The 72,089-nt window shown below is 37.9% G+C and overlaps 3 pseudogenes; all 3 read right to left on the bottom strand.

Moving 5' to 3' along the window:
• Positions 1–5,251: 5,251 nt before the first annotated feature.
• On the bottom strand, positions 5,252–6,676 carry LOC139714326 (uncharacterized; annotated as a pseudogene).
• Positions 6,677–22,908: 16,232 nt separating this feature from the next.
• On the bottom strand, positions 22,909–65,953 carry LOC139714325 (uncharacterized; annotated as a pseudogene).
• Positions 65,954–66,070: 117 nt separating this feature from the next.
• On the bottom strand, positions 66,071–70,229 carry LOC139714323 (uncharacterized; annotated as a pseudogene).
• Positions 70,230–72,089: the final 1,860 nt, after the last annotated feature.

Raw genomic sequence — 72,089 nt, 5'->3', positions numbered from 1 at the left:
AATTAGTGTCGGGATCGATATATAGTGAGAATCAGGGGTGGATCCAGGATTTTGGAAAAGAGGGGGCACAATTTTCAGCTTGCCTGACACACTTTTTTCTACTGAGCGCCAGCTATTTCACCATCAAGTAAGTCTCGTACAAGCAGTTAGGTATTTGCAGTTTAAACTTCAAGACCTTTTTTCTTTTCTTTTTTTTTGCAAAAGAGGGGGCACAATGACAAAAATCGTACAAAAAGGGTACTTTTTTTTTTAAAGATAGCGTTTCAAAAGGGGGGCATGGGCCAGAAATGCCCCCATGTAAATCCACCAGTGTTAAGAATTGGGATTGTCTAGGGAAGTTGGAATTTGGGGCGTCACATGCTAGATGAAACGGATTGTATACAAAATGGGTGAAGACCAAGTGGCAATAAAGCATTTCAATGTTTAGTGAGAAGGGCTTGTGATGAAAATTAGTAATGATATGTTGGAAAAAAAAACAACTTACAAGTTCTGGGTAGGATTTTCTTTCCTCCAGCTTCTTTGTCTTATTATTGGCACAAATGTTCTTAGTCCGAGAAAGGACTAAATCCTCTTCAGAAGCCGTCATCACATCGAGAATAACATGGGAAATATTTAATAATTCTCATTCAAATGCTCTAATTGTTGAGAAATTTAATTTCAAAATATTCTTAAAAAATGTTTCCCACCCGGGTATCACTTTTCATTTCCAAATGTTATTTTTCAAATTTACGGTGTTTAGCGCCCTCTACGCTTCCTCTTTTCAAAATATTTCAAAAGAAGTTATTTAAAAGTTGTTGATTATCCCTCTACCTAAACACTATACATGCATATTTTATTTAAAATGGTTTAGAGCAATGAGTGGTTAGAGAACACCCTCTTATGTTTTAATAGCTCCCTTTTCAATGATAACATGGTTTTTACTAGGTTATTACGAACTCTGTGTTTGTCTCTAGTTGACTTCCACGATTTTTGAACTTTAATTATGCAATATTGACTTATGCGAGGTTGACTGTATAAGCTAATTTCTTTCAATGATCAAAAGACAAAAGTTCTCTAGCTCAGCGCAGTTTGTACCTCTGGGTTCTGCTCAGTCTGCTGGTTACTGGATGATTGCCTTGTCATGTCATGTTTGTGCAGTTATCATAGAAATATAGTATTAAAATGAGGTTTAGAGAAAAACTTCATTTCAGAACCACTACTGAACTATCCCTTTAAGTCACAATAAAGTGATAATATGAAACATACACATGAGGTTGTGTTTACAGTTCTAATAAAATTTCTTCTTATAGAGCTGGTGCCGGCAGCGATCCATAAATTGCTTGCGGGTGACGTTTCCCACAAATTTCATTGATTTGAAGACCAAAAGCATCTGTTCAGATAAAAACACAATAATTGGGTTACAAAGGTATTTAATTATGTGCTGCCTCTTCTGTCCCTGTTTTATATGGTACAAGTGCCATTTTTGTAAAATTTTCAAAGTCTAGGGGTGCAGAATTACCCAACAATAATTGTTGATTAATACCACATTGGTGAGGAATGTGGAATATCAGCAAGTTGGTCTAATGACTATTAGAACGTTGCACAACTGGACTGAGTGGATAAGTATAGGTTAGGGTATAGGTTTGGTGTTAACCCTATTAGGCATAAATTAGCATAATTTATTCATGTGGAAAATCTTAGGGGAAAACTAGACATACAAACTTGAAGATTACATTCCATTCTATCAGCGTGCAAATTTTTGCAGCGATTGCGTGATCCACTGCCAAGATCAGATTGACCTCCCCCCCCCCCCCCCAGTAAAAACGGGGTCAAATAGCCCAGTTGGAATAGGGTTAACGCTAATAATTAGTGTCGGGATCGATATATAGTGAGAATCAGGGGCGGATCCAGGATTTTGGAAAAGAGGGGGCACAATTTTCAGCTTGCCTGACACACTTTTTTCTACTGAGCGCCAGCTATTTCACCAACAAGTAAGTCTCGTACAAGCAGTAGGTATTTGCAGTTTAAACTTCAAGACCTTTTTTCTTTTCTTTTTTTTTTGCAAAAGAGGGGGCACAATGACAAAAATCGTACAAAAAGGGTACATTTTTTTTAGATAGTGTTTCAAAAGGGGGGCACGGGCCAGAAATGCCCCCATGTAAATCCACCAGTGTTAAGAATTGGGATTGTCTAGGGAAGTTGGAATTTGGGGCATCACATGCTAGATGAAACGGATTGTATACAAAATGGGTGAAGACCAAGTGGCAATAAAGCGTTTCAATGTTTAGTGAGAAGGGCTTGTGATGAAAATTAGTAATGATATGTTGGAAAAAAAAAACAACTTACAAGTTCTGGGTAGGATTTTCTTTCCTCCAGCTTCTTTGTCTTATTATTGGCACAGATGTTCTTAGTCTGAGAAAGGACTAAATCCTCTTCAGAAGCGGTCATCACCTTGAAAATAAAAGAGGTTTCTAATAAAATATGTGTTCTTAATTATCCACACCCATTTACCACATGCCATAATAAATTCTGTCAGTTACTTTCCAAAACAGCATGAAAATAACACATTAATTTCATGGCACATTTCATATCAGATTTTCTTAGAGATGCAAAGCTTGAGCATGATGTTATTTTTAACCCCTTGCACTAAGATTATCCTCTAAAAGTTTATTGACCCATGCCCTCCTGGACAAAAATGAGGTAACAACAAGAAATTCCGAAGTGCTTGGTTACCTGCTCCTATGTAGGCTTTCTGTCCCCATTTTTCTATAAATGATAGAAACTTGTAAATGATAAATTTTAGTACATAAAAAATATGCTTCACAGTGTAGTTAACTAAAGGGAGCAGACCATAATTCTCCCCCATAGCCCGGTTATTCTGAAATGCTTGCCAGAAGTTGAAGTTCATCAACCCTTCTGTTTAAGCCTGGAAAACTCACAAAATCAATTTGTGTGAGAGTAAGATCCTCACTGAATGGACTAAATGATAAAATGATCTTATTTTGATTACACATCAAATTAAACATTGCTGCTGAGTAATCATCATACTGAAATAATGGTATATTTGTAAATGGTTCAAATAATCATCATACTGAAATAATAGTATATTTGTAAATTGTTCAAACTTTTTGAAAGAATATGCCAAAAATTGTATTTAGAACATTAACCATCAATCTTAGATCATGATCAATTCTGTGTAACATGACATCACTGGGTTACCTTCATAACAACCACAGCTACCAATAATGCTAGTAGTTAAAATTATAACCTGATATATCAGAAATATGCAGTTCTTTAACCCGTGACTTCCAAACTATATCTACATTGGACTTCAGATACCTAAACCTATTAAATCAGGAATATCCATACCAATCTAAATCCCAATTGAGCTTTTCTTCCTGTACATAAGAAGGAAAATGTAACTTCTACCTTCTACTGGCATAAAACTTTTACCAAACTTAAACAGAGGTTGAACAGTTATAAAATGAGTAAACTCATTAAAAGAAGAGTGCTCTACATGATTATTTTAACTGTGTTCATGAGAATTGGCCTACATTATTGCAATTACAGCTTTTCAAGCTAGCCTGGATCATTGACCCTGAAACTCTAATTAACCCCTAACATGCCAAGTTCAGGGAAAGGTTCACACGGTGGCATGCCAGTGCACGTTTTCGTCCTATCATCACACAGTCACTGTTATGCCAACTGAACTGTGTGGACTGCATTGTATGCATGATTGGTTCTATTGTTTAGTGTGCACCCAAATGTCAACATTGCTTTTCTTTGGCTTCTTTTGTTATGACTGACTAGAAATTCACGTGTGTAATATCTTGCCTCCAAATAAATCTGGCACCCATGGCAAAGAGCATGGTAAGGGTTCTAAAGAAAGAGGATACTCTGCTGAATCTTTAGAATCGGGCTAATTACTGGAATTACAGCCTTTGAATTATTATATTATGTTAAGGAAACCCATACTCTTATCTTTCGCATCTGCTCCGATGGGGCATGACAAGAATTTTTCTTTTTTGTATTTATAAATAAAGGGAACTTGATTATTAAAAGTGGACTTCAATTTGTAAATTGTCTCTTCGTTTTTGTTTTTTTCAATACACAAATAATGCAAACCTACACTTAAATGAATCAAACAACAAAGGAAAGATAGCATTGTGTTCAAAATTGTGTAGATAATTTTCAGAAGTATTTTTATTTTATTTAAGTTGCTTTTGTCTCCAATTTCACAGATTAAGTCCATTCCAGTTACAATGTGTTAGAGATGGGAGTAATTGATGCATTAAAAAACATTTATGTCAAAATATTCTAATTTAATTTTTTAGTAAAACTTGGGAAGCTTGTACTTTGAAAATAAATGTAGAGTTAAATGTGATTTACTGATTGACACACATTAAAGGTTGTGATTTTTAACAGAGCATTTATTCAGACCTCACACAGGTTACACAAACTATGTATTAACATGTTAGAGGTTGATCTGTTAAATAAGCAAAGAACACTAAATAGTTTATTACTTAATGTTATTCTGGTAAAACAAGTCTTAAAACAAACCTTAATCTAGTTTCAATAAAAAGTATCAGCTGAATGTGTAAATGTGTTTCCTATTTAAACACCCATTATAAACTGTAATATATAATTTTGTTACAATGTAAACTAAGACAACAAAATTATGCATCAACAGGAAGGCATTAATAAATGTATGTTATGTGCCAAATTAATAAATCTACACCAGTTCAGAGTGACAAGTAACAGTTGGAAGTACAAATTAGTGTTTGTTCAAGTAACAGTAAAAACCTGAAATGTTGAAGATGAGCTGATACTTAGGACTACTCTCCAGCGGGTAACTGTGGCACATTCAGAATTACCCTGTATAAAGATACTTTCGGCTGCGTAAAATTGGCAACAATCATTTTAACTATTTCTACGATTTACTCAAATCTAGAACTATATAAATTGTTAAGTTTCTGACCAATAAAAACAAAGCGTCAAGAGTAACAAGGAAACAATAGACACTGTAAAAAAAGAAAAAAAAAAGAATACACCAATAACTGTTTATTTTATTTCCCATAACATTGAATCAACCAGCCATGAGAACTCGGCCGCCGATCGCGCAATTGCCACGAAAATTTGCACGTATGTTACCCGTGGCATGCTCTACCAAAGCGTGAAAAAAAAATCAAACACTTTCATTCTTTTGATTCTATATTAATTAATTATACTAATTTATGCATGAAATCACAAATTTTGCTCTAAATCAAAAAACTTAAGCTCCTAGAATCCTAAATTTTGGTTTAAATATTCTCTGCAGCAAGTCCTCGTACTTCCCCTGGGACAGCTTTGGGGCACGTTGATACAGCCGTCCGGGCAATGGGGCATGCACCCTGTGGCGACGACCCTGACCCAGCGTTAGGGTAAAAAACTAATCCTGACAGTGAGAACTTTTGAAGAACACATTGTCTGGGCAGTCCTTCATCACTTTAACCTGTTTGAACTTTGTCCAGACAACAGGTTCACCCTCATCTGAGGATCTGACCCTAAGGATCCCAAGTGCTTGTGAGTATGCCTTCCAATCTAGGACATCACAAGTCTTGACACACTTCACGGTATATTGCCCTACATCTGACACGTTTCTGGCCTCCTTCATCAAACTGGCCAGGTGAGATGGGTGCACAATTTGAGGGGCCCGAGCAACCTTTTGCTCAATGACCGAGTGCATTGAGTCGCACTCGCTCCGCCCATGGTTTGTCTCGAAGTAGTGAAATGTGAATGTCTGAACATGCAATCACTCCTTCAGGAAGGCTCTTGCCATGGCTGAGAGGACAGAGTTTTTGTTCTGTCCACCACAGCCGTCACTCTACAGATGTACAGATTCGACCCCTTTTGCATCGACCTCTCACAGAAAGTCAAGCAAGTAGGTAGCTATCTCACATGACCCACGCTTTGTGATAGTTTCATTGGACAGATAACATAGTCCCTCTGTGGTTCCAAGATCGTACACTGTGAAGTTATAGCATGCGAGCCTTCTCTTGTGAAATATCTCGGCACGATTGCTTTTGGGCAAGTATAAAATTTGCTGCAGGTAGAAAGCTGGGCATGCATGTGACTCATTCACTTTCTGGGCATTTTCCTTGCTTTGCCCTTTGAGTTCTCGCACCTTTTCAATTTCTGCATGGTGGGTAGTGAACATGTCATGGATAGCTTGCTTTGCTTCACCTTGTAGGGTCTCATGATTGGCGCAGAGCCCGCACATATCCTTCTTGGGTCTATGGATACGGTAGTTCAGATCTTTGAACACTCTTTTGTAAGTTGAGAGGGAAGCAATTTTTCCCATTCTCTTTCACAAACATCATGGACATTTGATTCTTTGTCAAGTGCGGCGCCACATAGATGCACATGGAGAGGAGCGGCAGTAGTGTGAAGGGACACGGGGGAATCTCTTTAGGCGGTTCTTGATTTTTTCCCTTTGTTGAGGATCAACATTGTGTGCCCCTCCTCTCTTCTCCCCCTCTACTAGCCCACAGTCATTTGCCATTTTACTAAGGACTGTTCTCACTTGTCGGTCAGGGAGTTCAAGAGTTGTCAAAAATAATTTCCGACATACCCTCTTTGTAAGTCCATCAGCAGAAGGCAACATGTAGGTTACAGACTGTTTCTTACGCCCAGCCCCTTGGATGGGCTTACAAGACATGTGACATGCAAGCCACTCTCTTTGGCGAGTCAAGTTACCTAGGCTGACAGTTCATGTTAGGTAGATCTGAGTATCACTTATGATTGTGAGAATGAAGGTGTAGATCTAACGTCAATTCCTGATAATCCGCCACTTGCGAGTTATTCCTACTCTCATTCAAATGCTCTAATTGTTGAGAAATTTAACTTCAAAATATACTTAAAAAATGTTTCCCACCCGGGTATCACTTTTCATTTCCAAATGTTATTTTTCAAATTTACGGTGTTTAGCGCCCTCTACGCTTCCTCTTTTCGAAATATTTCAAAAGAAGTTATTTAAAATTTGTTGATTATCCCTCTATCCAAACACTATACATGCATATTTTATTTAAAATGGTTTAGAGCAATGAGTGGTTAGAGAACTCCCTCTTATGTTTTGATAGCTCCCTTTTCAATGATAACATGGTTTTTACTAGGTTATTACGAACTCTGTGTTTGTCTCTTGTTGACTCGCACGATTTTTGAACTTTAATTATGCAATATTGACTTATGCGAGGTTGACTGTATAAGCTAATTTCTTTCAATGATCAAAAGACAAAAGTTCTCTAGCTCAGCGCAGTTTGTACCTCTGGGTTCTGCTCAGTCTGCTGGTTACTGGATGATTGCCTTGTCATGTCATGTTTGTGCGGTTATCATAGAAATATAGTGTTAAAATGAGGTTTGGAGAAAAACTTCATTTCGGAACCACTACTGAATATCCCTTTAAGTCACAATAAAGTGATAATATGAAACATACACATGAGGTTGTGTTTACAGTTCTAATAAAATTTCTTCTTATAATGCTGGTGCCTGCAGCGATCCATAAATTGCTTGCGGGTGACGTTTCCCACAAATTTCATTGATTTGAAGACCAAAAGCATCTGTTAAGATAAAAACACAATAATTGAGTTACAAAGGTATTTAATTATGTGCTGCCTCTTCTGTCCCTGTTTTATATGGCACAAGTGCCATTTTTGTAAAATTTTCAAAGTCTAGGGGTACAGAATTACCCAACAATAATTGTTGATTAATACCTTATTGGTGAGGAATGTGGAATATCAGCAAGTTGGTCTAATGACTATTACAATAGCACAACTGGACTGAGTGGATAAGTATAGGTTAGGGTATAGGTTTGGTGTTAACCCTATTAGTCATAAATTAGCATAATGTATTCATGTGAAAAATCTTAGCGGAAAACTAGCAATACAAACTTCAAGATTACATTCCATTCTATCAGCGTGCAAATTTTTGCAGCGATTGCGTAATCCACTGCCAAGATCAGATTGAACCCCCCCCCCCCCAGTAAAAACGGGGTCAAATAGTCCAGTTGGAATAGGGTTAACGCTAATAATTAGTGTCGGGATCGATATATAGTGAGAATCAGGGGCAGATCCAGGATTTTGGAAAAGAGGGGGCACAATTTTCAGCTTGCCTGACACACTTTTTTCTACTGATCACCAGCTATTTCAACAGCAAGTAAGTCTCGTACAAGCAGTAGGTATTTGCAGTTTAAACTTCAAGACCTTTTTTCTTTTCTTTTTTTTTTTGCAAAAGAGGGGGCACAATGACAAAAATCGTACAAAAAGGGTACATTTTTTTTAAGATAGCGCTTCAAAAGGGGGGGCACGGGCCAGAAATGCCCCCATCTAAATCCACCAGTGTTAAGAATTGGGATTGTCTAGGGAAGTTGGAATTTGGGGCATCACATGCTAGATGAAACGGATTGTATACAAAATGGGTGAAGACCAAGTGGCAATAAAGCATTTCAATGTTTAGTGAGAAGGGCTTGTGATGAAAATTAGTAATGATATGTTGGAAAAAAAAAACAACTTACAAGTTCTGGGTAGGATTTTCTTTCCTCCAGCTTCTTTGTCTTATTATTGGCACAGATGTTCTTAGTCCGAGAAAGGACTAAATCCTCTTCAGAAGCCGTCATCACCTTGAAAATAAAAGAGGTTTCTAATAAAATATGTGTTCTTAATTATCCACACCCATTTACCACATGCCATAATAAATTCTGTCAGTTAATTTCCAAAACAGCATGAAAATAACACATTAATTTCATGGCACATTTCATATCAGATTTTCTTAGAGATGCAAAGCTTGAGCATGATGTTATTTTTAACCCCTTGCACTGGGATTATCCTCTAAAAGTTTATTGACCCATGCCCTCCTGGACAAAAATGAGGTGACAACAAGAAATTCCGAAGTGCTTGGTTACCTGCTCCTCTGTAGGCTTTCTGTCCCCATTTTCCTATAAATGATAGAAACTTGTAAATGATAAATTTTAGTACATTAAAAATATGCTTCACGGTGTAGTTAACTAAAGGGAGCAGACCATAATTCTCCCCCCATAGCCCGGTTATTCTGAAATGCTTGCCAGAAGTTGAAGTTCATCAACCCTTCTGTTTAAGCCTGGAAAACTCACAAAATCAATTTGTGTGAGAGTAAGATCCTCACTGAATGGACTAAATAATAAAATGCTCTTATTTCAATTACACATCAAATTAAACATTGCTACTGAGTAATCATCATACTGAAATAATAGTATATTTGTAAATTGTTCAAATAATCATCTTACTTAAATAATAGTATATTTGTAAATTGTTCAAACTTTTTGAAAGAATATGTCAAAGATTCAGAACATTAACCGTCAATCTTACATCATGATCAATTCTCTGTAACATGACATCACTGGGTTACCTTCATAACAACCACAGCTACCAATAATCCTAGTAGTTATAACCTGATATATCAGAAATATGCAGTTATTTAACCCTTGACTTCCAAACTATTTCTACATTGGACTTCAGATACCTAAACCTATTAAATCAGGAATATCTATACCAATCTAAATCCCAGTGGAGCTTTTCTTCCCGTACATAAGAAGGAAAATGTAACTTCTACCTGCTACTGGCATAAAACTTTTACCAAACTTAAACAGAGGTTGAATAGTTATAAAATGAATAAACTCATTAAAAGAAGAGTGCTCTACATGATTATTTTAACTATGTTCATGAGAATTGGCCTACATTATTGCAAATACAGCTTTTCAAGCTAGCCTGGATCATTGACCCTGAAACTCTAATTAACCCCTAACATGCCAAGTTCAGGGAAAGGTTCACCCGGTGGCATGCCAGGTGCACGAAGTATCTTGAGAAGTATCTTGTTATGCCACGAGTGACTAGCATGACAAAATGACAGTGTCTTTGAAAAATTGCTACAGAATTAAGGAGCTTTCACTAAAATTTTAAATTGTCTACACAAATATGTACTTAACATGATATTGTTTGCATCTTACTCTTTTAAAAGTTTGGTGGGTTTTTTTCTCGAATATGAAAGGGATTACAAACCTCTAAGTACTCTCGTTCTAGTTTAAATAATCCTGGCAATGGGTCATCATTTCCACTGTCAGATGATGTCTCCCGATCAAATGAGCTTGACGCTGATGATTGCTCATAGGACTGTGTAGGAGAAAAGATGTGAATAAAATCAGCAAAATGAACAGGCTTTCAAGACAAGGTCCATATAGTCATAATGAAATAAAATAGCCTTAGCTTATTGTACAACAGACCCACGTAGAAGTACACATTTGCAAGTGATTACCAATTTGCACAATTTATCTTTATAAAGTGTTTGACTTGCTGCTGAAGTCATTCTCTTAAATAATTGAACAGCAGATATGTAGGTCTAACATATATTATATATTTATCTTGTATTTACTTTCTGTATTCTCTACAGACATCATCTAGAAGCCTTTTCACTTGCAATATCGCAGGAAATTTGGAAACAGAAGTTTTATATCATGACTAGTCATTTGACATTCAAACAATACTTCAAATTCTAATTTTTTTTTTTTGCAAATGTAGGATACAAATTGCGAAACACTAAATTATTGCCTAATGGTTGAATTTATGATAGAATCAAATTTCTACTACAACCTTCTTTCATTTATACCCTCAGTACACTAAGTCACAAATATATTTCATCGTCATCATCTCATACACATCTCTCTACATATTACCTACAGTACACAATGTCATCAATATAACTGCACATAATCATCATCTCATATACACATCTCTCTACATATTACCTACAGTACACAATGACACCAGTATAACGGTTCACAATCAAACTAACCATCATGAACATTGAAATAAAACTGAAATACTCTTAATTCAGTCATGAATAGAATGGGGATGCTATTATGCCCGCCCCCTTTTCAGTACTTGTCCCTAAATAGCACAATTTGCCCTTTGTAGAGTGTGATGTAATCTAAAACTGAAAGATCATTTGTTTGGGGGAATTATTTTCCTTAATTAGTTATGCTAATTTATGCATACATTCATAGTTTTTGTTTTAAATCACCCTGTGTCCTACAATGCCAATTGTTGTATTTCATAAATTTCTTATATATTTATCTGTTATTTAAAGGTCCTGTTGAGTTTTGATAAATTTTCAAAGTGCCCTGGTAAAATTTTTGAGATGGATTTAGTTGATTTCAATTTCATATGAAAAAGCATCGAAAATAACATGGGAAATATTTAATAATTATCATTCAAATGCTCTAATTGTTGAGAAAAACAAATTTTTTCCCACCCGAGTATAACTTTTCATTTCCAAATTTTATTTTTCGAATTTATGGTGTTTAGCGCCCTCTATGCTTCCTCTTTTCAAAAATATTTCAAAAGAAGTTATTTAAAAGTTGTTGATTATCCCTCTATCCAAACACTATACATGCATATTTTATTTAAAATGGTTTAGAGCAATGAGTGGTTAGAGAACTCCCTCTTATGTTTTAATAGCTCCCTTTTCAATGATAACATGGTTTTTACTAGGTTATTACGAACTCTGTGTTTGTCTCTTGTTGACTCGCACGATTTTTGAACTTTAATTATGCAATATTGACTTATGCGAGGTTGACTGTATAAGCTAATTTCTTTCAATGATCAAAAGACAAAAGTTCTCTAGCTCAGCGCAGTTTGTACCTCTGGGTTCTGCTCAGTCTGCTGGTTACTGGATGATTGCCTTGTCATGTCATGTTTGTGCAGTTATCATAGAAATATAGTGTTAAAATGAGGTTTAGAGAAAAACTTCATTTCGGAACCACTACTGAACTATCCCTTTAAGTCACAATAAAGTGATAATATGAAACATACACATGAGGTTGTGTTTACAGTTCTAATAAAATTTCTTCTTATAATGCTGGTGCCGGCAACGATCCATAAATTGCTTGCGGGTGACGTTTCCCACAAATTTCATTGATTTGAAGACCAAAAGCATCTGTTAAGATAAAAACACAATAATTGGGTTACAAAGGTATTTAATTATGTGCTGCCTCTTCTGTCCCTGTTTTATATGGCACAAGTGCCATTTTTGTAAAATTTTCAAAGTCTAGGGGTGCGGAATTACCCAACAATAATTGTTGATTAATACCACATTGGTGAGGAAATGTGGAATATCAGCAAGTTGGTCTAATGACTATTACAACGTAGCACAACTGGACTGAGTGGATAAGTATAGGTTAGGGTATAGGTTTGGTGTTAACCCTATTAGGCATAGATTAGCATAATTTATTCATGTGGAAAATCTTAGGGGAAAACTAGTAATACAAACTTTAAGATTACATTCCATTCTATCAGCGTGCAAATTTTTGCAGCTATTGTGTGATCCACTGCCAAGATCAGATTGACCCCCCCCCCCCCCCCCCCAGTAAAAACGGGGTCAAATAGCCCAGTTGGAATAGGGTTAACGCTAATAATTAGTGTCGGGATCGATATATAGTGAGAATCAGGGGTGGATCCAGGATTTTGGAAAAGAGGGGGCACAATTTTCAGCTTGCCTGACACACTTTTTTCTACTGAGCGCCAGCTATTTCACCATCAAGTAAGTCTCGTACAAGCAGTTAGGTATTTGCAGTTTAAACTTCAAGACCTTTTTTCTTTTCTTTTTTTTTGCAAAAGAGGGGGCACAATGACAAAAATCGTACAAAAAGGGTACTTTTTTTTTTAAAGATAGCGTTTCAAAAGGGGGGCATGGGCCAGAAATGCCCCCATGTAAATCCACCAGTGTTAAGAATTGGGATTGTCTAGGGAAGTTGGAATTTGGGGCGTCACATGCTAGATGAAACGGATTGTATACAAAATGGGTGAAGACCAAGTGGCAATAAAGCATTTCAATGTTTAGTGAGAAGGGCTTGTGATGAAAATTAGTAATGATATGTTGGAAAAAAAAACAACTTACAAGTTCTGGGTAGGATTTTCTTTCCTCCAGCTTCTTTGTCTTATTATTGGCACAAATGTTCTTAGTCCGAGAAAGGACTAAATCCTCTTCAGAAGCCGTCATCACATCGAGAATAACATGGGAAATATTTAATAATTCTCATTCAAATGCTCTAATTGTTGAGAAATTTAATTTCAAAATATTCTTAAAAAATGTTTCCCACCCGGGTATCACTTTTCATTTCCAAATGTTATTTTTCAAATTTACGGTGTTTAGCGCCCTCTACGCTTCCTCTTTTCAAAATATTTCAAAAGAAGTTATTTAAAAGTTGTTGATTATCCCTCTACCTAAACACTATACATGCATATTTTATTTAAAATGGTTTAGAGCAATGAGTGGTTAGAGAACACCCTCTTATGTTTTAATAGCTCCCTTTTCAATGATAACATGGTTTTTACTAGGTTATTACGAACTCTGTGTTTGTCTCTAGTTGACTTCCACGATTTTTGAACTTTAATTATGCAATATTGACTTATGCGAGGTTGACTGTATAAGCTAATTTCTTTCAATGATCAAAAGACAAAAGTTCTCTAGCTCAGCGCAGTTTGTACCTCTGGGTTCTGCTCAGTCTGCTGGTTACTGGATGATTGCCTTGTCATGTCATGTTTGTGCGGTTATCATAGAAATATAGTGTTAAAATGAGGTTTGGAGAAAAACTTCATTTCGGAACCACTACTGAACTATCCCTTTAAGTCACAATAAAGTGATAATATGAAACATACACATGAGGTTGTGTTTACAGTTCTAATAAAATTTCTTCTTATAATGCTGGTGCCGGCAACGATCCATAAATTGCTTGCGGGTGACGTTTCCCACAAATTTCATTGATTTGAAGACCAAAAGCATCTGTTAAGATAAAAACACAATAATTGGGTTACAAAGGTATTTAATTATGTGCTGCCTCTTCTGTCCCTGTTTTATATGGCACAAGTGCCATTTTTGTAAAATTTTCAAAGTCTAGGGGTGCAGAATTACCCAACAATAATTGTTGATTAATACCGCATTGGTGAGGAATGTGGAATATCAGCAAGTTGGTCTAATGACTATTACAACGTAGCACAACTGGACTGAGTGGATAAGTATAGGTTAGGGTATAGGTTTGATGTTAACCCTATTGGGCATAGATTAGCATAATTTATTCATGTGGAAAATCTTAGGGGAAAACTAGTAATACAAACTTTAAGATTACATTCCATTCTATCAGTGTGCAAATTTTTGCAGCTATTGCGTGATCCACTGCCAAGATCAGATTGACCCCCCCCCCCCCCAGTAAAAACGGGGTCAAATAGCCCAGTTGGAATAGGGTTAACGCTAATAATTAGTGTCGGGATCGATATATAGTGAGAATCAGGGGCGGATCCAGGATTTTGGAAATGAGGGGGCACAATTTTCAACTTGCCTGACACACTTTTTTCTACTGAGCGCCAGCTATTTCACCATCAAGTAAGTCTCGTACAAGCAGTTAGGTATTTGCAGTTTAAACTTCAAGACCTTTTTTCTTTTCTTTTTTTTTTTGCAAAAGAGGGGGCACAATAACAAAAATCGTACAAAAAGGGTACTTTTTTTTTTAGATAGCATTTCAAAAGGGGGGCACGGGCCAGAAATGCCCCCATCTAAATCCACCAGTGTTAAGAATTGGGATTGTCTAGGGAAGTTGGAATTTGGGGCGTCACATGCTAGATGAAACGGATTGTATACAAAATGGGTAAAGACCAAGTGGCAATAAAGCGTTTCAATGTTTAGTGAGAAGGGCTTGTGATGAAAATTAGTAATGATATGTTGGAAAAAAAAACAACTTACAAGTTCTGGGTAGGATTTTCTTTCCTCCAGCTTCTTTGTCTTATTATTGGCACAAATGTTCTTAGTCCGAGAAAGGACTAAATCCTCTTCAGAAGCCGTCATCACATCGAGAATAACATGGGAAATATTTAATAATTCTCATTCAAATGCTCTAATTGTTGAGAAATTTAATTTCAAAATATACTTAAAAAATGTTTCCCACCCGGGTATCACTTTTCATTTCCAAATGTTATTTTTCAAATTTACGGTGTTTAGCGCCCTCTACGCTTCCTCTTTTCAAAATATTTCAAAAGAAGTTATTTAAAAGTTGTTGATTATCCCTCTACCTAAACACTATACATGCATATTTTATTTAAAATGGTTTAGAGCAATGAGTGGTTAGAGAACGCCCTCTTATGTTTTAATAGCTCCCTTTTCAATGATAACATGGTTTTTACTAGGTTATTACGAACTCTGCGTTTGTCTCTAGTTGACTCACACGATTTTTGAACTTTAATTATGCAATATTGACTTATGCGAGGTTGACTGTATAAGCAAATTTCTTTCAATGATCAAAAGACAAAAGTTCTCTAGCTCAGCGCAGTTTGTACCTCTGGGTTCTGCTCAGTCTGCTGGTTACTGGATGATTGCCTTGTCATGTCATGTTTGTGCAGTTATCATAGAAATATAGTGTTAAAATGAGGTTTAGAGAAAAACTTCATTTCAGAACTACTACTGAACTATCCCTTTAAGTCACAATAAAGTGATAATATGAAACATACACATGAGGTTGTGTTTACAGTTCTAATAACATTTCTTCTTATAATGCTGGTGCCGGCAGCGATCCATAAATTGCTTGCGGGTGACGTTTCCCACAAATTTCATTGATTTGAAGACCAAAAGCATCTGTTCAGATAAAAACACAATAATTGGGTTACAAAGGTATTTAATTATGTGCTGCCTCTTCTGTCCCTGCTTTATATGGCACAAGTGCCATTTTTGTAAAATTTTCAAAGTCTAGGGGTGCAGAATTACCCAACAATAATTGTTGATTAATACCACATTGGTGAGGAATGTGGAATATCAGCAAGTTGGTCTAATGACTATTACAACGTTGCACAACTGGACTGAGTGGATAAGTATAGGTTAGGGTATAGGTTTGGTGTTAACCCTATTAGGCATAAATTAGCATAATTTATTCATGTGGAAAATCTTAGGGGAAAACTAGTAATTCAAACTTTAAGATTACATTCCATTCTATCAGCGTGCAAATTTTTGCAGCGATTGCGTGATCCACTGCCAAGATCAGATTGACCTCCCCCCCCCCCCTCCCAGTAAAAACGGGGTCAAATAGCCCAGTTGGAATAGGGTTAACGCTAATAATTAGTGTCGGGATCGATATTTAGTGAGAATCAGGGGCGGATCCAGGATTTTGGAAAAGAGGGGGCACAATTTTCAGCTTGCCTGACACACTTTTTTCTACTGAGCGCCAGCTATTTCACCAACAAGTAAGTCTCGTACAAGCAGTAGGTATTTGCAGTTTAAACTTCAAGACCTTTTTTCTTTTCTTTTTTTTTTGCAAAAGAGGGGGCACAATGACAAAAATCGTACAAAAAGGGTACATTTTTTTTAGATAGCGTTTCAAAAGGGGGGCACGGGCCAGAAATGCGCGCCCCCATCTAAATCCACCAGTGTTAAGAATTGGGATTGTCTAGGGAAGTTGGAATTTGGGGCATCACATGCTAGATGAAATTGATGGTATACAAAATGGGTAAAGACCAAGTGGCAATAAAGCATTTCAATGTTTAGTGAGAAGGGCTTGTGATGAAAATTAGTAATGATATGTTGGAAAAAAAAAACTTACAAGTTCTGGGTAGAATTTTCTTTCCTCCAGCTTCTTTGTCTTATTATTGGCACAGATGTTCTTAGTCCGAGAAAGGACTAAATCCTCTTCAGAAGCCTTTATCACATCGAGAATAACATGGGAAATATTTAATAATTCTCATTCAAATGCTCTAATTGTTGAGAAATTTAATTTCAAAATATACTTTAAAAATGTTTCCCACCCAGGTATCACTTTTCATTTCCAAATGTTATTTTTCAAATTTACGGTGTTTAGCGCCCTCTACGCTTCCTCTTTTCAAAATATTTCAAAAGAAGTTATTTAAAAGTTGTTGATTATCCCTCTACCTAAACACTATACATGCATATTTTATTTAAAATGGTTTAGAGCAATGAGTGGTTAGAGAACGCCCTCTTATGTTTTAATAGCTCCGTTTTCAATGATAACATGGTTTTTACTAGGTTATTACGAACTCTGTGTTTGTCTCTTGTTGACTCGCACGATTTTTGAACTTTAATTATGCAGTATTGACTTATGCGAGGTTGACTGTATAAGCTAATTTCTTTCAATGATCAAAAGACAAAAGTTCTCTAGCTCAGCGCAGTTTGTACCTCTGGGTTCTGCTCAGTCTGCTGGTTACTGGATGATTGCCTTATGTCATGTTTGTGCGGTTATCATAGAAATATAGTGTTAAAATGAGGTTTGGAGAAAAACTTCATTTCAGAACCACTACTGAACTATCCCTTTAAGTCACAATAAAGTGATAATATGAAACATACACATGAGGTTGTGTTTACAGTTCTAATAAAATTTCTTCTTATAATGCTGGTGCCGGCAGCGATCCATAAATTGCTTGCGGGTGACGTTTCCCACAAATTTCATTGAATTGAAGACCAAAAGCATCTGTTAAGATAAAAACACAATAATTGGGTTACAAAGGTATTTAATTATGTGCTGCCTCTTCTGTCCCTGTTTTATATGGCACAAGTGCCATTTTTGTAAAATTTTCTAGGGGTACAGAATTACCCAACAATAATTGTTGATTAATACCACATTGGTGAGGAATGTGGAATATCAGCAATTTGGTCTAATGACTATAACAATAGCACAACTGGACTGAGTGGATAAGTATAGGTTAGGGTATAGGTTTGGTATTAACCCTATTAGGCATAAATTAGCATAATTTATTCATGTGGAAAATCTTAGGGGAAAATTAGCAATACAAACTTCAAGATTACATTCCATTCTATCAGCGTGCAAATTTTTGCAGCGATTGCGTGATCCACTGCCAAGATCAGATTGACCCCCTCCCCCAGTAAAAACGGGGTCAAATAGCCCAGTTGGAATAGGGTTAACGCTAATAATTAGTGTCGGGATGGATATATAGTGAGAATCAGGTGCGGATCCAGGATTTTGGAAAAGAGGGGGCACAATTTTCAGCTTGCCTGACACTTTTCTACTGAGCGCCAGCTATGTCAACAACAAGTAAGTCTCGTACAAGCAGTAGGTATTTGCAGTTTAAACTTCAAGACCTTTTTTCTTTTCTTTTTTGCAAAAGAGGGGGCACAATGACAAAAATCGTACAAAAAGGGTACATTTTTTTTTTAGATAGCGCTTCAAAAGGGGGGCACGGGCCAGAAATGCCCCCATGTAAATCCACCAGTGTTAAGAATTGGGATTGTCTAGGGAAGTTGGAATTTGGGGCATCACATGGTAGATGAAACGGATTGTATACAAAATGGGTAAAGACCAAGTGGCAATAAAGCATTTCAATGTTTAGTGAGAAGGGCTTGTGATTAAAATTAGTAATGATATGTTGGAAAAAAAAAACAACAACTTACAAGTTCTGGTTAGGATTTTTTTCAATTCAATCATAGTTTATTTCCAATCATCGAAAATCAAAAAACATAGTACAAAGTATACATGTGATGAAAAAATATAGTTCAAACGTTTGCAAAAGGTTCATGTAGTATATATACGAGTCAAATTATAGAACAACATATATATACAATATTTAGGAAAAACACTGTATAAATACTTCGTGGGCGAGCGGAAAATACATTCGATTATGGAAAGTAGTGATCCACTAAAAAGCAAAGCTTGTTGGACGTGGATCGCTCGATAAATAATGAGTAAATGATATACTATTCTATAACAATATACATGTAATTATTTTGAGGTACACCGGTTGGGAAAAAGATATAGAATACCAATGCTAGTGCCCGGACACTGCTCACTGAACCACTGAACCACATGTACCGGGAAAATATGACAAGGACAACACGTTCGTACACACATTTGATTTTCTTTCCTCCAGCTTCTTTGTCTTATTATTGGCACAGATGTTCTTAGTCCGAGAAAGGACTAAATCCTCTTCAGAAGCTGTCATCACCTTGAAAATAAAAGAGGTTTCTAATAAAATATGTGTTCTTAATTATCCACACCCATTTACCACATGCCATAAATAAATTCTGTCAGTTAATTTCCAGAATAGCATGAAAATAACACATTAATTTCATGGCACATTTCAGATCAGATTTTCTTAGAGATGCAAAGCTTGAGCATGATGTTATTTTTAATCCCTTGCACTAAGATTATCCTCTAAAAGTTTATTGACCCATGCCCTCCTGGACAAAAATGAGGTGACAACAAGAAATTCCGAAGTGCTTGGTTACCTGCTCCTCTGTAGGCTTTCTGTCCCCATTTTCCTATAAATGATAGAAAGTTGTAAATGATAAATTTTAGTATATAAAAAATATGCTTCACAGTGTAGTTAAACTAAAGGCAGCAGACCATAATTCTCCCCCCATAGCCCGGTTATTCTGAAATGCTTGCCAGAAGTTGAAGTTCATCAACCCTTCTGTTTAAGCCTGGAAAACTCACAAAATCAATTTGTGTGAAGATCCTCACTGAATGGACTAAATAATAAAATGCTCTTATTTTAATTACACATCAATTTAAACATTGCTGCTGAGCAATCATCATACTGAAATAGTAGTATATTTGTAAATTGTTCAAATAATCATCATACTGAAATAATAGTATATTTGTAAATTGTTCAAACTTTTTGAAAGAATATGCCAAAAATTGTATTTAGAACATTAACCATCAATCTTAGATCATGATCAATTCTCTGTAACATGACATCACTGGGTTACCTTCATAACAACCACAGCTACAGTAGTTAAAATTATAACGTGATATAGCAAAAATATGCAGTTATTTAACCCTTGACTTCCAAGCCATGTCTACATTGGACTTCAGATACCTAAACCTATTAAATCAGGAATATCTATACCAATCTAAATCCCAGTTGAGCTTTTCTTCCTGTACATAAGAAGGAAAATGTAACTTCTACCTTCTATTGGCATAAAACTTTTACCAAACTTAAACAGAGGTTGAATAGTTATAAAATGAGTAAACTGTTTAAAGCCTCAATTTGACTACTCATTACATGTATATTTGATATTTGTATGTCCTTTATCTCCTTCACTTTCTCTTCCTTCCGCGCCTAGAGCACTCTGCAGAGTGGATTTGGCACTATATAAATCATGCTCTACATGATTATTTTAACTATGGCCTACATTATTGCAGTTACAGCTTTTTAAGCTAGCCTGGATCATTGACCCTGAAACTCTTATTAACCCCTAACATGCCAAGTTCAGGGAAAGGTTCACACGGTGGCATGCCAGGTGCACATTTTCGTCCAATCATCACACAGTCACTGTTATGCCAACTGAACTGTGTGGACTGCATTGTATGCATGATTGTTTCTATTGTTTAGTGTGCACCCAAATGTCAACATTGCTTTTCTTTGGCTTCTTTTGTTATGACTGACTAGAAATTCAAGTGTGTAATATCTTGCCTCCAAATAAATCTGGCACCCATGGCAAAGAGCATGGTAAGGGTTCTAAAGAAAGAGGATACTCTGCTGAATCTTACGAATCGGGCTAATTACTGGAATTACAGCCTTTGAATTATTATATTATGTTAAGCGGAAACCCAGACTCTTATCTTTCGCATCTGCTCCGCTGGGGCATGACAAGAAGTTTTTTTTTTGTATTTATAAATAAAGGGAACTTGATTATTAAAAGTGGACTTCAATTTGTAAATTGTCTCTTCGGTTTTTTTTTTTTCAATACACAAATAATGCAAACCTACACCTAGATGAATCAAACAACAAAGGGAAGATAGCATTGTGTTCAAAATTGTGTAGATAATTTTCAGAAGTATTTTTATTTCATTTAAGTTGCTTTTGTCTCCCAATTTCACAGATTGAGTCCATTCCAGTTACAATGTGTTAGAGATGGGAGTAATTGATGCATTAGAAAACATTTATGTCAAAACATTCTAATTTAATTTTTTAGTAAAACTTGGGAAGCTTGTACTTTGAAAATAGATGTAGAGTTAAATGTGATTTACTGATTGACACACATTAAAGGTTGTGATTATTTAACAGAGCATTTATTCAGACCTCACACAGGGTACACAAACTTATGTATTAACATGTTAGAGGTTGATCTGTTAAATAAGCAAAGAACACTAAATAGTTTATTACTTAATGTTATTCTGGTAAAACAAGTCTTAAAACAAACCTTAATCTAGTTTCAATAATTATAAGTATCAACTGAATGTGTAAATATGTTTCCTATTTAAACACCCATTATAAACTGTAATATTTGATTTTGTTACAATGTAAACTAAGACAACAAAATTATGCATCAACAGGAAGGCATTAGTAAATGTATGTTATGTGCCAAATTAGTAAATCTACACCAGTTCAGAGTGACAAGTAACAGTTAGAAGTACAAATTAGTGTTTGTTCAAGTAACAGTAAAAACCTGAAATGTTGAAGATGAGCTGATACTTGGGACTACTCTCCAGCGGGTAACTTCTATGGCACATTCAGAATAACCCTGTATAACGATACTTTCGGCTGCATAAAATTGGCAACATTTTAACTATTTCTACAATTTACTCAAATCTAGAGCTATATAAATTGTTAAGTTTCTGACCAATAAAAACAAAGCTTCAAGAGTAACAAGGAAACAATAGACACTGTAAAAAAAGAAAAAAAAAAGAATACACCAATAACTGTTCATTATATTTCCCATAATTTAACTGATGAATTAAATATTAGTGAAAAAAGAAAGTAAATTTGATATCAAGTTGTAAGACTGGAACTGCAAATGTTGGAGAATCTGTTTTGTCAATCAAAAACACTAAAGATGTACTTGTGTTATAGGAAGGGTCCACATTATTACATTTCTCTTCAAAATAGAAGAGTCAACACATCATTGCTAATCAGCAGTTCAAAACATTAGTGTATTTTCCTAATACACTTTTAAATCATAGGCACAACAAGGGCTAAGATAAATTTACATTTAATGCAAGCTCCTTATGGTCCAACTAGAAAAAACTCCTTGCTTAGAACTGTTGAATCCTACTGGATCTAGATTTACATACATATGTGGGCCCAATGGGGAGACCCTCTAAGTGCCATAAACAGCTTTCATTCCTCACCTATGTATCTACACTACATAACTTATAACAATGCAACATGCCCCTCCCCGAATGTTTTACCCTCTCCAACACAGGGGCCCCGAGTGGGTCATCTCAGCTACTGTCATGAACAACCAGATACTCTTCACTTATAAAGGAATATCTACAATATATATTTTGACTGTTCCACTTCTTGATCGGAGAAGATGACGTTCACAACTTCAAGAGATTTGCCCCTTTGTTACCTTCCCCCTGGGCAACCATGGGGGCCACATGCACCATTCAATGAAATTCCTGCCACCTACTCATAATCAAGATTCATACCAAGTCTGGATAACATTCAATCATGTATTTTAAGGAAGACAAAATCTACCTGTTCCCCTTGAAGTATCCCACCCCCCAATTACCCCCTCCCCCTCCACATGGGCTCAAGGGGCCACCACAGGGTCTGTCATGCAAAGGTTTTATTCCTCACCTATAAAGGTATAGATGTACATACAATTTAAGCTGACCAGTCTCCTTCTGGATCTATAGAAGATTTTTGACATGACAAGAGTTCTGCCCCCCCCCCCCCCCCCAACCAGATTGGGTTTTTGTTGGTGACCCCGGGGGGTTTGAATCAACCAGCCTTGAGAACTCGGTCGCCGATCGCGCAATTGCCACAAAAATTTGCACGTATGTTAATACCTGTGGTGTGCTCTACCAAACTGTTCAAAAAATCAAACATTTTCATTCTTTTGATTCTATATTGATTAATTATACTAATTTATGCATGAAATCACAAATTTTGCTCTAAATCAGAAAACTTAAGCTCCTAGAATCCTAAATTTTGGTTTAAATATTCTCTGCAGCAAGTCCTCATACTTCCCCTGGGACAGCTTTGGGGCACGTTGATACAGCCGTCCGGGCAATGGGACATGCACCCTGTGGCGACGACCCTGACCAAGTGTTAGGGTAAAAAGCTGCTCCTGACAGTGAGAACTTTTGAAGAACACATTGTCTGGGCAGTCCTTCATCACTTTCACCTGTTTGAACTTTGTCCAGTCAACAGGTTCACCCTCATCTGAGGATCTGACCCTAAGGATCCCAAGTGCTTGTGAGTATGCCTTCCAATCTAGGACATCACAAGTCTTGACACACTTCACGGTATATGGCCCTACATCTGACACGTTTCTGGCCTCCTTCATCAAACTGGCCAGGTGAGATGGGTGCACAATTTCAGGGGCCCGAGCAACCTTTTGCTCAATGACCAAGTGCATTGAGTCGCACTCGCTCCGCCCATGGTTTGTCTCGAAGTAGTGAAATGTGAATGTCTGAACATGCAATGGCTCCTTCAGGAAGGCTCTTGCCATGGCTGGGAGGACAGAGTTTTTGTTCTGTCCACCACAGCCATCACTCTACAGATGTACAGATTCGACCCCTTTTGCATCGACCTCTCACAGAAAGTCAAGCAAGTAGGTAGCTATCTCACATGACCCACGCTTTGTGATAGTTTCATTGGACAGATAACATAGTCCCTCTTTGGTTCCAAGATCGTACACTGTGAAGTTATAGCATGCGAGCCTTCTCTTGTGAAATATCTCGGCACGATTGCTTTTGGGCAAGTATAAAATTTGCTGCAGGTAGAAAGCTGGGCATGCATGTGACTCATTCACTTTCTGGGCATTTTCCTTGCTTTGCCCTTTGAGTTCTCGCACCTTTTCAATTTCTGCATGGTGGGTAGTGAACATGTCATGGATAGCTTGCTTTGCTTCACCTTGTAGGGTCTCATGATTGGCGCAGAGCCCGCACATATCCTTCTTGGGTCTATGGATACGGTAGTTCAGATCTTTGAACACTCTTTTGTAAGTTGAGAGGGAAGCAATTTTTCCCATTCTCTTTCACAAACATCATGTACATTTGATTCTTTGTCAAGTGCGGCGCCACATAGATGCACATGGAGAGGAGCGGCAGTAGTGTGAAGGGACACGGGGGAATCTCTTTAGGCGGTTCTTGATTTTTTCCCTTTGTTGAGGATCAACATTGTGTGCCCCTCCTCTCTTCTCCCCCTCTACTAGCCCACAGTCATTTGCCATTTTACTAAGGACTGTTCTCACTTGTCGGTCAGGGAGTTCAAGAGTTGTCAAAAATAATTTCCGACATACCCTCTTTGTAAGTCCATCAGCAGAAGGCAACATGTAGGTTACAGACTGTTTCTTACGCCCAGCCCCTTGGATGGGCTTACAAGACATGTGACATGCAAGCCACTCTCTTTGGCGAGTCAAGTTACCTAGGCTGACAGTTCATGTTAGGTAGATCTGAGTATCACTTATGATTGTGAGAATGAAGGTGTAGATCTAACGTCAATTCCTGATAATCCGCCACTTGCGAGTTATTCCTACTCTCATTCAAATGCTCTAATTGTTGAGAAATTTAACTTCAAAATATACTTAAAAAATGTTTCCCACCCGGGTATCACTTTTCATTTCCAAATGTTATTTTTCAAATTTACGGTGTTTAGCGCCCTCTACGCTTCCTCTTTTCGAAATATTTCAAAAGAAGTTATTTAAAATTTGTTGATTATCCCTCTATCTAAACACTATACATGCATATTTTATTTAAAATGGTTTAGAGCAATGAGTGGTTAGAGAACTCCCTCTTATGTTTTGATAGCTCCGTTTTCAATGATAACATGGTTTTTACTAGGTTATTACGAACTCTGTGTTTGTCTCTTGTTGACTCGCACGATTTTTGAACTTTAATTATGCAATATTGACTTATGCGAGGTTGACTGTATAAGCTAATTTCTTTCAATGATCAAAAGACAAAAGTTCTCTAGCTCAGCGCAGTTTGTACCTCTGGGTTCTGCTCAGTCTGCTGGTTACTGGATGATTGCCTTGTCATGTCATGTTTGTGCGGTTATCATAGAAATATAGTGTTAAAATGAGGTTTGGAGAAAAACTTCATTTCGGAACCACTACTGAATATCCCTTTAAGTCACAATAAAGTGATAATATGAAACATACACATGAGGTTGTGTTTACAGTTCTAATAAAATTTCTTCTTATAATGCTGGTGCCTGCAGCGATCCATAAATTGCTTGCGGGTGACGTTTCCCACAAATTTCATTGATTTGAAGACCAAAAGCATCTGTTAAGATAAAAACACAATAATTGAGTTACAAAGGTATTTAATTATGTGCTGCCTCTTCTGTCCCTGTTTTATATGGCACAAGTGCCATTTTTGTAAAATTTTCAAAGTCTAGGGGTACAGAATTACCCAACAATAATTGTTGATTAATACCTTATTGGTGAGGAATGTGGAATATCAGCAAGTTGGTCTAATGACTATTACAATAGCACAACTGAACTGAGTGGATAAGTATAGGTTAGGGTATAGGTTTGGTGTTAACCCTATTAGTCATAAATTAGCATAATGTATTCATGTGAAAAATCTTAGCGGAAAACTAGCAATACAAACTTCAAGATTACATTCCATTCTATCAGCGTGCAAATTTTTGCAGCGATTGCGTAATCCACTGCCAAGATCAGATTGAACCCCCCCCCCCCCAGTAAAAACGGGGTCAAATAGTCCAGTTGGAATAGGGTTAACGCTAATAATTAGTGTCGGGATCGATATATAGTGAGAATCAGGGGCAGATCCAGGATTTTGGAAAAGAGGGGGCACAATTTTCAGCTTGCCTGACACACTTTTTTCTACTGATCACCAGCTATTTCAACAGCAAGTAAGTCTCGTACAAGCAGTAGGTATTTGCAGTTTAAACTTCAAGACCTTTTTTCTTTTCTTTTTTTTTTTGCAAAAGAGGGGGCACAATGACAAAAATCGTACAAAAAGGGTACATTTTTTTTAAGATAGCGCTTCAAAAGGGGGGGCACGGGCCAGAAATGCCCCCATCTAAATCCACCAGTGTTAAGAATTGGGATTGTCTAGGGAAGTTGGAATTTGGGGCATCACATGCTAGATGAAACGGATTGTATACAAAATGGGTGAAGACCAAGTGGCAATAAAGCATTTCAATGTTTAGTGAGAAGGGCTTGTGATGAAAATTAGTAATGATATGTTGGAAAAAAAAAAACAACTTACAAGTTCTGGGTAGGATTTTCTTTCCTCCAGCTTCTTTGTCTTATTATTGGCACAGATGTTCTTAGTCCGAGAAAGGACTAAATCCTCTTCAGAAGCCGTCATCACCTTGAAAATAAAAGAGGTTTCTAATAAAATATGTGTTCTTAATTATCCACACCCATTTACCACATGCCATAATAAATTCTGTCAGTTAATTTCCAAAACAGCATGAAAATAACACATTAATTTCATGGCACATTTCATATCAGATTTTCTTAGAGATGCAAAGCTTGAGCATGATGTTATTTTTAACCCCTTGCACTGGGATTATCCTCTAAAAGTTTATTGACCCATGCCCTCCTGGACAAAAATGAGGTGACAACAAGAAATTCCGAAGTGCTTGGTTACCTGCTCCTCTGTAGGCTTTCTGTCCCCATTTTCCTATAAATGATAGAAACTTGTAAATGATAAATTTTAGTACATTAAAAATATGCTTCACGGTGTAGTTAACTAAAGGGAGCAGACCATAATTCTCCCCCCATAGCCCGGTTATTCTGAAATGCTTGCCAGAAGTTGAAGTTCATCAACCCTTCTGTTTAAGCCTGGAAAACTCACAAAATCAATTTGTGTGAGAGTAAGATCCTCACTGAATGGACTAAATAATAAAATGCTCTTATTTCAATTACACATCAAATTAAACATTGCTACTGAGTAATCATCATACTGAAATAATAGTATATTTGTAAATTGTTCAAATAATCATCTTACTTAAATAATAGTATATTTGTAAATTGTTCAAACTTTTTGAAAGAATATGTCAAAGATTCAGAACATTAACCGTCAATCTTACATCATGATCAATTCTCTGTAACATGACATCACTGGGTTACCTTCATAACAACCACAGCTACCAATAATCCTAGTAGTTATAACCTGATATATCAGAAATATGCAGTTATTTAACCCTTGACTTCCAAACTATTTCTACATTGGACTTCAGATACCTAAACCTATTAAATCAGGAATATCTATACCAATCTAAATCCCAGTGGAGCTTTTCTTCCCGTACATAAGAAGGAAAATGTAACTTCTACCTGCTACTGGCATAAAACTTTTACCAAACTTAAACAGAGGTTGAATAGTTATAAAATGAATAAACTCATTAAAAGAAGAGTGCTCTACATGATTATTTTAACTATGTTCATGAGAATTGGCCTACATTATTGCAAATACAGCTTTTCAAGCTAGCCTGGATCATTGACCCTGAAACTCTAATTAACCCCTAACATGCCAAGTTCAGGGAAAGGTTCACCCGGTGGCATGCCAGGTGCACGAAGTATCTTGAGAAGTATCTTGTTATGCCACGAGTGACTAGCATGACAAAATGACAGTGCCTTTGAAAAATTGCTACAGAATTAAGGAGCTTTCACTAAAATTTTAAATTGTCTACACAAATATGTACTTAACATGATATTGTTTGCATCTTACTCTTTTAAAAGTTTGGTGGGTTTTTTTCTCGAATATGAAAGGGATTACAAACCTCTAAGTACTCTCGTTTTAGTTTAGATAATCTTGGCAATGGGTCATCATTTCCACTGTCAGATGATGTCTCCCTATCAAATGAGCTTGACGCTGATGATTGCTCATAGGACTGTAGGAGAAAAGATGTGAATAAAATCAGCAAAATGAACAGGCCTTCAAGACAAGGTCCATATAGTCATAATGAAATAAAGTAGCCTTAGCTTATTGTACAACAGACCCACGTAGAAGTACACATTTGCAAGTGATTACCAATTTGCACAATTTATCTTTATAAAGTGTTTGACTTGCTGCTGAAGTCATTCTCTTAAATAATTGAACAGCAGATATGTAGGTCTAACATATATTATATATTTATCTTGTATTTACTTTCTGTATTCTCTACAGACATCATCTAGAAGCCTTTTCACTTGCAATATCGCAGGAAATTTGGAAACAGAAGTTTTATATCATGACTAGTCATTTGACATTCAAACAATACTTCAAATTCAGATTTTTTTTTTGCAAATGTAGGATACAAATTGCGAAACACTAAATTATTGCCTAATGGTTAAATTTATGATAGAATCAAATTTCTACTACAACCTTCTTTCATTTATACCCTCAGTACACTAAGTCACAAATATATTTCATCGTCATCATCTCATACACATCTCTCTACATATTACCTACAGTACACAATGTCATCAATATAACTGCACATAATCATCATCTCATATACACATCTCTCTACATATTACCTACAGTACACAATGACACCAGTATAACGGTTCACAATCAAACTAACCATCATGAACATTGAAATAAAACTGAAATACTCTTAATTCAGTCATGAATAGAATGGGGATGCTATTATGCCCGCCCCCTTTTCAGTACTTGTCCCTAAATAGCACAATTTGCCCTTTGTAGAGTGTGATGTAATCTAAAACTGAAAGATCATTTGTTTGGGGGAATTATTTTCCTTAATTAGTTATGCTAATTTATGCATACATTCATAGTTTTTGTTTTAAATCACCCTGTGTCCTACAATGCCAATTGTTGTATTTCATAAATTTCTTATATATTTATCTGTTATTTAAAGGTCCTGTTGAGTTTTGATAAATTTTCAAAGTGCCCTGGTAAAATTTTTGAGATGGATTTAGTTGATTTCAATTTCATATGAAAAAGCATCGAAAATAACATGGGAAATATTTAATAATTATCATTCAAATGCTCTAATTGTTGAGAAAAACAAATTTTTTCCCACCCGAGTATAACTTTTCATTTCCAAATTTTATTTTTCGAATTTATGGTGTTTAGCGCCCTCTATGCTTCCTCTTTTCAAAAATATTTCAAAAGAAGTTATTTAAAAGTTGTTGATTATCCCTCTATCCAAACACTATACATGCATATTTTATTTAAAATGGTTTAGAGCAATGAGTGGTTAGAGAACTCCCTCTTATGTTTTAATAGCTCCCTTTTCAATGATAACATGGTTTTTACTAGGTTATTACGAACTCTGTGTTTGTCTCTAGTTGACTCACACGATTTTTGAACTTTAATTATGCAATATTGACTTATGCGAGGTTGACTGTATAAGCTAATTTCTTTCAATGATCAAAAGACAAAAGTTCTCTAGCTCAGCGCAGTTTGTACCTCTGGGTTCTGCTCAGTCTGCTGGTTACTGGATGATTGCCTTGTCATGTCATGTTTGTGCGGTTATCATAGAAATATAGTGTTAAAATGAGGTTTCGAGAAAAACTTCATTTCGGAACCACTACTGAACTATCCCTTTAAGTCACAATAAAGTGATAATATGAAACATACACATGAGGTTGTGTTTACAGTTCTAATAAAATTTCTTCTTATAATGCTGGTGCCGGCAACGATCCATAAATTGCTTGCGGGTGACGTTTCCCACAAATTTCATTGATTTGAAGACCAAAAGCATCTGTTAAGATAAAAACACAATAATTGGGTTACAAAGGTATTTAATTATGTGCTGCCTCTTCTGTCCCTGTTTTATATGGCACAAGTGCCATTTTTGTAAAATTTTCAAAGTCTAGGGGTGCAGAATTACCCAACAATAATTGTTGATTAATACCACATTGGTGAGGAAATGTGGAATATCAGAAAGTTGGTCTAATGACTATTACAACGTAGCACAACTGGACTGAGTGGATAAGTATAGGTTAGGGTATAGGTTTGGTGTTAACCCTATTAGGCATAGATTAGCATAATTTATTCATGTGGAAAATCTTAGGGGAAAACTAGTAATACAAACTTTAAGATTACATTCCATTCTATCAGCGTGCAAATTTTTGCAGCTATTGTGTGATCCACTGCCAAGATCAGATTGACACCCCCCCCCCCCCCAGTAAAAACGGGGTCAAATAGCCCAGTTGGAATAGGGTTAACGCTAATAATTAGTGTCGGGATCGATATATAGTGAGAATCAGGGGCGGATCCAGGATTTTGGAAAAGAGGGGGCACAATTTTCAGCTTGCCTGACACACTTTTTTCTACTGAGCGCCAGCTATTTCACCATCAAGTAAGTCTCGTACAAGCAGTTAGGTATTTGCAGTTTAAACTTCAAGACCTTTTTTCTTTTCTTTTTTTTTGCAAAAGAGGGGGCACAATGACAAAAATCGTACAAAAAGGGTACTTTTTTTTTAAAGATAGCGTTTCAAAAGGGGGGCACGGGCCAGAAATGCCCCCATGTAAATCCACCAGTGTTAAGAATTGGGATTGTCTAGGGAAGTTGGAATTTGGGGCGTCACATGCTAGATGAAACGGATTGTATACAAAATGGGTGAAGACCAAGTGGCAATAAAGCATTTCAATGTTTAGTGAGAAGGGCTTGTGATGAAAATTAGTAATGATATGTTGGAAAAAAAAAACAACTTACAAGTTCTGGGTAGGATTTTCTTTCCTCCAGCTTCTTTGTCTTATTATTGGCACAAATGTTCTTAGTCCGAGAAAGGACTAAATCCTCTTCAGAAGCCGTCATCACATCGAGAATAACATGGGAAATATTTAATAATTCTCATTCAAATGCTCTAATTGTTGAGAAATTTAATTTCAAAATATACTTAAAAAATGTTTCCCACCCGGGTATCACTTTTCATTTCCAAATGTTATTTTTCAAATTTACGGTGTTTAGCGCCCTCTACGCTTCCTCTTTTCAAAATATTTCAAAAGAAGTTATTTAAAAGTTGTTGATTATCCCTCTACCTAAACACTATACATGCATATTTTATTTAAAATGGTTTAGAGCAATGAGTGGTTAGAGAACGCCCTCTTATGTTTTAATAGCTCCCTTTTCAATGATAACATGGTTTTTACTAGGTTATTACGAACTCTGTGTTTGTCTCTAGTTGACTTCCACGATTTTTGAACTTTAATTATGCAATATTGACTTATGCGAGGTTGACTGTATAAGCTAATTTCTTTCAATGATCAAAAGACAAAAGTTCTCTAGCTCAGCGCAGTTTGTACCTCTGGGTTCTGCTCAGTCTGCTGGTTACTGGATGATTGCCTTGTCATGTCATGTTTGTGCGGTTATCATAGAAATATAGTGTTAAAATGAGGTTTGGAGAAAAACTTCATTTCGGAACCACTACTGAACTATCCCTTTAAGTCACAATAAAGTGATAATATGAAACATACACATGAGGTTGTGTTTACAGTTCTAATAAAATTTCTTCTTATAATGCTGGTGCCGGCAACGATCCATAAATTGCTTGCGGGTGACATTTCCCACAAATTTCATTGATTTGAAGACCAAAAGCATCTGTTAAGATAAAAACACAATAATTGGGTTACAAAGGTATTTAATTATGTGCTGCCTCTTCTGTCCCTGTTTTATATGGCACAAGTGCCATTTTTGTAAAATTTTCAAAGTCTAGGGGTGCAGAATTACCCAACAATAATTGTTGATTAATACCACATTGGTGAGGAAATGTGGAATATCAGCAAGTTGGTCTAATGACTATTACAACGTAGCACAACTGGACTGAGTGGATAAGTATAGGTTAGGGTATAGGTTTGGTGTTAACCCTATTAGGCATAGATTAGCATAATTTATTCATGTGGAAAATCTTAGGGGAAAACTAGTAATACAAACTTTAAGATTACATTCCATTCTATCAGCGTGCAAATTTTTGCAGCTATTGTGTGATCCACTGCCAAGATCAGATTGACCCCCCCCCCCCCCCCCCCCAGTAAAAGCGGGGTCAAATAGCCCAGTTGGAATAGGGTTAACGCTAATAATTAGTGTCGGGATCGATATATAGTGAGAATCAGGGGCAGATCCAGGATTTTGGAAAAGAGGGGGCACAATTTTCAGCTTGCCTGACACACTTTTTTCTACTGAGCACCAGCTATTTCACCATCAAGTAAGTCTCGTACAAGCAGTTAGGTATTTGCAGTTTAAACTTCAAGACCTTTTTTCTTTTCTTTTTTTTTGCAAAAGAGGGGGCACAATGACAAAAATCGTACAAAAAGGGTACTTTTTTTTAAAGATAGCGTTTCAAAAGGGGGGCACGGGCCAGAAATGCCCCCATGTAAATCCACCAGTGTTAAGAATTGGGATTGTCTAGGGAAGTTGGAATTTGGGGCATCACATGCTAGATGAAACGGATTGTATACAAAATGGGTGAAGACCAAGTGGCAATAAAGCATTTCAATGTTTAGTGAGAAGGGCTTGTGATGAAAATTAGTAATGATATGTTGGAAAAAAAAACAACTTACAAGTTCTGGGTAGGATTTTCTTTCCTTTAGCTTCTTTGTCTTATTATTGGCACAAATGTTCTTAGTCCGAGAAAGGACTAAATCCTCTTCAGAAGCCGTCATCACATCGAGAATAACATGGGAAATATTTAATAATTCTCATTCAAATGCTCTAATTGTTGAGAAATTTAATTTCAAAATATACTTAAAAAATGTTTCCCACCCGGGTATTACTTTTCATTTCCAAATGTTATTTTTCAAATTTACGGTGTTTAGCGCCCTCTACGCTTCCTCTTTTCAAAATATTTCAAAAGAAGTTATTTAAAAGTTGTTGATTATCCCTCTACCTAAACACTATACATGCATATTTTATTTAAAATGGTTTAGAGCAATGAGTGGTTAGAGAACGCCCTCTTATGTTTTAATAGCTCCCTTTTCAATGATAACATGGTTTTTACTAGGTTATTACGAACTCTGTGTTTGTCTCTAGTTGACTTCCACGATTTTTGAACTTTAATTATGCAATATTGACTTATGCGAGGTTGACTGTATAAGCTAATTTCTTTCAATGATCAAAAGACAAAAGTTCTCTAGCTCAGCGCAGTTTGTACCTCTGGGTTCTGCTCAGTCTGCTGGTTACTGGATGATTGCCTTGTCATGTCGTGTTTGTGCGGTTATCATAGAAATATAGTGTTAAAATGAGGTTTGGAGAAAAACTTCATTTCGGAACCACTACTGAATATCCCTTTAAGTCACAATAAAGTGATAATATGAAACATACACATGAGGTTGTGTTTACAGTTCTAATAAAATTTCTTCTTATAATGCTGGTGCCTGCAGCGATCCATAAATTGCTTGCGGGTGACGTTTCCCACAAATTTCATTGATTTGAAGACCAAAAGCATCTGTTAAGATAAAAACACAATAATTGGGTTACAAAGGTATTTAATTATGTGCTGCCTCTTCTGTCCCTGTTTTATATGGCACAAGTGCCATTTTTGTAAAATTTTCAAAGTCTAGGGGTACAGAATTACCCAACAATAATTGTTGATTAATACCTTATTGGTGAGGAATGTGGAATATCAGCAAGTTGGTCTAATGACTATTACAATAGCACAACTGAACTGAGTGGATAAGTATAGGTTAGGGTATAGGTTTGGTGTTAACCCTATTAGGCATAAATTAGCATAATGTATTCATGTGAAAAATCTTAGCGGAAAACTAGCAATACAAACTTCAAGATTACATTCCATTCTATCAGCGTGCAAATTTTTGCAGCGATTGCGTAATCGACTGCCAAGATCAGATTGAACCCCCCCCCCCCATTAAAAACGGGGTCAAATAGTCCAGTTGGAATAGGGTTAACGCTAATAATTAGTGTCGGGATCGATATATAGTGAGAATCAGGGGCAGATCCAGGATTTTGGAAAAGAGGGGGCACAATTTTCAGCTTGCCTGACACACTTTTTTCTACTGAGCACCAGCTATTTCAACAACAAGTAAGTCTCGTACAAGCAGTAGGTATTTGCAGTTTAAACTTCAAGACCTTTTTTCTTTTCTTTTTTTTTTGCAAAAGAGGGGGCACAATGACAAAAATCGTACAAAAAGAGTACATTTTTTTTAAAGATAGCGCTTCAAAAGGGGGGCACGGGCCAGAAATGCCCCCATGTAAATCCACCAGTGTTAAGAATTGGGATTGTCTAGGGAAGTTGGAATTTGGGGCGTCACATGCTAGATGAAACGGATTGTATACAAAATGGGTGAAGACCAAGTGGCAATAAAGCATTTCAATGTTTAGTGAGAAGGGCTTGTGATGAAAATTAGTAATGATATGTTGGAAAAAAAAAACAACTTACAAGTTCTGGGTAGGATTTTCTTTCCTCCAGCTTCTTTGTCTTATTATTGGCACAAATGTTCTTAGTCCGAGAAAGGACTAAATCCTCTTCAGAAGCCGTCATCACATCGAGAATAACATGGGAAATATTTAATAATTCTCATTCAAATGCTCTAATTGTTGAGAAATTTAATTTCAAAATATACTTAAAAAATGTTTCCCACCCGGGTATCACTTTTCATTTCCAAATGTTATTTTTCAAATTTACGGTGTTTAGCGCCCTCTACGCTTCCTCTTTTCAAAATATTTCAAAAGAAGTTATTTAAAAGTTGTTGATTATCCCTCTACCTAAACACTATACATGCATATTTTATTTAAAATGGTTTAGAGCAATGAGTGGTTAGAGAACGCCCTCTTATGTTTTAATAGCTCCCTTTTCAATGATAACATGGTTTTTACTAGGTTATTACGAACTCTGTGTTTGTCTCTAGTTGACTTCCACGATTTTTGAACTTTAATTATGCAATATTGACTTATGCGAGGTTGACTGTATAAGCTAATTTCTTTCAATGATCAAAAGACAAAAGTTCTCTAGCTCAGCGCAGTTTGTACCTCTGGGTTCTGCTCAGTCTGCTGGTTACTGGATGATTGCCTTGTCATGTCATGTTTGTGCGGTTATCATAGAAATATAGTGTTAAAATGAGGTTTGGAGAAAAACTTCATTTCGGAACCACTACTGAACTATCCCTTTAAGTCACAATAAAGTGATAATATGAAACATACACATGAGGTTGTGTTTACAGTTCTAATAAAATTTCTTCTTATAATGCTGGTGCCGGCAACGATCCATAAATTGCTTGCGGGTGACATTTCCCACAAATTTCATTGATTTGAAGACCAAAAGCATCTGTTAAGATAAAAACACAATAATTGGGTTACAAAGGTATTTAATTATGTGCTGCCTCTTCTGTCCCTGTTTTATATGGCACAAGTGCCATTTTTGTAAAATTTTCAAAGTCTAGGGGTGCAGAATTACCCAACAATAATTGTTGATTAATACCACATTGGTGAGGAAATGTGGAATATCAGCAAGTTGGTCTAATGACTATTACAACGTAGCACAACTGGACTGAGTGGATAAGTATAGGTTAGGGTATAGGTTTGGTGTTAACCCTATTAGGCATAGATTAGCATAATTTATTCATGTGGAAAATCTTAGGGGAAAACTAGTAATACAAACTTTAAGATTACATTCCATTCTATCAGCGTGCAAATTTTTGCAGCTATTGTGTGATCCACTGCCAAGATCAGATTGACCCCCCCCCCCCCCCCCCCCCAGTAAAAGCGGGGTCAAATAGCCCAGTTGGAATAGGGTTAACGCTAATAATTAGTGTCGGGATCGATATATAGTGAGAATCAGGGGCAGATCCAGGATTTTGGAAAAGAGGGGGCACAATTTTCAGCTTGCCTGACACACTTTTTTCTACTGAGCACCAGCTATTTCACCATCAAGTAAGTCTCGTACAAGCAGTTAGGTATTTGCAGTTTAAACTTCAAGACCTTTTTTCTTTTCTTTTTTTTTGCAAAAGAGGGGGCACAATGACAAAAATCGTACAAAAAGGGTACTTTTTTTTAAAGATAGCGTTTCAAAAGGGGGGCACGGGCCAGAAATGCCCCCATGTAAATCCACCAGTGTTAAGAATTGGGATTGTCTAGGGAAGTTGGAATTTGGGGCATCACATGCTAGATGAAACGGATTGTATACAAAATGGGTGAAGACCAAGTGGCAATAAAGCATTTCAATGTTTAGTGAGAAGGGCTTGTGATGAAAATTAGTAATGATATGTTGGAAAAAAAAACAACTTACAAGTTCTGGGTAGGATTTTCTTTCCTTTAGCTTCTTTGTCTTATTATTGGCACAAATGTTCTTAGTCCGAGAAAGGACTAAATCCTCTTCAGAAGCCGTCATCACATCGAGAATAACATGGGAAATATTTAATAATTCTCATTCAAATGCTCTAATTGTTGAGAAATTTAATTTCAAAATATACTTAAAAAATGTTTCCCACCCGGGTATTACTTTTCATTTCCAAATGTTATTTTTCAAATTTACGGTGTTTAGCGCCCTCTACGCTTCCTCTTTTCAAAATATTTCAAAAGAAGTTATTTAAAAGTTGTTGATTATCCCTCTACCTAAACACTATACATGCATATTTTATTTAAAATGGTTTAGAGCAATGAGTGGTTAGAGAACGCCCTCTTATGTTTTAATAGCTCCCTTTTCAATGATAACATGGTTTTTACTAGGTTATTACGAACTCTGTGTTTGTCTCTAGTTGACTTCCACGATTTTTGAACTTTAATTATGCAATATTGACTTATGCGAGGTTGACTGTATAAGCTAATTTCTTTCAATGATCAAAAGACAAAAGTTCTCTAGCTCAGCGCAGTTTGTACCTCTGGGTTCTGCTCAGTCTGCTGGTTACTGGATGATTGCCTTGTCATGTCGTGTTTGTGCGGTTATCATAGAAATATAGTGTTAAAATGAGGTTTGGAGAAAAACTTCATTTCGGAACCACTACTGAATATCCCTTTAAGTCACAATAAAGTGATAATATGAAACATACACATGAGGTTGTGTTTACAGTTCTAATAAAATTTCTTCTTATAATGCTGGTGCCTGCAGCGATCCATAAATTGCTTGCGGGTGACGTTTCCCACAAATTTCATTGATTTGAAGACCAAAAGCATCTGTTAAGATAAAAACACAATAATTGGGTTACAAAGGTATTTAATTATGTGCTGCCTCTTCTGTCCCTGTTTTATATGGCACAAGTGCCATTTTTGTAAAATTTTCAAAGTCTAGGGGTACAGAATTACCCAACAATAATTGTTGATTAATACCTTATTGGTGAGGAATGTGGAATATCAGCAAGTTGGTCTAATGACTATTACAATAGCACAACTGAACTGAGTGGATAAGTATAGGTTAGGGTATAGGTTTGGTGTTAACCCTATTAGGCATAAATTAGCATAATGTATTCATGTGAAAAATCTTAGCGGAAAACTAGCAATACAAACTTCAAGATTACATTCCATTCTATCAGCGTGCAAATTTTTGCAGCGATTGCGTAATCGACTGCCAAGATCAGATTGAACCCCCCCCCCCCCCATTAAAAACGGGGTCAAATAGTCCAGTTGGAATAGGGTTAACGCTAATAATTAGTGTCGGGATCGATATATAGTGAGAATCAGGGGCAGATCCAGGATTTTGGAAAAGAGGGGGCACAATTTTCAGCTTGCCTGACACACTTTTTTCTACTGAGCACCAGCTATTTCAACAACAAGTAAGTCTCGTACAAGCAGTAGGTATTTGCAGTTTAAACTTCAAGACCTTTTTTCTTTTCTTTTTTTTTTGCAAAAGAGGGGGCACAATGACAAAAATCGTACAAAAAGAGTACATTTTTTTTAAAGATAGCGCTTCAAAAGGGGGGCACGGGCCAGAAATGCCCCCATCTAAATCCACCAGTGTTAAGAATTGGGATTGTCTAGGGAAGTTGGAATTTGGGGCATCACATGCTAGATGAAACGGATTGTATACAAAATGGGTGAAGACCAAGTGGCAATAAAGCATTTCAATGTTTAGTGAGAAGGGCTTGTGATGAAAATTAGTAATGATATGTTGGAAAAAAAAAAAAACTTACAAGTTCTGGGTAGGATTTTCTTTCCTCCAGCTTCTTTGTCTTATTATTGGCACAGATGTTCTTAGTCCGAGAAAGGACTAAATCCTCTTCAGAAGCCGTCATCACCTTGAAAATAAAAGAGGTTTCTAATAAAATATGTGTTCTTAATTATCCACACCCATTTACCACATGCCATAATAAATTCTGTCAGTTAATTTCCAAAACAGCATGAAAATAACACATTAATTTCATGGCACATTTCATATCAGATTTTCTTAGAGATGCAAAGCTTGGGCATGATGTTATTTTTAACCCCTTGCACTAGGATTATCCTCTAAAAGTTTATTGACCCATGCCCTCCTGGACAAAAATGAGGTGACAACAAGAAATTCCGAAGTGCTTGGTTACCTGCTCCTCTGTAGGCTTTCTGTCCCCATTTTATAATATATGTGGATGTGGGGACGCATAATATATGTGGATGTGGGGACGCATAATATACGTGGATGTGGGGACACGTGGATGTGGGGATGCATTATATATGTGGATGTGGGGATGCATTATATATGTGGATGTGGGGACACATATATGTGGATGTGGGGATGCATTATATATGTGGATGTGGGGACACATTATACATGTGGATGTGGGGACGCATAATATACGTGGATGTGGGGACACGTGGATGTGGGGATGCATTATATATGTGGATGTGGGGATGCATTATATATGTGGATGTGGGGACACATTATATATGTGGATGTGGGGATGCATTATATATGTGGATGTGGGGACACATTATATATGTGGATGTGGGGATGCATTATATATGTGGATGTGGGGACGCATTATATATACGTGGATGTGGGGACGCATTATATATGTGGATGTGGGGACGGATAATAATATGTGGATGTGGTGATGGATGGCAAGTGGATGCATGTGGAGATGCATTGTGTATGTGGATGTGGAGATGCATGATATATAAATGGGTCATTCCACCGAGTATACTGTCTTTTTTTCTATACACATGTACAAATGTGTAATTGTTAAACTACTTACTTCCAAATACGTTATTGCCTGATTTATCTCAAGTACCATCAGTAAACACCTGAGATACAAAGACAGGCTGCTCCTTGATGCATTTTCCAAATATTTGTAAAAAGCATAGGTTTTGAATGTAGAATCTGGAAATGGTTTCCTTGTTACGTCCGAAACGTCTATTTTAAGGTACCGTATTCTCCGGGGTAAAGGCCGCATTATTTTCACCCAAAATAAGGTCGCAAAGTCTGGGTGCGGCCTATGTACGACCACAGACAAAAATGTGTCTTCTTTAAAACCACACGTAACGGTACAGACGGGACTACAATTACCCAGGCCTCTATTATATTTCTATCGATGTGATCATCGTTTAAAACATCCAAATAGTCGCCCATAAATACAGTAAATTGGATCTAATAATTAGATATCTCACTAATTAAAATCCCAAACACGATCTCGTATGGTCTCCCGAGGTTGGCAAAGCACTCGTATGGACCTCGAATGAGCTCGAGTGATGAGCTTAAATCAGCCTCGAAAAATATGTGAATGTTGTTGTTTTTTCTTTTTCAGTATTATGAGCTCCTGTAGTGAACCTCACGGCACTGAATAAAGCACTCAGTAATGCGCAGCGCACCATCCACCTCCGCGCTATTTTGGGGTGGTAGTATCTTAGGAGAACTCTCCGCGGAGACGTGTGCATTTTGTATGGGGAATGGACGGTCATCGCAAGGGATTTTCATAGCACACGTGGCGCGCACATTTGGTACGCGCATTACTCTGACCTCCTAGGTCATGGCAAGATTATTTTATCATGTTTATTATCTCGATTGCGTTAACACAACGTTGTAATGACGTGTTCATTTTCTTCTTTCGAAACTCCATGCTGGATGTATTTCTCTGTCTTTTAAAATCAATTCAGGGAACTTTTGATGGAATATACACCCATGTAAGATATTTTTGAACAGAATTTTTAAATAGTAGAATCATTTCCTTTCTAATTTTGTTTATGATTGAGCACTGATTCCCCGAGATGCATTCATGGTTGATAGTCCTGTTTGAGTGTACTCAAACTTTCAAAGTGGGAAACTGTGCACGTACCGTAGTGTAGAGTGTAGTCTACAAAGATGTCCATGTTTCCAAGCACTACCCTTCGTCTGACTCTCTTCCTCTTTTCAAGTTTTTATTGACATTGTAAATGCAAAGACATCTAGGAATAATCGTCTTCAGATGTCAATATAATAAAATGCTTGGGTTTTTTCCCCTCCTTGTTTGCGTTTTTTTTTTAAGGCAAGATTTTTTGTGTTTGTGATTTTTTTCCCACACTTTTTTTCTCCCACATGAGTTGTCAAAGTTGGGGGTGCGGCCTTTACCCCGGAAATTACAGTATCTATTTAACTAAGTTCTCTCTCTAAAATATATTGTCTGGTTACTGTGGGCCCCGTCAGCACTTCAGTGCAACAAAGACTGTATGGATCGGGGTAGGCCAGCTTCATTAGTTTCTAGGGATTGTTTCGGATTAACCAGAAACAGCTCTGTGCGACATTTTATGGAAACCGTTACATCCAAAACTTCAAGTGTCATCAGAATTCTGAGAGGGCGGTAGTCCTTCTTTCAGATATATGCTTCTCTGTATTGCTGCCCTAACTAAGAGTAACCATGCAGGTTTTCTTTCAGGAATGTATTACCAATTAGTTATTGTAGTATAATTCTGTTATGGATGTGGAGATATAAGTCAAAATATTTGGTTATGGATGTACAGTTTCCTGTTCTTCCAAAACTTTGATTTGTAAATTATTTTTTTTAAATATGTCCTTGAACAACCTGTTTGTTCTACTCATATACTCCATGAAAGCACCAATTATATTCAGACAGAATGTGAAAATTGTGTCTATACATGTAAGTACTATAAACGGAATACAAGGCTTGTTCAGGAAAATATCACACTTTGTTGTCCAACTTGGTGGAATGACCCATATGTGGATGTTGGGATGCATTATGTGGATGTGGGGATGCATTATATATGTGGATGTGGGGATGCATTGTATATATGTGGATGTGGGGATGCATTATATATGTGGATGTGGGGACACATTATATTATACAGTGCATAAGGCTGAATGCACTATGACAATTATAAGCACCGACAAATTCTGAATTTGCCCAAAGGCCAATTATATTCAACGAGGCTTCAGGCCGAGTTGAATTTAACTGCCTGAGGGCAATTCAGAATTTGGAGATGCTTGGTACTTGTTATAGTGCAAGAAGAACTTATGTACTGTGTATTATATAAAATTGTATACATACTGTCTAAGTCTTAGTCTAAGACTAAGTAAGAGTAAGACAAATGAAAAAAAAATATAATAGATTACTTACCATATCGCAGTGTGAGCAAAGAGCCCTTCCCCATTTCTCTGTACATTCCACACAGAAGTGCACCGTGGAAATGGGGAAGGGCTCGCGCTCTTTGCTCACACTGCGATATGGGCTTATCGTTAAAGTATTAGACTTGTTAATAGAATCTAATTAATGTTTGACGTTACAGCGGTATGAATTGGAGCTTCAGCATTCATTTCTATAAGGGAAAGCATTTGTGTAGGCCCCTACTGAAACTGGTAAGTAATCTATTATACTGAGCTGACTTTGAAGTTCACAGAGACAGTACACATTATTCCCTTTTTAATACATCTAGTAGAAGTCCAAAATTTGCAATCTTTGCAAAACCATTAAGTAGCAATTTACCTGTCTCCAGGGAAGGTTGTCTGCAGCATTGTAGCAGTATGTCACTTCTTCTCCCTCCATGATTTGTCTTGTTGCATACAGGCAGAGATGAGGAATTCCTTCCCGTACCACCTTCTTCATCACAGCATTAGGATGAATGTGGTTGTCATTCACAAATCTCCCCAACTGGTGCTCATTTTCATATGCATCAATGCTGAAAAAAGAATTGAGCTTTTGAATAAAAATTAGTCCTGAGCTAAACAATTCAAATTGGGTATCACTCAAAAGAACCTATCAAGCTCAATAACTTGGGTGGTATAGTATTTCGAGTCTGAAGTACATTTACACTGTATGTTTTATTGGGGCTTTTTTTTTTCTTTTTTTGGGTGGGAGGAGGGGTGAAACTCATACTGGTAGCAAATGTTGGCACTCTGGAATGTGTCTCTATAGACAATCTGACAGGAGAATGATACATGTGCAACTGCATACTGTACATCTTTTTCTTTCTTAGTACATTAACAGAAAATTATGATTCCTTTAAATTTTCAATTTTTCCAATTTAAGGGACATTATGCCATACCTATTGAAAGAATAATAGTCAAGCAAAAGTGATTGAAAATGTGCCCAAAATATCAAACATACAGTCAACTCTGCTGATCGAAGTTGCACAAGTCAAATACTACGCCCAAGTCGATGAAAATAAAAAGTCCAAATCTCCATCTAGACATCTCCACAGACCTACAAGCACTTCTTCTCCTCATAATTTGATATTTGCAAGTCAAGTATCCACTGAGTTGATACAATTTCCAGAACAGTCATAGGAAAAAAAATAATTAAATTGTATCACCTAAGTGGAAGTAGGCAGCAATGTGACGAAGATCGAGCGTTGAGATTTTATGAGGCTTTTTGAAAGATTGAAAGTAGTGAACTACTAGTATAGATCATTAGGGAGGACTTTGCTTGCCAGTACAGATGAATATTGTTTGTGTCGTGATAACGATAAAGGGCAGACATAAACAGAAAAGGAAGAATATGGAAGAACTTTAGGAAACATAGGCCTTAAGGCAACTAAGAGAAGCATTGAAAACAGGGTTGGCAATTTCCCGGGAAATACTGGGAAATACCTGGGCAATACAGGGAAATACCTAGAAACATACCCACATTTGTGATGAAGAACAAGTTTAATGGCCATTATTGGCTCCAGTTAATTTCTTACCTTAAAATAAAATTCTGATAGGATTTTAAATTAAACAGACATGTTAAAACCTCTTTTTTAAAAAATCACTTTGCCAATTGTTTTGCACGCAAAGTGAAAAATATCTTTGAGTTTTGATACTCAGGAGAACAATAATATAATTAAACCCCTACTATTGAGTGAAGCTACTTGATATGATTTTTTTTTGTATTTCTAATCAATGATATCAACATAATTTGTATTCTTAATATTTGAAAGAATAATTTTGGGGGCATTTCCCGTTTTCATCAAAATCAGCCGGTAAATTAATTTGCCGGTAAATTAATTTACCGGTAAATACCCATGTTTACCGCCTGGTATTTACCACCCCCGTATTTACCGGCCAACCCTGATTGAAAAGGAGGTGTGGGCTGGGAGGTTGATTTGGAAAAAGGAAAATACAAAGAAGATGACTGAGGAAGAATATAGGACGAAACGAAAGTATCGGAGCCTGGAGGTACATCAAGTAACATCATACACCACGCAATGTTCTTATTTCTTTAATTTGTTCAAGGGGAAATGTGTCATCCGTCAACTATCCCATGCACACACTAGCATAATCTCGCTTCAGTAAGCATCTACATGTACCTAGGTCACTAGAATGTAATTCATTCCTATTCTCTGTAGATCTTGTGTGAAGTGCGAAATCATGTTAGGCCATGTTTACAGCCAGACCCCTGGCCTCGCAGTTGAATGTTAGGAAGTAAACAATGTACCGGTGCATGTAGAAGGTATATTTTCAAGTCAAATTTTCTTGAACTCCTGCACATTTTGAATACCACCTACAAAGTTGATGTGTTTCACTTGGTCCCATAAAGGTTGACTTATGCGAAGGTGGCTGTATAAAATGTAACATGACTGAGTAACAGTAAAGTGAATCAGACAGTCCTACACAGTACCTGTATAAGTAACGTGTGCAGTATTTCACTCTCAACTACCGTACTGAGTGTCTCCTACCATACATGCAGCTCTTTAAGCCTATTGAGAATGGACTGATATTGCTGCAACACATATTTCCCATCTTAAATTCAGAAAAGCATAACAAAACTACCTTTTTGGGTGATTAAGTTTACACATGTGGTAATACAACTTTTTACAATGTCATAAAGACTATACAAAAAGAACTTTGATGCTCCCCTCCTGTGGAACATCAATGTTCCAATACGCAAGGGCCATTACAACTGAAAACAAAAAATGTTTTTACACTCACCATACTCGTTTCTCCTGAAAACGAAAGTGGAATGTGTAAAAATCTCTCTCAGATTCCTGATATTTTTGTTCCCATTGTTTGGATTCCATGTACTGTCCCCTAAACTCAAGGATGATTTCACCTTTGATGATCTCAGACTGCGCGAACACGCCATATCCTGTTAACATTAAAAAAAAAAAAAAATTCAATAACAAATCATTTGTGATGAGTAAGTTGATCAGCGGGCACAGAAAAATAGTACTTCACCTTTCCCCATTCCCAATGCTTTTTTTTTTTCAAATTACTAATAGTGCAAGGTTCGGGGTTAAAGAAGAAATAAGAAGCCTTCTTTCAACTGTAAATATTGTAGAGAAAAAAATTACTGTGAGTTGAAATACATGCATACTATCAAAGCATCATTACACGGAGCACGCTGCCTTGCGTCAAGGTTCATGTCGGGGTGGTATATTGCTCAAGTAGAAACAAAACTTAAGCACACATCATTAGATCATAGCATGAATGGGATTTGAGCCACGGATCTTTTATGTGCAAACTCGCGATTGCCCCTCTGACAAACAATGGACTACACGTACATGCGTACGAATCGAGTATTTCCTACTTAATTCTATGATTACCCGTTTCGCGCCCGTGGGGAAGCAGGCTTTCGGATTACCAGGTATTTCAAACAAATGCTCGATTCATCTCTAGCTCGCTGAGTCGGAACGGCTTTTGTATCAAGTAAATATCGCACTTTAATACTCGATTCATCCTTGTGTGCATGCAGCTTTACAAACTGGTTTCAGGTCAGATAAATCGGTGGCTTTGTGTGTATCAGTAAGAAGAATGTCATACTGTATACAACACATATTGAAATTATGACTTGACTTTTTAACCCATAAATTCATCCTGTTTGGGGACTTGCAAATGTGTTGAACTACCATTAACTTTTAAATCATTCACTCAGGCTAGAGTAGTTTTTAGAACTCTTCACAGTTGGCTTTTCTTACTCCAGCTCATTGGCACTTTTGAATTATTTAATTTTTTTTCAGGGCTGTACCCTGAGTTACCAAAAAGTGTGAAATTATTACCGTTGTATACCGCGCACATAGACTACACAATAAACTTGTACGGTATCGTTTGTAACTTAACTGTAACTGTAACTGTACTCAGCAACGTAATGTGTACATACGGAGCAGCTAGCGAGCTTTGAAGCTAGCAGCGCACGCGAGTGTAAATCCTGTAAAACGTGCGCTGAACTATTCTAGCGCGATGGGGACCGGGGTAGCACGTGCATACCATGCAAACACAAGCGATGTATGCACAACGCAATGTACACCAGCGTTAGCATCTGCGGTACCATGGTTGCAGTACGGTTGCACTTCGGGTGGACTAGCGCTACACAACACGGTACTCCGGGGTACTGCGTGGTGCATCAAATATCTAGTGTGGTGAATGCTTGCATATTGCACCTGTTTTATAATAGTCACTTAAAAGTTTTGATTCAGTTTTGACTAATAATAAGGTTTGGACTCTAAACACAGTATACATACCTTTATAATCACAAATGAATTTCTTTATGATTTTCGAAGACTGTCCTTCTTCACTCTCTATAATTGATGTCTCCTGGCACTGTCTGCCTCTCCTTCCTCTTGACTGCATTTTTCCTGTAGAAGGAATACATGTAGGTCAATACATTAAATCATCAATGAATTTATAAGTCAATGACTCACTGACATTGCATATATCTCATACATGTGCATAAGTGTAAGTTCAGCTAAAATAGAATGGAATGACGATCACATGTTAATTTCATTAAAAATCATTAAAAGTTGAAAATTTATGGTAAAGACCTATTGATAGAAACTTAATAAGAAACAGTGACATATAGCAGACCTCCCAACAAGGAGGTCTGCTATTTCAACTTCAATATCACGTCAGTATGAATAGCAAGAAGAACTCAGAGTACTATTCCACTTCAGATTCACAAACTCAAGCGGAACGCAAGGTACAGAAAAAAGAAGAAACCACAGAGGAAATATGAGCCGGGCACAAGGCCTATTGAGAAACACACACCAAAAAAGAAGCAAATTAAATGCCAGTGTTTAGCAATTCTGGAACTATGAGCCAGCATCCTAAGGCCAGGTTCACTTTAAACATAATGTGCGAGACAGGACTAGCTTATCACCAACACCTAGTGGAGCAGTGGAACAATGGCAAGCAGGCAACCCTCCTGTAGAGAGATTATAATGATGGGCTACATGAATAGCAACAAAGGATCATGAAAAAGGGGGAAAGTGTAGACTGTCACAGATCGTTAGAATGATGGAGAGACAAATAATGTCCTTTCCAGAGACCACAAATCCATGAGGTTGGGATCGCAGTTTGACACGTCCATCTTGACCCCTCTCTCAGAACTGGTGGGTTAAAGGGTTCCATGACATATACTCCGACGTCAATTGCTCAGACACGAAATGCTAAATGTTGAAGCTAACATTAACCATAACCCTAACCCTATAAATCTAATCCTAACCCTGTCCTGAACCAATAACCCAATTATACACCTTGGTCTAACTCTCTGTCTTCGGAGAGGTATCAATGCCGGAGCAATGCCGCGTCAGGCTGAAGAGGCTGTCAGAGACACAGGAATCTGCTACATGTATGCCTCAAAAGAAGCTGGTGCTCAATAATAAAGCGTGGAAAGAACAGAGGGTCATAGCAAGGATAGTAGAGGTATTTTCCCAAACTTTCATCAAGCATGTGAAGGAGAAGATTATTGGCATTCTGTTTGAATATCAGAAAGATATGGCAATGTGCTTCTGGTTTGACTGAGATATTGTGAGATAAATCTGACAAGACAGGAAAGTGAAGTCAAAAATGGTCCTGAGCTTTCGATTCTGGGACATGTTGTATTAGATTGTGTTTGATGTTGCCTCCTTTTATCTTAACCCCCACTAGCTGCTCACCCAAGAGCTCAGTCTCAGAGCTCATCTTAGTGGCTCCTTTTGTTTGATTCACTCCTTCACTTTATTCTCCCTCACACCTGATTGGTCACACGCCTGATTGGCCTCGTGTTCATTGCTCCTTTCATCTCTCCCATTGTCCCTTGACCTCTTTCCCCTCCCTTACCATTCATGTTTTGTTGTCCAATATGTCCCTAGTGTGTATAAACATGTGCACTTGTCTTTCTTCTCTGTCATTTTGTCTCTGACGAAGGTCTTGCCAGGATCGAAAGCTAAGGCCCATTTTTTACTTCAGTTTTATTCCACTGGCTCGCCATTTTTGGATAAGCAGTTTTAAGCAGCTCAATTTTCCACAAGACAGGAAAGTGAAACATAGCCATCTTTTCTTTTTTTCTTTTTTTTTCTTCTTTTGGTGGTGAGTTCAAGTCACATGGCCACAAAGAAATCAAAGGTAGATGTGAAATTGCCAAACAGTGGATTCTCTCTCATGAGATCTCTGAGTAGATATTTTTTCATGATTGCCTTTTGAGTTGCAACTAGAGGAATCAACAAATCAACAGAGTCATCTTTTTGCTAACAAATAACATACTTTAACTAGATGTAGCAGCTATAAATGGGTCTGTTCACAAAGTTGGGGTACAAAACATGAAATTGTATCATACAAGCCTTAAAGTTTTAAAACTATGACTTACAAAATTATGCCAGTTTGTATAAACATACTTGGTGCCTTCAGGAAGCTTTTGAAGAATGCAGGCAAATTGTTTTGTGATGCATTTTAAAAATATTCATAAAAACATGTTGTGGATGTAACAGGACACCGGTGTCCCATGTTACATGCACAAGACCCTGTTTTGAAACATACCAGATTTATGACACCTTCCATAGCTAACACCCCTCATGGTTACTGTATGTTACGATGAGAGTTCAATGAAACAAGAATTTGAATGAAGAATGCTACCTTCCCCGAGTTCCTGATGAACATTGTGGATGTAACGGTTTCCGACTAAATGTCACAAAGGGTGGTGTATGCATTACATCCACAACATTCATCAGAAACTGTGGAAGTTAGTATTCTTTCATTCCAGTTTTTGTTGCATTGAATTAACTACAATGCCCATAATATTAACCAGGCAATTATCTATCATCAAAAGACATACGGATGTAACGTGGACACTGTGTCCAATTACATCCACAACGCTGGTTTTACTTAATTATTTTCAACACGCATCGTGGATCAATATGTCTGTGATTCTTAGATGCTTCTTGTTGGCACCTAAGATAAAATTACCTAGTTTATAAAATGACTGAATGTACAGTATTTTTAAATTACAGAGGATTAAAGACAAAATGCCACAAACGTTTCCCAGTTTCGTGAACAGACCAAAATACATATGTACATTTGTACAATGTGTACACAGTACAATGTAAAGTGCACAGTGTTGTGGGAGTTGATTTATTTAAGTTTATGATTTATGTATTTTTAACACCAAGAACTGCCCTTATGAGTAATTACATCCTAAGTAAAGGACCATCGTCTGTATACTTCAGACAAATAAACTAGTCATTGTGAATTAATTTTGGACCACTCAGTAGGGGAGACTGGTTTGCATGTTCATTTTTACAGTATCTGTATGCACGTTGCTGAGTACATGATACGCGATATAGTCAGTGTGTGTCTATGTATATATATGCATTTTAGTCTGTGTGATGAAGTCAGTTGTGATTGTGGTGAAATCATTGAATAATGAATAATTGATAATAAGAATAAGTGCAGTTGGTCTAACTTTCATTTTGTCTATTCCCACTTGGTCTATTTTTTCATTTAGTCTAATAGCCAGTTTGTCTAATTGCCAATTTATCTAAATATCATTTAGCCTAATTTCCACTTGGGCTAATGGCCTAACAACAGTGTATGACACCGATCATACAGTGTAGCAGTCTTCTCATCCAGTGGTGACTACGCAGATACTTCAAAAATTCATAACTTTTGAATGGATTATTCAATTTTCCTCAAACTCTCATTGATGTGTTCTCCTAATATTGCTCCATGCACTCAACCCACATGTCTATGAAGGTAAACTTGTCCTTTAAGAGAAATATCTGGTTTTAGTTGTATTTTCTTCAGGATATTTATCTTTGAATTACACCTCCATCATTTCAAAATCATGAAGGTCACCATGAAAAATGACAATTTAATTCCTGACTGGTGGGATAAACATTCATAAATGTTGGCAAAGATGAACTATGCCCAAACTCAGCCCCCCCCCCCCACTAAATAACATTGAGGGAAAGCACTTATGCATTGTTGACTAGAAAAACAACTAAAAATGTTGCTATGGCAACTGGTATGCCTCCGCCATAATGCATGGTTCCCCGAATAGGTCTATAGCACAATGTCTTGACAATGCGTGATGACAGTTTCACATAACTGGCAAAATATTAAAATGACAGGTTTGTCACCAATGCATTGAGTGTTTACTATCCTTGAACTATAAAGGTTTATTTACTGTATATGAATGGCTATAAGAGTGGAGGTATTTGGGGATTTGAGGATTTGTACCCAACTTTTGACCCTTTTATAAGTTTAAAGAAGAAGTGAAATTTAGCACTTTCACTTGACCTTTGACATGTTGACCTTATGACCTTTAGGCAAGAAACTTCCAAGAGTATCTGTATTGGGTAATTTATGCATACATTAAGTTTCAAGAAAAAATCCTGCAGGCATTGCATATAGATAAGAGAAAAAGAATGAAATTTTGATGAGTTGACCTTGACCTTTCACCCCCTGACCTTTGACCCATGACCCCCAAATTCCCTACATGATCACTGCTAGTCAGTACATGCATACATACTAAGTTCCATGAAGATATCTTGAAATATTTGCGAGATATAGAGAAAAAAGTGAAAATTTAACGTTTTCACTTGACCTTTGACCTCATGACCCAAAGGTCTCTCTGGGGAATATTTTTTGGTAGTACATGTATACACCAAGTTTAAAGAAAATACCTCCAGGCATTGCATCCGATATAGGGGAAATAGTTACATTTTGAGCATTTGACCTTGACCTTTTGACCTTGAGCATATGCGCCCAAATTAAAGTTGATAGGCACAACTTTGCCCACTCATATATTAGTACACTGTACATGCCAAGTTTCATTAGGATACAGTACCTCTAATACTAATAGTTTTTTTAGATACGCTGTCCACAAAATTGATTATGGATGGAAGGACAGAAGGACAGACGGACTGACGGACAACCCGAAAACATAATGCCTCTGGCGACACTTCGTGGCGGAGGCATAACAAACAATAAAGACACTAACATTGTGGTTTATTAATTAAAAAAAAAAGAAAATTAAACTGAACGGCCTGACTTTTCTTATTGGCCCGAATTCACGACAGTGGTACAAATGAAACCATGGTTTAAACCACGTGGACAAAAACCATGGAGCGCCAAATGTCGCACGGAATATTTCGTTACAAAATTGGTCATTTCGTAGACAAAAGGGTCTACCTCCCATAGCATAATGGAAATGCAACTCCAGAGCATTTTATGAACAGTAAGGCAAGATGTGCCCAAATCGGACCCACTGGGAGTCAACCTGGCAAACATTCCTATTTGCAAACTTTGCCATTCTGTATCATATCTAGCTATGAGTTAACTGAACATATCCCCCTGTGTTTAGTGAATGAGTGGGCATTTAATGAAACATATCAGAGTCAAAAAGTTGAAACTCTTTTTTTGTTTCATTTTGTCCACCCCAAAATTCTCTTGGTGGATGTGACATTGTACTGTTGTATGTCACATTTAAGCATCTATGAATATGCGTTGTGTAAGTAAAAAAACAAAGGCAAGTCTCATGAAAATAATGTTAGACTCAAGTATAGGTTTGTATGTGTAACTGTAGAAAGTTCGTTTGTGCTTCAGTTCCATCTGATGAAATGACAGTATTATGAAAACAAAATCGAAATGTCTGTTCAAATTTTTGTCACATCCACCAAAATTTTATATTTACCATAACTTGTTAATGGTTTACTGGATACAGTATATCATTTCTTAAAGTTTTGCATAAATCACTGATACACAGTTAGGTGTCCATCCCTCAAAACAATGCAGCATGAAATTCACATGCTTTCTTTATGTCACATAGCATGTTGTCCGTTCACACATCACATGTCACATCAACCAGCCTTTCTTGTCAAAAACACATTTTGGTGTTCATCTCAGTAAATACTTGCCTGATCAACTTTATACAATATCTCAAGACATGTTTGACTCTGTGATAAGCTTGTATGCCAGTGAAACTGAGATTACTATGAAACTATAAATTTTAAAAAAAAACTTCAAAAATATCAGAAATGCCCTGGTGGATGTGACATTTTCAGATGTGAACAGACATTTAGATGAGTATTAAGCAAAATCTAGGCACAACTTATTTTGGGGGGTCAAAATATGTATAGATTTAGAAAAAAAAATATGTCATTACCAAGACATCTAGATATCAGACACCCACTTTTATATCACATTCACTTTAATTTTCCATTGAAATACTTATTCATAGTGAGTATGTAGCATCATCTTGTCATTGTACCTGTGAAAAATACATCTTAATCAATTTTGCAGATGGTTAATCTCATTAAGGCAAAAGAGTTACATTGATTAAACATTTCCTGTACCATCTATTCAATATCTTTAATAATGATTCTATAAGTGGTGAGTGTGACATTTTTAATGTGAACGGACACACAGAGTACCTCCAAGATGCACAGCAACTTAAAGGCCCCGTCACACTACAGCGTATAAATCAGCGAATGCCTAGCGGATGGGCAAAATTTGGCAAAGTCCAGATACGCTCAAATCCGCCCGAATTCGCAAGCAAAATGTGGTTTTCGAACGTTCGCCTAACGAATGATGAGCTTATGCTAACCGTGTTACGAGCGGATAAAGTAACGAATGAAAGCGAATGCGTACAGTCTATCCAACGGATGCTGAGCGGACAAAGCGAATGAGCAGCGAATGCCCAACATATGCAGAGCGATACTGCAGCGATCACGTGACTGATCTCGGCTGACGTACACTTCACCAAATAATTTTGAGCAGTGACAGTGTCAAGTAATGTTGTGACTGTGAAAATGGCCCCCAAAACAAGGAAGCAGAAGTCACCACCAAGTACTAGTACTCCTGACGTCACTACCCTCGACAGTCCCCATTTATTACTTAATGCCAGAATACGTATAATTAAATGTCATGTAGAGGGTGTGCAATAGTGGATAAGACTCCCGACTCCCGAACCGAGGACCCGGGTTCGAATACCGCCCAGTGCTTACATCCTTGGGCAAGATTTTTTACCTACGATATCCTTCTCAACCCAGGTGTAAATGGGTACCTGGCAACGTTAGGGTAATGATAATAGCAGGGCCCTCTGGTCGAGCAATGGCAACACTGAAGAGGCTACCCTGGGTTAATAAGACCTTTTTCTTATTATTGTTATTATTATCATTATTGTTATTATGTGTGCTATGAATATCTATTTGCTTTTTCCTACTACATTTAATTAACGTGTGTTGCTGTGCAGATTTGCTTGGCGAATTTGGACGAACGGCGGACGAATAAGAAACGAACGCAGAGCGACCAAAACTTCCGATCAGCGGATGCTAAGCGAACACAGAGCGGATTGTCATTCCGTTCGTCATCCGCTCAAAATTTTGGACATGTCCAAAATCAAAATTTGGCTCCGGCGGATCTCTGCGAATCTCTGCGAACAGCTAGCGGATACAGCGAACGTCAAGCGGGTCACGAATGACGAGCAACGGATGTGAGCGTATCTCCAAATTTTCGGATCCGCTGGGCATTCGTTGGCTCGATCCGCTCTAGTGTGACGGGGGCTTAAGATTGAGGGGTGAATAAAAAAATAAATAAATTGATATGTACATTATTTTACTACAGTTGGTTGAAAAATTAGCCTTCATTATATAAACACTTGTTATGTGGTGATTTAGTAATAGTCATGAAAAAAAAAAATCACGGGCATTCAACTTGGGTTGGATTCCAACCAACTATCTCCAACCAGGACAGAAAAAAAAAAATAAGTAGACCTACATTTGTATGTACATTAATTCTCTAAGTCAGACTCTTGTACCCAAATGAAGGCGTGGCACGTACAATTGAAATTAAATGATAGGCTGAGCCAAAAAGAATACCAATTTCCCAATTACTATGAATTACACAACCCTTTGTAAACATAATGTTTGGTATTATAATCTAATACAACAAAATGGTACCAAAACATTATTAATGATGTTCTTTGCCTGGTGGTTTCTTGTAATTCAAGAGAGAGAGATAGAAATATTAGCATTAAAGTCAAGACGCCCTTCCAACATTTTTTTTTGTATCTAGAATTGTCCTAGACTATGATTTTAGATTCTTCTAAACCCTGTTAATGAGCCTGACCGTCCACATTGCTTTTTCATCTGTCCCCAAGATGTGGGGGCAATCGCAGTTTGGGTACAGCTCTAGCTGTCACTCGAAGCCCTGGAGGCATCATGCATACACACATTTGATGACCACGGCTGGATGCTATCAATTATGCCCCAAGGTCACTCTTGATCCCCTCCAAATCTTGTCCCCGTACCTGACTCGCTTCGCGGGACGAGGGGACAAGTCCTAGCGAGCTTTCGCATGGCCGGTTTTTTAGGAGAAAGTCCCACAGTGCAGGATTTTCCCTGTGTCGCGGGGACTAATAATGAATCTAAATTTACCTCCATTCCTATGGTAAGGAGCTCATCACGACTTGTCCCAAATGGTGCCCTGGCCTCTCGTGCTCGTCCTTGATATTTAAACAAAATATCATAAGGCCAAAAAAAAAAAATTGTTGCATTGGCGTAACATGAGATTTTCAAATAGGGTCGGTCGGGCGGATTTTTTTTTTTTTTTGCTACCTGCATTTTACGTGTTGAAATCCCTATCCTGAATGTTTTCACTTCATATTTTACTATTTTGACTGAGATAAGATAGATGCAAATTGACCCATATGTACGATCTTTTCATCGCACACGGCGATCTCTATTACAGTCCCACATATACAGATTCGTGTAAGTTCTCCACACAAGAAACCTATGGCAAAACTGTGCACAATACATCGCAGTCTGAATGCTACGTATACACTGAATAAATCTTGTTAGAGTACGTGTCCGTGTTGGAAACAGATGACGTACTGATCAAGGAAGGCTTATGCGAGGCGCTAGATCTCTCCCTCGTACATCCGATATCCCCAGAGCCGTTTCCACTTCCGGGTTTGTGCGATCGCGATCGCAATCAACAAGATATTTGATATCGATAGCAAAAAAAATAATAAAAAAACATGGGGTCGGCGGAATTTTTAGGGTCGGGCGGGTTACGCCAATGCAACAATTTTTTTTTTTTGGCCTAATGCGCATCTGAGTTTGCACTTTTCTCCCTCTCTTGATCGTCCTGCCCAAATGGCTTCTTGTCTTCATCTGATGACCTGTAACAATTAATTATACAGATATTAAAGGATATACACCCATTAATAAACAACTGCACAAGACACAGGCATGTATATTTCTGTGGGAGGTATATGCAAAACGCAGTCATCCTTCTATTCAATGGGAGGTCCAACCCATCATAAGATTGATAAAGATAAGGATTATTAGAGTATTACAAACAAAACAGTAAAAATAGATCTATACTTCATTTACATTTAAAATTAGAAAGTCTGGCATTTTGAAATTGTACTTTGTATGCAATTGAGAATTCAGTGGTGTCACAATGGATTGTCTCCTTGTGGATAAACTCTATTCTCACATCCCTACTTTTTGGTGGTTGTTGTAGCACATTTGAGTGTATAGAGGGATAACTACCGAAAGGTTGGGCCACTGGTATTTTTAATGTAACTGCAGTATTAATGCCATCTTATGATATACCAGGACCAAGTAAATCCAATTAAAACCAGTTAAAACTTTTGAAACTTCCATCGGTTTCAGCTGCTTTAAGTTCCCTATTAAATCTGTTTGTATTTGTTTTGTATAATTGTACTAAGAATTATACAAACTGTATACCGGTAGTGTCCATATGCTGTTTCGTGTACATAATCGTATCTGACGTAAGGGAATTAAGCAGAAATAAATCAAATCAAATCAAGAAATCAAATAAATCTAGACAAGGTCTAAGAAAACAGGGCGAATACACAGACCAAATGTAACTACCGGTACAAAATTGAGAGAGCTAATGTTTTTTGTAGCACATCGTAGGACTGGTAGATCACACTGTATGTCTTAAAACATACCCTTTGGGCTTGGTTGGACCAGTGGCTGCTGAAAGCAAAACAATGAGGGTTTGAGCTTTGACCTTTTGCAGCATCTTGACTCGATCAAGATGGTGTTGATACCAACTTGGTGCCATTATGGAATATGATTGGCTGACCATGTTACATATACCATACTGACCATGTTATATGAATACCATATTTGAGTTCAATTCAACCAGTGGTTCCTAATTGAGATACAAAACAAAGGGATATACATGTCAACTTTGGCCTTTATTTGCATTGCCAAGATGGCGTCATATCAACTTGGTTTTATATGTGATATGACTGGCCTATCATAATGTATACATAATACAGAATGGCAGAATGTGGGCTCATTTGGACCAGTGATTGCTGAAAAAAAATATAAAGAGCATTTGAATTTCAACGTTTTTAGTTTATTTTGCATATATTAGCCAAGATGGAGTCATACGAACTTGGTGTTATTATGAGATATGATTGGCTGATCATGTTACACCAGGGATGCCAAGTTCAAAAAAATTTTATGAGATTTTCATGACTTGGCATATCGGCGAGTGAATGTGCGCACAAGCGAGGGTGTGGGAGGGGTTCCCCCCCCCTTCCCCCTGTGGCCTCCCACAGTAGGGATCTTTTTCAATTTTTAGCTCTTAATGGTGCGATCAGGTGCGTAAGTGACTATTTTTTACTTATTTGGAAAGACAAAAGGAAAATATACCTTCAATTTGAGCTATGCTCCTTATTTATGGGCCCAAATTGCAGACTTTGCCCGATGCGTGAGAAAAATGGGTACCATGCGTGAGATCGTGAGACGACCCCTAAATGCTTGAGTCTCACTCAGAATGTGTGAGACTTGGTAACAATGTTAGCTCTGTTACACATGCATACAAAATGTGGGTGATTGATTCGACCAGTAGTTTCTAAGGTATAAGACAACGTTGATGTTCATTTGCATCGTCAAGATGGCCTCATACCAATGTGGTGTTATTACGAGATATATATTGGCTAACCATATGGTATACAGCACCTTACAGGTTTAAGTTAAAGAATTTTGGCCCATTTTTTGGACCAGTCGTATAATACCCTGCTCGTAGTCGTACATTAATTACTGGGCTGTGGTAACGATAGGGTAGTTTAGGTTGTAAGCTAGCTACACGCAGCCGCTGTAGGGACAGCGGCTGCACCTCCATTCCTTTGCAGACGTTGTCATTTTTCAGTGTGGTTGTGCGACTCCTTCATGAATATCTTTATTAATCATGGAAAACTAAAATACAAGGTATTATCGTAATCTATGATAATCATTCAATAATTGGTATGCGATTTTTTGTTTAATTACGTCAAAAACTCACCGAAATCTGTGGCTGAAATCAGGTCTGTAAACGTCCTTATTGCTTCACTCCTCATCTGCGTGTTATTTGAATGGCATTCACTCTCGTATACTACAACGTACAACGTAGGTAGTCGGAGAGGCGCCCTCTAGCTCTCCGACTACATAGGTTTGGTGTTAACCCTATTAGGCATAAATTAGCATAATTTATTCATGTGAAAAATCTTAGGGGAAAACTAGCAATACAAACTTCAAGATTACATTCCATTCTATCAGCGTGCAAATTTTTGCAGCGATTGCGTAATCCACTGCCAAGATCAGATTGACCCCCCCCCCCCCCCAGTAAAAACGGGGTCAAATAGTCCAGTTGGAATAGGGTTAACGCTAATAATTAGTGTCGGGATCGATATATAGTGAGAATCAGGGGCGGATCCAGGATTTTGGAAAAGAGGGGGCACAATTTTCAGATTGCCTGACACACTTTTTTCTACTGAGCGCCAGCTATTTCAACAACAAGTAAGTCTCGTACAAGCAGTAGGTATTTGCAGTTTAAACTTCAAGACCTTTTTTCTTTTCTTTTTTTTTTTGCAAAAGAGGGGGCACAATGACAAAAATCGTACAAAAAGGGTACATTTTTTTTAAGATAGCGCTTCAAAAGGGGGGCACGGGCCAGAAATGCCCCCATCTAAATCCACCAGTGTTAAGAATTGGGATTGTCTAGGGAAGTTGGAATTTGGGGCATCACATGCTAGATGAAACGGATTGTATACAAAATGGGTGAAGACCAAGTGGCAATAAAGCATTTCAATGTTTAGTGAGAAGGGATTGTGATGAAAATTAGTAATGATATGTTGGAAAAAAAAACAATTTACAAGTTCTGGGTAGGATTTTCTTTCCTCCAGCTTCTTTGTCTTATTATTGGCACAGATGTTCTTAGTCCGAGAAAGGACTAAATCCTCTTCAGAAGCCGTCATCACCTTGAAAATAAAAGAGGTTTCTAATAAAATATGTGTTCTTAATTATCCACACCCATTTACCACATGCCATAATAAATTCTGTCAGTTAATTTCCAAAACAGCATGAAAATAACACATTAATTTCATGGCACATTTCATATAAGATTTTCTTAGAGATGCAAAGCTTGAGCATGATGTTATTTTTAACCCCTTGCACTAGGATTATCCTCTAAAAGTTTATTGGCCCATGCCCTCCTGGACAAAAATGAGGTAACAACAAGAAATTCCAAAGTGCTTGGTTACCTGCTCCTCTGTAGGCTTTCTGTCCCCATTTTCCTATAAATGATAGAAACTTGTAAATGATAAATTTTAGTACATTAAAAATATGCTTCACGGTGTAGGTAACTAAAGGGAGCAGACCATGATTCTCCCCCCATAGCCCGGTTATTCTGAAATGCTTGCCAGAAGTTGAAGTTCATCAACCCTTCTGTTTAAGCCTGGAAAACTCACAAAATCAATTTGTGTGAGAGTAAGATCCTCACTGAATGGACTAAATTACAAAATGCTCTTATTTCAATTACACATCAAATTAAACATTGCTGCTGAGTAGTCATCATACTGAAATAATAGTATATTTGTAAATTGTTCAAATAATCATCACACTGAAATAATAGTATATTTGTAAATTGTTCAAACTTTTTGAAGGAATATGCCAAAAATTGTATTAAGAACATTAACCATCAATCTTAGATCATGATCAATTCTCTGTAACATGACATCACTGGGTTACCTTCATAACAACCACAGCTACCAATAATCCTAGTAGTTAAAATTATAACCTGATATATCAGATATATGCAGTTATTTAATCCTTGACTTCCAAACTATTTCTACATTGGACTTCAGATACCTAAATCTATTAAATCAGGAATATCTATACCAATCTAAATCCCAGTGGAGCTTTTCTTCCCGTACATAAGAAGGAAAATGTAACTTCTACCTTCTACTGGCATAAAACTTTTACCAAACTTAAACAGAGGTTGAATAGTTATAAAATGAGTAAACTCATTAAAAGAAGAGTGCTCTACATGATTATTTTAACTGTGTTCATGAGAATTGGCCTACATTATTAGAATTGACTGCTTTCACTTTCCCCTTCTCAAGATATTCAATTTGCACTTTCAAACTATCAATCTGCTCCTTAAGGGAATCAAGTTGTTCCTCACGTGCAGACTCAGTGGAGAAGGTCTTGACGTTTTTCTGCTAAGAATGTCCAAACACTTTACTTCTGGATTTCTTGCCGTGTTTGTACTCATATCCTGATTCATGAATCCATTTTCTTGCCTCTTCCAAGAGTTTCCCTCTATTTTGCAAGAGAAATGGATTTTGAAGTGCAAGAGAACGTGCAAAAGAATTAATACGTTGCTGATAGGAATTCAGTTTTTTAGAATTGCAGAATATTTTTGATCGCTCCTCAATTTCACTCTCACTAAGGCTTGCTTCTGAACCAGTTACACGAGTATGTGGAGCAGAAGGTGGGGTTGCTCTCTTTACAACTATTGTACCGTTAACTACTGTCAGGCTTGACGGCAATGTGTGTTTCTCTGGGGTGGCAAGTTTGAAACTTTCTGCTGCTTCAGTGTCATTTGCTGAAGTACTTGTGTGTTTCTCTTGGGTGGCAGGTTTGAGACTTTCTGCTGCTTTAGTGTCATTTGCTGGAGTACTTGTATGTTTCTCTGGGGTGGCAAGTTTGAGACTTTCTGCTGCTTTAGTGTCATTTGCTGAAGTACATCTGGGTCGAACAAAATGGAGAATAATTTTCTCTTTGTAAATGTGTATTTCTCTACATTTTTGTCCACATAATCCGAAAACTCTTCATTGAAAACAAGTAATTGTTCTAGTGTGTGATGCTTGATGCTTGGACACATATTTCTGCATTCATTGACAAGGTCCTGCATGTCACAGACTGAAATGGGTTTCTTTTTCAGTTCCTTTCCATGCTGCCTTCACAACTGTAGCAAGAACATGTACAGGAATTTGGCCGGGAGTAGTAATGTCCTATAAAAGAGAAGGAATAGGAAAAAACAAACCCTCAGTTGAGCATTGAAACAAGAGCCCCAGTATGCGAAGTTTGCTGTAAAGGCCCCTTTTCCCCTTTATTTTTATTTTTGTTTTTATTTATTTATTTATTTATTTATTATAATTTTTTTTTTCTGGGGGGGGGGTGGGGGACTCCCTCTAGGGACCCAAGGGGGCTATCGTAGGTCTTGTCATGAACAAACATTCTTCATACATAAAGCTACATCTACAAATACACCTTGACCCTACTGCTTTAGGGTCTGGAGAAAAAGAGTTTTTAAGTTTTTTGCAATATTTACTTTGGGGCCCCTTCTCCTTGGCCCCTATTGGAGATCTTTACAAATATTCTGGTATGCATGAAACAAAGATTTGAAGAAAAACAATTTTAAATCATACAGATGAGGTCATATGTATTTTGTAGCAATTACATGGTGTCCCCACTCGAATAGAATTCCTGTGAGGATCACCTCCATGTATTTGGGGACATTTTAAATGTACAGTTTTCCCCCTTGCCCCCATGGATTTGGAAACATTTTAAATGTACAGTTCCCCCCATGAATATTTTTTTCCCAAACAGGTTTACATATGGGATTGTGTTTAATACATCTATGGACAGAGAAGTATGGTCTAAAATGTAATATCACCAGGCATGAGATTTCTCCGCGGATCCGCGGATTTCCGCGGATTTTGAAATTCTGGAGGGAAAATACACAGTCGGGAAACTTTCCGTGATTTTCCTCTTTTTCTTTTTTTTTCTTTTTCACAGCCACCATATCTCACCGTAAATCAACGTGTGTGTAGAGTTCTGTGATGCAGCTGCGTGTGTGATACCGTACCGTGATAGCTGTGATGTATCGGCATTGCATTGTGTAAATGGTGATGAGTGCATTTTGTCAGCGGGCAGCTGTGCGCTGTTGCATGCATGATGCGTAAAATGTAAAATCTTTTAACATGAGGTCATGTAGAGGTACATTCATCTTCTGGTTGAACTCCTGTTTGCACCCATAACAGCGCCTAATAACACCAACTTTCCTTGCAACACAGAATGGTTGTTCCTGTCTGGGCTTGGGGACGATGGCAGAGATAGCGTTGATGATGGTGCTATTGCCACCTCTTCTCCAACTAGTGCTTTTTTGCCACTACCCGAACACTGCTTTTGAAGAACAGTGCTCACCAAGTCAACAGAGGACAATCTCTTTTTTAGCATTGACTTTGCATAGGAAGTCTACCAACTTGTCCTTCTGTTCCGCTACCACCAGCGTGTGCTCACAAATCAAACGATCATGCAGAATGTAGGGTCTGCATTCCTTGTCGCAAGCAAATACGTCATTTATGAACGACACTTGAAATGGTCCTTACCGTCAAAGCATATATGCATTGAGAGCTGCAGGAAGGAAAATCAACTACGCTTTCACATTGTACGATCCTTGCCGCTTTATTCCACACGTCCTGCAACTCGTATGGGGTAAACCCCCCCCCGATTCCACTTTCTTCTGGGGCCATTGAAAGCGACTTTGCAGGCTCTTCAGGTGCAGTGAGATGGACACTCTCTAGAACCTCTTGCCTTTCCTCGGACTTCATGTGTTCCCATTCCTGAGGAGTTTTTTTGTAGATTTTCCCTGGCAGGTCTTCTCTCCCCTAACCCTACAATGGCCATTTCCAACTCTGTGTACTTTGACTTCACAAATTCACCGAGGCTGTCGATGAGGCTATCCTATGATTTTTTCCCGCCACGCCACTTAGATATCATGGAGTTCATACTTTCAGAGTCATGCTTTCAAAGAGCAATTCTTATACATTATTGTAAGGTTTGGGATCATAAAACGAATGGAAATTTTTTTTGAGCAGTTTTTCTCAAAATAGAATACTGTCATTGGGTGCAGGTCTAGAAGTCCTTTTTCATTTCTTGGAAAGCCTTTACACACTCTCCACTTTTATCTCTAATAACTTTTAAAACGAAACACAAAGAGAGTGAAATTGACAAGAAATTTGTATAATTTATTAGTGGGAAAATGAGCAAAAGAAATTTCTCTGTCTTGAAGGCTGTTAGATTTTGTGTGGTGATAGTGATGTCTGTTCCATGGAAAGATACAGAGATCTATGGCTGCATCCCCATACAGCCCAAATGTTGTTTTTCTGTGTTGAAGACAACATGCTATTAAATTCCCTCATATCTGACAGGGGAGGGTGGTGAGGTGAACGTGTGGATGGGTTAGGAGCACTTGACTGCATTATTAGAAATTATTGATTAAAACGAGTTAGATTATGTGAAAAATTTAATAGGTATTGAAATGAAAACATCTTTTCATATGACCAAAAGAAAAACATAGTAGGACTGTACGCAAATGATATGTGACACATTTTACAAAAGCTACACATGCTAAGTCATTCATAAGATTACTTCTGTACATAGTGCAATCTGATCAGCATGGCTGCAAATTCATGAACAAAAATTACACTTGTATTGGAAAATATTCACTTTTGGAGGACTTTACAATAGTGCTCACCTTTTTCTATGAACTCGGTAGTGTTAACACTTTGCATCAAATTTTCAGTTACAACAAGGAAAAAATGTGTGTCTGATGCACATGCATCAAATTCTGAACATTCTCAGTACCGGTAACGACAATTATTTCCAATCATTCATTACTGTTCTTAACATGGTAAGGGCTCACCTCAGTTTGAGTTGAATTAGTTTAGACCATATTTAATTACCTCTTTCAAGAAAGAAATATAAAAATGGTCAATTCAGAGAAGAGACTCGGAGAAATACCATGATTATTCATTGAGGTATTGACATGTGAAGATGTCCAGTAGATTAAGTGAACTGGACTCCGACTGAAGCGCAACTGTTCAGTTGGTTGAGAGAAAACAGTAGTTGAGCTCAAACCTGAAGAAAATGAATGAAATATCTCGATTCTTTTTCCACAGTTTGAGGTAGACACGATAGCTGATGGTAGACTAGAGAGGAGTCAGTGGTTGAAATCAAACATTATGTAAGCCAAACTTGGTGGCAACTTTCTTCTCTACTTTCTGAAAAATGATATATCTGATATTTCTTCCACAGGTAGACAGAGCTGATGGTAGAGAGAATTCTGTATTGCTCAGATCAAACTGAAATGAAAGATGTGTGAACTTGGTAGCAGCTCTCATATTTTGTACTGATCATGGTAAATGAACCTTGAGATGAAATTGAATTCAATGACTTATTAAAAACAAATGACTTATTCCTGACTCGTTTATACTGAATAATTTCTGATGATGATGGTGGTGATGATGACGATGATAATGGGACATGCTTTCTTTTCCCGTAGAAATGGTCACTAAGCGTAGTCACTCCTTCTATCCCAAATTCTGTGAAGGCTTCTTCGTCGATTGGAAAGTTTGTACTCTCTAAAAAATATAGAGTGAAAAAATTCACTCCTAAAAGAGTGAATACAAAAAAGAGTGAATTTAGAGTGAAATTGGAGTGAATTTTGAGTGAAAATGTTCATTTTCACTCGTTTTAGAGGGACCTCATGGATCACTCCAAAATCTTTGAGTGATCCCTGACGTCACTCCAAAATGAGTGAAAATGAACATTTTCACTCAAAATTCACTCCAATTTCACTCTAAATTCACTCTTTTTTGTATTCACTCTTTTAAGAGTGAATATTTTCACTCGATTTTTTTTAGAGAGTAGGATCAAGAATCTTGGATGACTGCATGACTGGGTCTTCTTGGAAATCCCTGAATCGGTTGTCTAAGCATGAGCTGATAGCTTGCAGGATCCTTGTTTTCTCTGTCTTAAAGGCTGTGAGATTTTATGGTCCGACAGTGATGTCTGTTCCATGGAAAGATACAGAGATCTATGGCTGCATCCCCATACAGCCCAAATGTTGTTTTTCTGTGTTGAAGACAACATGCTATTAAATTCCCTCATATCTGACAGGGGAGGGTGGTGAGGTGAACGTGTGGATGGGTTAGGAGCACTGGACTGCATTATTAGAAATTATTGATTAAAACGATGAGTTAGATTATGTGAAAAATTTAGTAGGTATTGAAATGAAAACATCTTTTCATATGACCAAAAGAAAAACATAGTAGGACTGTACGCAAATGATATGTGACACATTTTACAAAAGCTACACATGCTAACTCATTCATAAAATTACTTCTGTACATAGTGCAATCTGATCAGCATGGCTGCAAATTCATGAACAAAAATTACACTTGTATTGGAAAATATTCACTTTTGGAGTGCTCATCTTTTTCTATGAACTCGGTAGTGTTAACACTTTGCATCAAATGTTCAGTTAAAACAAGGAAAAAATGTGTGTCTAATTCACATGCATCAAATTCTGAACATTAAGTAATATGGAGATTGCACACTTGTGTTATTCCACTGTAATAAACAGACCCAAATTCACAAACTATGATAGACTTTCAATTTATTGCTCTCAGCTGGACTTACCACAAATTTCTCCCTTTCCATGAAAAGAAGAACCGAAAAATGTTATGTATTTCCTTCTCCTTTCTGTCTCCTTCTCTTCCTGAAATCAATTCTCCAGGATACTGAAGCATGAAGGTTCCTGGTGGAACATCTTTGGTGGTGATTACACCTCTCCCTGTTTAATGAAGTTTGAAGTGAGATAGTTAGAGCATTTAAGGATGATGTATTCTTCTCACAAATGTGAAGGTGGGTAACAGAGCCACTTTTGCACTAAAAATTGAAAATAACTATACAAAAATTAGGCACCAACCACAAAGTTTTGGGGAATTCACAATTGTTTCTATCATATTTCTGTTTCCTAAAATGCAATTTTAGGAAATTTAGGAAACAATTTTAGGAATCTTAGGAAACTTAGGAAATTTTAGGAGAGGTTTTAGATCCTGCTTTAGTTTGTGGATGCCACACTCCTCACACTTCTTGTCTGCACAATCGATCCAAGGATGATCATCGCAGTGGCATAGTGTAAGATCAGAAGTGTGGTACTTGTTTAACAGGTTGTTCTTCATCCCAACAGAACTGGATACCTGCTGGATGGTTTGAATTTTCAAGTCCACATTTGTACAATACTTGCACAAGCGTTGGAAGAGTTTTCCTGTACTTTGAGGGAGTATATTAGCAGGATGGAGCTCTGAAAATTTGGTGCAGGTGATTCAGTGGTTGAATTGTAAACATTGTAGGTCTCCGTTACTGATCTCTGCTGGAGGCAAGTGGACTGGTCTGAGTTGGACTTGACAGACTTCTTGTTAGGTATGATAGTAGACACATCACCCCTGTCATAGAATTCCTTCACTTCCTTGGAGAGATGGTGTTTGACAACAGTCGGTAGTGGAGCTAGGGATCGAATGATGGAGACCCATGTTTCCCCTACCATTTATAAGCCTAGCTACATGTTGATTCCAATCAGTAAAAATAATTACTAACCACGGAAGTACTTGGCCAGCCATGCTCTGATTGGCTGGTTGCAAAATGCATTAGTCCCTTACTGGCCACTTTCATATTGTTGTTCACACACTATTGTGTTGAAACTCGTAAACAACTCCCAAAACTGGAACTGGTGTTGGATAAATTTCAGTCAGAGCCAACCTCTCATCCATGTCTTTCTTCAGCTCGGTTAGAACAACACCAGAACCCACAACCTCTTGTAAAGTGGCCTTGTAATCTTGTAAAGCTGGCCTGATGCATGAGAAGTTCACTGTCCCATATTGGAATAGTTTACTCAACCTTGCCAAAATGGGAAGGACGTTCCTGAAGATGTAAACTGCTCTGACAACAAACTGTGCAGTCAGGGAGGTGCACCTCCCTGGTGCAGTTATGATCTTCTTCAGCAGGCCAGTTGCCACTGCATCTGTCTCTGAAAAGAACTGTAGGATATGCAGAATTGGCACCAAATCCAAGTACACTGCTTCCACAGACTTCTCCAATGAAAGCGACCATGTTCGACAGGCTTTTCTTATCTTGCGAGCGATGACCTTCTCCTTTTCTCCACCAACAGTTACAGCATTCTTGGACTTCAGCTGGATATGCAGGTACTTTGCTGATCTCTCTGGAGAATTTTCAAAGAAATTCCAAAGTTGGTACAGAACTATTTCAACAGTTGCTAAGTACTTTGTTTGGTCATTTGACTCCATGCAAGCCAGAGACAATTTGTGGCAGATGCAAGGTATGGCAATGAGTCTATTACTGACTTCCTTCAGAAGGGTTGCGAGTCCACCCTTTGACCCAGTCATCACAGCAGCTCAATCAGTCACAAGACTTGTCAAGTTTGTTACCTCGAGCTCACACTTTTCAAGCTGTTGCACTAGTTCCTTGAATAGGACCCTACTGTTGGCACCTTCATTGCAGCATCAATCTCCCCGCATTTCTCTGCCACAAACCACGGCAGAAGAGTTGTGGCTGACATCTGTTGACTGTGTTTCACCTTCCTCAGTAAACTGCATACCTTCTCGTGCCTGCATCTGTCTGGTACAGAAAAAGACGCATATCATGCACCCATTCTGCTTGAAGGAAACTCTTGTTGCCCATCATGGATTTCCATGCCTGCAAGAACAAAAGGAAAGTAAAATTGATAGCATTTAGGCCTATTGTTAAAAACCAAATTCCCATACATCTTTGTTGATGTATATTTTCATGAAAAAAAAAAAACTGGCAAAAATGCAAAGTAAAATTAACAATAGCACTAGTAAAATTCAATTATTCAATTCAATTCAAATTACCTGTAATTCTTGAGGTAGACATCTAGAAAACATGAAAAATCCTGACAAAAATGCAATATTCATAACAACTTTTAATGAAAGTGCTACCTCACTGCAGATTTGGATCTTTCATACTTGTCAGCATGTGTTATTTTGACCGCCTGTCAGACCCATACATAAATCTAGATCAACTTGTATTATTTATACTTTACTGCTTGTTATGTTAGACTCACTGTCATTCAATTTGTACTAATTAGACCACGTTGCAGAAGTTCACTCATATTTACCTGTACCCCAGTAGTAGGGGTCTAATGAAAGACAATTAACTTTACATACTTCTAACTTTGGCTCTAGAATTTCTACAGTGCCACTACACTGCCAGTGTTGTACTTTACAGACTATCGCAACTGATTGACAAATTGCCTTACATCGACGTAAATAGTTGATGTAGGGCAACTTGTTAATCAGTTGCAATAAAAACTTCTTGACTCAAGAACTTCATGAATTTGAACTTTACGGACTAGTTGTAAAAACGGAATCAAACTCACTCTGATTTCTTCTCTAGTGTACTGACTTGGCATAGAAATGAAAAATATGAATTCATATCATTCCACTCAACATGTGGAATATCCTCTGGTTTGGCATCAAGGTTTTCGTCCTCCAAAGCATAGGGGTCTGCCTGTAGCTGGCATGCAACCAACTTCTCAATGTATCTGGTTTTTGCTGTCCCTGTCAACTCCAGTACATATTTTGACAGTTTTGGCATAGTAGCCATTCTGCCCCTTTTTTTTAATCTTTTTTGCTTGAGCAAATAGATGCTCCAGCAGGTATACCGCGGCGAAAGAGGGAGGGTCTAAAATGTAAAATACCGAACAGTTGTAGAGACGAACAACGAAACTGTAAGAAGACAACAAGACCGCACCACCACTCGCCTGGGGACTGGGGGGCAAGTGAGGCGATTGCCGGTAACATGCATAAGAAAAGCATATAGCTAGCTGCACACGTGCATTGTCAAGGATTTCGCTTGCCCTCTAAGATGGCGTCGCGATTGGTTGTCAAGCGAGTGGTGTCAATGCATAAGGTCTATTGTACTACTGTATACGCTATAATTTTCGCATACATAAATTTTCGTGAATTGCCGCTGTCACACATTTTCGCGAGTAGTTAAATTCGCGATTGGGGGACCAGAGAAAATATGAAGTGGCAAAGAAAGTGTGAATTTTCAACTTACTAGCAAATAAGAATGATACTAGTTATACACTGCATGAAAAAAACTTACCAAACTCTGCGAACTAGTAAGTTGGAATTCAACATTTTTGAAGTGGTTAAGTCCATCGCGCTAGATTTCTGACGAGTGGTCCCCTTGCAATAATGGATTGGCTCTCTTCAGTATTCGTAAGTAGACGTGGACGTGTGTAAACAAGCTTAGCCAGTATGGTCTGTTCGGTAAGCCGTGACATGGTATACTAGTATTGAAATGTTTGTATCATCAAGGCAAGGGATTCATTTTGGAAGGTAATATTTTCGCGTGTTGTTAATTTCGCGAATAGCTCCCGACTCGCGAAATTCGCGAAAATAAAACCCCCGCGAAATATATAGCGTATACAGTAAGTGATGGGTGTCTTGAACGTCATTTTTGAACTCATGACTCAGCCAAAAACTAAAGAGAATTCTATATTTGATGATAAAGATTGTTTTACTATATCTTACAGTTGACTTTGCTGGCAGGTATCTTCACATCATGGGGAGGGGGGGGGGGGAGAGCAGGGGTAAAGTAGTGTTGCAAGAGTGTGCCACTTGAAATTGAGCCTGAGGCAGAGGCTGCTGTTCAATCAAGACCCTCATGCAGACTGGTAATGCTGGTATCTGTTGGAGAAAAAAAGATAATTCTAATCAATGCAAACTCAATCTAAACGAGAATTCTACACTTGATGATGAATAGTGATTGCCATATCTTACCACTGCAGACAGGTATCTCCACAAGGGGGCAGGGGGTAATGAAGGGCTGGAAGATTGTGGTACTTTAAGGTAAAGCCGAGCATTCAGTCAGTCGTGACATTCTGGCAGACTGGTAGTAACTATGCTCAATTCTGTCAAAGAAGACGAAAAGACAGTTCTTGTAATGGCAAACTCTGGGGGGGGGGGATTAAGTGACTGTTATATAGAGTGCATTCTTTCCTGTTTATAATAAAAAGAAAAGACAGAATTAGGTATTTTTCAATTCATGAAATCATCTACTGTGTGTACTTAAATTCATGAAATCATCTAGCATATCAGTCCATACAAGTCTGGTTATTACTCCAGCTTCATTGGAAATGATGGTGTGTGGGTTTTTGCCAGAAGTTGCAATATCCTCAAACGATTTTAAAGTCTTGTTTACTTCATCCGCGAAGTTGATAATCGGGTGCATCTTGCCAAAATATGTCAAACGTCAATATGGTGTTTTTTTACATCAGCTGGCATAGTATCCCACTTTTCAACGGCCACAGGAAGGATTTCTTCACAGAGAGTTTTAACTGTTCATTGATCTGTGGCATGGTTGCACCTTGGTCTGTCATTGTTGCAGAAATTGTGGATATTGATTCATTGTATACAGAGGTTGGATCAGGATTTTTGGATGCTGCTGCGAATTCTTGTGAGATTTCTTGAACTTTTTGTCTGAAAGATTCTGTGACTGCGGCAATGTTAGCATTCCCTATCTCCATTAGTCCCATTGTTCTTGTAGTCCCATATGCTAGTGTGACTTGAAAATGTTGATACTTCTCATGGAACTTGGTAGTCCCGTCTCCATGTATTATGTTTCCTAGAGCCTCTTCAGGCTGAGCTCCAGCCATGGCAGATCCTACTTCAATGTCTGCCAGTATCTTTGCCTCTGTAATTAGCCGGGATACAGTGGCTTTTGTTGGAAGCTGTCCAATTTGTTGGTTAGTGAGTTTGGATATGGTTGTTTTGATCACTTCAGATACCTTACTCATTGACACGTTCATGGATAATAGTTCCATTACTAATTCTCTGATAGAATTGGTATATCTTCCCTCTTGAAATGTCGTCACAGTTTTGTCTTCATAAAGAGCCAAGCACTCATTCAGTTCATCTATCATCTGTTTCAGCACAGCGATTCTGCTCTCATATTCGTGATCATCTTCAGAACTGTCAAGAAGTTCTACGTAGGCAGAGCTTCTGCAATGCGGTCAAACTCTCCTTTGAAATTGGCAGTCAGGGGAATGCCTGTGGGTGGGGCTTGTTGCCTGAAGAGCAGTGAAGCCCGCGATTCCTCCTGCCCTGCCTGTTTGTAAATATTGTGCAGGTATTTGTGCAGCAAGGTATGGGCTTCAGTGCCCATCCGCTGAAGAGTAGGGGGGTCCTGGGCCTCCGTGGGTGTGGGGGACGGGGCCCTCGAGCTGGTTGAAAGGCAGGACACCGAATCGGTGTTGTCCCAGCCCCCGGCGCTGCACGCCGAGCCCGCTCCCCAAGAGGTGGCGCGGAAACCACTGCTGGCTGGGAGGAAAGATCGGCTGCGCAAACCAGGGGGGCGGGGGCAGAACCCCTGCCGCCTGGGAATGCGCTCCAGCCCGTAACGGGCGCAGAAGCCCGCCCGGCCACTGGCTGTGCATGCCCCGCCGGCTCCCCAAGCGGAGGTGTAAAAACCCCCGCTGGCTGGGAGCGTGGCGTCATCCCCTCGCCCTGGCCGGAGCCACTGACGGGGCAAAACCCGCCTGGGACGGCCTGGGCACCCTGGTCGTTGGCTGGCGGAACAGCCACAGGGCATGGGGAAGTCGACTCGGGCGAAGACCTGGCCGATGGGCGCCATGGAAGACCCGAACCATTTGAAACTGTCTCCAAAGAGGAGCTCATATTGTTTTCCAAAAATGTTTGTGACCTAGAAATCATACGCCTTGAAAAAGGCGGTTGGGTTTATATATCTAAAGTCAAGTAATCTCAAAACAAAGGATATGAGAAAACTTACAGGACTTACCCTGATGCTAGGCCACAGGATATGCACTCACGTCCCAACACGAACGTCTGCAGTCACGCAGAAGGATCAGAAGCCGACGCATGCACGGCGCACGATATGCAAAAGTCTCGCAGTGAAACACGTACGCGGGACTACAGTGTCGGTACTGAACGAGGAGGTTACGATAGTACAATAAAATCGTCTAAAATCCCTCGAAAAATTTAGGTTCTCAGATCAAAAAAGGTTACAAAAATTATGTAGAACACCATAAGATTTGTAACACTAGTGAAATTGAAGATAATACTCTGAAAGTTACGATGAACTTAGCTGCTTCGTCCAGGCTGCGAGCAAAAAAGAGGAAGATGGCGCCCGCGGACGGCGCAAGTGGGGGAGTCAGGGTGGGGAGTCAGGGGGGGGGGTGGGGTGTGCACTCTACTTGGTTCTGTGTTAAAACTTGCTCGTTTGGCGTGCGTAGTCAGAGACTAGCAAAATAGGTGGGTACATTGATTTATTGCTGTAAATTTTTATTGGCCCTCCTGGTGTGAGTTTATCTGTTGAAGGATGCCTTTGTTTCCTCAGGTTGGGCTTTTGTCAGCTGTAACTTCTCTCTAAGTTCATCCACGGCTGAATTTGCTTTCATCTCTTCTTTAAAGGCAATCGGTCGTCGCAGGCGATTCGCAGCTCAGTAGAAAAGCACGACAAGCTGCTCCTCCCGTTATTGTACCCCCGTACGTACCGAATGCCGAACATGACGCTACGCAGCGCACCAGCGAAAACCAGATGGGGCACGAGAGCCGTGCGAGCCGTCCACTGTAATTTCAACATGGACGCCCGAATACCTACCGAATGGGGCCGAATGGGTGCACGCACAAAACCGCACAACAGCCATGTGCATGAAAATCTCTCCTACGGGTCCCCGTCGCGACACAACAGTAGAGCTGTGTGGTGTACGTACGTACGTATCTGGCTGCAGTCTCTGTTTATTTGCACTATGGTGCCAATTTCAGCAATCTAAGCAATAATATTTTAAAATGTCTGAAAATATTATATAACAATATTTTAAATCATTCATATATTACGTTGTTTAATATTTGGTATTTATAAATATGCTTTGATGAAGAAATATTAAAACTCTAAACTTCATGTATAGCAAGTTGCAATGCTCATGGCCATATGGCGGGTTGTTTTGATCTCATTGGCAATTGTCTGCTGCGTCAGCTGTGTTACAGTATGTTGGGCCGGATCGGAACATAACAAAGTTGGTATTAAGTCGTCGGTACCGGTATGTCAATATCAATAATGTGTGTGGTATGCGTGTACTGTTTCGGATTAGCCTTGGCTTTGGTTTAGTAATGAAACCTCACAATGGAGATCAAAACAGCCGTCCAACTCGAGTAAAACGTATCTACTTGTTTGACGCTATCGACGAGTGGAGAACGCAGAGAGACGTGTTCTTAGCATGCTACCGTACTAGGACAGGGAGGTTTCCTCTCACCTCCCTGCTTAGGACAAGTAAGAGACCAGTGGCAGAGGGGGAAGCTTCAGCGTCAGCGTGCCGATGAAAAATTTGCTTTCCACTTGCTGGAGTTGCATGAACAGTTTTGCAGGAATTTAGAATGTGCAAATTCGTGTTACGGCATGCACGGTGGAATTGTAATGCCACGGCTTACGCCAATCAAGCAACCCCAGCTGACCAAGTCAACAACTTCAAGGAAT

Source organism: Diadema antillarum, unplaced genomic scaffold (genome assembly GCF_040938485.1).
Source record: "Diadema antillarum isolate AM-2024a unplaced genomic scaffold, OU_Dant_1.0 seq00002230_RagTag, whole genome shotgun sequence".
Classification (NCBI taxonomy): Eukaryota; Metazoa; Echinodermata; class Echinoidea; order Diadematoida; family Diadematidae; genus Diadema; species Diadema antillarum.
The sequence above is the reverse complement of the archived record's forward strand: the minus strand, read 5'-3'. Positions and strand labels throughout refer to the sequence as shown.